Source organism: Phalacrocorax aristotelis, chromosome 1, assembly GCF_949628215.1.
Source record: "Phalacrocorax aristotelis chromosome 1, bGulAri2.1, whole genome shotgun sequence".
NCBI lineage: Eukaryota > Metazoa > Chordata > Aves > Suliformes > Phalacrocoracidae > Phalacrocorax > Phalacrocorax aristotelis.
The window spans coordinates 30,401,338-30,473,426 of NC_134276.1; the positions used below are offsets into that span (position 1 = coordinate 30,401,338).

A 72,089-nucleotide genomic window follows, 5' to 3' on the forward strand; every position below is an offset into this window, starting at 1 on the left:
AGTTGCCCAAATAACCTGTCATTCAATAAGTTATCCTGGGAGCACCTATCCTGCTAAAACCCCATGGACATATTTTGTTTTGCTAGGCTTATGGTATAACCAGACTTCAGGAAGGCCAGAAGCTACAATTTTTTCTTACTAAGGGCAAAATCATACCAAAGCAGTACAAAAACTGCTTTTGTCTGTGGGGAAAAATGGCAGCATTAAATCCTCCACAAAGCTTCTGTTCTGCAAATCCCAGCCTAAACCAACAATTCATTACCTGGAGCTAGAGAAAAACTTCCCTCCATCCACATTTGGGAGCCTGGGTCAGGGTCCAGTTACTCTGCAGCAGGTTGTCTGCCTCACACAGTGTTACGAACCAAGTGGTAATCTCACATTGCTTTTCCCGAAACCAGAGCAAATCAGTGTCTCTGTGTAGCTCTGGTCTCTAAAGAGGCGTTCCTGCTTGTGGTAGGCGTATGGGAATTCAAAGAAGTTCAGGTTGAGTTCACCGGATTCAGTTTTAAATGTATTTTTATTTAAACTGTAATCCTGTGAGGTAGTAACTGTCACAACTTACTGTGATGAGGTAGGGAGATATAATTCACAGTTTATAGATTGAAGGCTGAGGGACAGAGAGTTGAAGTACACTTGGATATACTCTTTCAGTTGAGCCTTAACATCTTAAACAGTTACGATCCTCTGGCTGTTAGTTGCTGTTTTAATTCACACTGAAAGGCTGAATGTGCTTTGCACAATAAGTCACAGCATCGCAGCCAAAGGGGCAGGGGGCAGTTAACAGCTGAGAAACAATAACTGGAAATTAAGGGTCTAAAACGCCTTAAAATCCACCACAAGGTTACATCTGGAAAGGGGGGAGAGGCCCAGATCAACTTACCCAACTTCACTGCTTGCAGATAAAACAGATCGTCTAGTCCAATTCTTCAGTGTTTCCTTGTAGGCTGATGGGAATGTTTTAGGCACCAGAGAGTGGACGGCAAAATTATTACAAACAAGTTTTGCCCTCTCAAACAGAGAACAATAATCTGGGGGGGCAGGGGATTGATAGGGCAAAATGTCAACGATTGTTTTAGTGGGCTGCAAGGGAAAACAATTTGGCAACAGTGCAGAATGTAATCTGTAGGGTAGAGATGGGAGGTTTCCCCTCCCAACAGAACAGGTTAAAAATTAAGTTTATTATGTATTTATAAAATGAGGAGAGAGAAGAGAGAGAGAAACAACACTTACTGGAAAGCTAAAGAGATCTTGAGAGCCAGACCTATCCTGTCTAGCCTGGAGGCTAAATTCAATTCCTCAAATACAGGAGTGCCTCCAATTCTTGAAGGCACTACAGTCGTACTGAAGACAGCCATCTACAAATTGCGCGTGGGCACACAGAGTGTCTAGGCTTATCTCACTGTGCATGAGAAAAAGCCATAGCTCCAGCGGACAACTCTGGAATACAAAAGTCACCTTTTCAGGATGCTTTCTATTAATATCAGGGAAGCTGTGTAGAGGTGCGTAGAGACTTAACTTTCAGGTGGTTAAAATGAGGTGGAATGACTCCTTAATGACTTCCTTCAAGGAAGCTTCAGTTATCCCTAGCTACCAAACTCTGTAACCATTCTGCTCAGTTTATCTGATGTAGGACTGACTACAAGATCAGAAAGTATATCAGCTATTTTTTTACTTTCACTCCTACTAAATCAAGTTTGGACTGTTTATGAGAAGACTGGAGAAAACTGAGGCAGGATCTTATCAGTGCTTATAAATATCTAAAGGGAGGGTGTCAAGAGGATGGGACCAGACTCTTTTCAGTGGTGCCCAATGACAGGACAAGGGGCAATGGGCACAAGTTGGAACACAGGAAGTTCCACCTAAACGTCAGGAAAATCATCTTTCCTGTGAGGGTGCCAGAGCAGTGGAACAGGCTGCCCAGGGAGGCTGTGGAGTCTCCTTCCCTGGAGACATTCAACACCTGCCTGGACGTGGTCCTGTGCCCCCTGCTCTGGGTGTGCCTGCTCAAGCAGGGGGGTAGGATGAGATGATCTTCAGAGGTCCCTTCCAACCCCTACTCTTCTGTGACTGTGTGATGAACCTCTAGCAATGCCAGCTGCACAGGGAATTCAAGAGGAAGCGGCTGGTGGTTGCATTCACAACCAGGACCAGCTTCACTCATTTGTAGGGTTGCAGAAAGGTTTGATTTTGGCCGTCTTCATGAACGTGAATGCCTGTTCCGAAACAGTTTACTTGGTTGGCCCAAAGTCAAGGGGATCTTTTTCTTTTTGAAAAAGATCTTTTGAAAAAGAATCAGGCCCTCAGAGTGAGAAGACAGAGGGTGAGCACAACAATGAACGTAACCCCAAATTCGAAGCCAGATTTTAAAGCATAGCTTTTCACTTTCCTATTAGCTTCCCTTTTTTTAAAATCGATGAGCTTCACTGAGGCGTTGTTCTACCTGTGATAACTTTGCTTGCTCTGCAACTATCTCAGGGCACAAAACACATTTTAGAATGGAGCTCTGGAAAAATTAGGGCAATTTGCAATGTGACAGACTCTGAAGACACAGCGGTTGTGCACACAGAGGGTACTAGAGAGCTAAGCTTAGACACCTGAGCTACGGCAGTGCGTTAAAGATGGAAAGCAACGTGCCACTCTTCAGTCTTTGCATTACTTTGCGAACTGACTTTATTGCTTTAAGCGCTGTAAATGCTATTTCATGTTTAAATAGAAGCTGCCTTAGTGCTTTGTCCCCAGCACTCGTAATTGTTTCTGCAGGTAAGGGCTGGCGAGCGATGGGTTTATGAAATGGTACAAATCTTACTGATTTTCTTGCTTGCTTCTCATTAATACTGATAAACCAACTTGACCGCCAAACAAAAAACCCCACCACCTTTGCTTTGCCCCTTGTTCTCTGGATTTTACAAATGAAATCGCAAAAACTCTCCTAACAGCCTTGAAGCCTCATGTCAGCACTTAGCGCAGCATCATGGCGATACCAGCATAATGTTTTGGCAGCGGAACAGCTTTTCCCTTGTGTTTGATTAACTGTCTGCTACAGAAACACATGGAAAAGAATTGTCTATCGGTTCTGTGCAAGTCTGTGATGGAGCACCTACACGCTGTATATGTGATGGCGAAGAACGTGAAATATGTGAAAAATGACATGAATATCACATCATTCTCTTCTCCTCGACTCCCCTCATCCCGCCATCACTCAGAGGTTCGCCACATTCATGAAAATCAAAACGGCCAGAGTACTTAGGCCAACAAGCATATGGACACAGAAATGGGTTCTCACAAGAGCACAGTAAGGGCCTCAAGCATTGGCCTAATTGCTTCACTGGTTCTGTCTTAATGAACTTTTAGATTTGTATCTATCTCAGGATTCATTATTTCCTTCACCTCAGGCTCAGGATTACAGACTAGCTTGTGGACGGCAGCATTAGTATTAGTAGTCTGACTGCACTGCCTTTTTCTTTGTGTTTCTCTGTGAAATTGATGAAGTAATAACCAACTAATTATTCCAAAGGTATTTATTTTTCTTGTACATGAAATGAAAATAAAATCTTACCAAAAAATGGAACAACACTTTACTGAAATACATAGTCTGATTCATACATCAAACATTTTTCTTTAGTATAAGCTAGAAAAATAGAAATTTCACCTTGGGCCCATACAATATTCTTGTAGTACTCCCTAGAAAACTATGTTAAAAAAATATTTTTCCCTTGAGAAGGGACAGTGCACATTGCTTAACCAGACAAGCGTAAAAGTAACAAAAAGAATTCAGTGCAAATTTCTCAAAGAAGCATTCAGATTGCATTTCCTTTCATACATGGTTCCTAAATGGTCAACAGTTCAGGTTTTTCAGGTTCTGAGACAGAGTTCATGAGAATCAGTTGAAAAGGAAGTTGAATGAGCTTTTGCCTCTTTGTCTTGGAATTTAGTTTTTAGCAATGTCCTGCTAAACTCTTCTTGGAGATATCGTTTGGCTTAAAGTTAGGCACAATTTGTCAGAGTGGAAGCAAAATACTTTTTCACTTGTTACCTAGAATGCTTCAAATATATTCAAGCGTTACAGAACATTTTGGCCATTTGCTGCAGGTGTCTGTGAATGGGGGTCATGGTTAAAATTTACAGAAGTGCCCGTTCATTATGTTCAAAATCCTGTCAATTATTACTTTTAAAAAGTTTTGTAGCAAAAAGCTAGATATTAATGGTAGTTTGATAAACAGGTATTTAAGTTAAAAACATTGGGCTGCATCTGACACAGATCACATAAGGATCGCGTAAGGATTAACCCTTAATCACTTAAGGATTAGCATCCATTTTCTGCATGTTTTATGTAGACTCGACATTTTGGTTGAAGTTCACTCCACAGAGAGCGTCTCTCACATGATTAAAAAAATCATAAATAATTAGGTCTTTCTTTTTTTAACCTGGAGGACTACATACGTTATGGTTTACTTCTCAACACAAGATGTACACGTTATTTTATACATGTTTCCAAGGTTTCAATCCCTTAGAAAAAAAGAAGTGAAATCAAAACACAACTTCCCCATCAGCCCCACTGAACACATGTCCTACCTCAAGCTTTAGCACTTCAGGAGTCAGACTGTCCGCACAACAAGAGGTAGGCGACATCTTCTGGACAAAAGGTCAGGGTTGGATGAAACCATTTAAATCAAACTCAGTGCAATAATTTTAAAAAAAATATAAACGTCCTAAAAAACAGAGTTAACTTTTTCTCAGTTTGGATGATTCTGTCTGAACATTGGGCTTCTAGTCCAAAAAGGCCATCTTGTTGAATTTGGCTGGATTTTGAAAAAGGAAGGAGAAAATTGCATACAACATATTTTGCTATGCAGCTTCTAAAACTTGTAATTATGGCCACTAAAATAATATATTCTGTTAAAAAATGAGTACAAAAAGAGAAAATTCATACAAAATCAAGTCATTATTTAAGACTGGCTCAAGGATGCTGTTGGTCTGACCTTGCAAAATACTTAGGCAGGTGCTTAATTTTAAGCATGTGAGTCATTGTGCCAAGAGAGATTTTATGGTGGACACTAATGCACAAATATTAGTTAGACTGGCTCTTCCACTTCAAGATAAGCATGGATGTAAGTGCTTTGCTGGATATGGATCAGGATGCTCAGCACCTAACAGGACTTTAGGCGCTGATCCAGCAAAGCACTTACCCACACGAACAACACTGCTGACTTTAAGATCACTGCTCATGTGCTTAACATTAGGCGTGCTCGTAAGTGCTTTCCTGGAAGGGCCCGATAGACCAATAGCGTATAAGCTATAAAATTTGAAGCAGTGTATATTTAACACACCGCGTATTTAACAATGTTAATCTGCTGAGATTTGCTTTTTCTTGGAACAGGACATGTCTAACTTCAAGCATTTATTTTCAGAAAGTGCGTAAAAAAAGCCTTTAAAAGCTGCTTTGAGATTATGACAAATTAAAATAGTATTAGTGAGTCTCCTTATGCTCCCTTCATTTCTTCTTTGCACGTCTTTGCACAGGCATCTACAAAGGAAAGAGAAAACCCTGGTCATAAACATTAATCTATTCAAATAAGCATCCATGCATTTAGTTTGCCTCTAAAAAGCAGCAAGTCGGATGCAACTGACCACCTGAAAACAAGCATCACTGAACTCTTCTGACTTCCAGATCTGAATGCAAATTCTGCCAAGCCGCCTTTTCCACTGAAAATATTTAAATCACCAATTGTCACTTCAACAAATAGAACTAAGTTTATTACTTAAGACTGAAAATGATGTGCAAGTCCAGCCCTTACATATCCCTAAGTCAGTGCTGATATTTCCGTATGAAGTTTCCCATGCCCGCTGTTATCAATCCGTTTGCAGTGTGATGTCTAAAAAAAGCACAAATATAAGAGCTGCTTAATCCCAAAACAACAACTATAAAAGCATCACAACTCATCAGATATTTACATGAACACGTAGAGATGGCATGTTAATGCCAAAAAGAAATAAAGTAGAGCCACATTTCTATAATGGCGCTGGCATATTGTTTCATACTAAGCTAACCAAGGAAGAAACAGCAAAGCAGCACTTCATAATGACCTACTGCTACCGCTGGCCAGTCACAGTAACTATATTTAAATCCTCAGTGGCAGGAAATATTGTTTTATGTATTTGGCACCACATGCCCTTCATAACTTCTTACAGCTACATGTTGAGGAAGTTTCAAAGTTACTAAATGTATTTCATAAAGGGAAAAGAGTTTTCGTTTTCACGTGAAAGCTCTAATGGCTTTTGGAAATGGCTTATATTTTTTGTCATGCACTAATTCCTGCTCAACCAAAAGCACAGTCGCTAATAAAATTACTATTGTTGTAAGTTATGGCATAGCTGACAGCTGAAGTCGAGATGTGACACGCTAAAGCACAACACATCTATGCACAGAGGAAGAACTCTAAAGTCCTCGAGTGCAGCGGCAGATGTGAAAGTCACGTATGGAGAAAGAAAAAGAAAATCGGGACCCCCAGATCAGAAGTCAGCGCAAAGGCTTCCCATCTCTATCAGAATTGTCCTCCTCTGTCCTGAATTCTGACCAGAGAAACTGGGACTTTTTCTGAGAAGAAAGGTTCTTGAACTGTTCAGTCAATGAAGAGATGCATTTCCAAAATTTATTTCACAAAACTTTTGAGCTATTCAAACCCAAACTCCTAAAAGTAGCAGGTTTAAACATCCAGAAGAGCTTCTACCACGTATCTGTCCTACCACATAGTGCCTGTTTCTAATGTAACCCTTGGTTTTCCATTCAAACTCCTGCTTCTCTGCCTTCTCGACATCTTCCCATCTTCCAGTGCTTGGAATTGGCTTGCCATTAATAGACAGACGACTCCTTTCCTCTCATTTACCAAAATCCTCCCTAAGATGTTGCTTACTGCACAGAACTTCTCCGTTAACATGACAGTATCCGCCTGTTCTTTTTCTTCTTTTTTTCATAACATTATCCTGCGCTTTGAGCGGTAATTTTCAAAAGTTGTCATCACTGGTGCATCCCTCTCCTACTGATACGAAGTTGGGGGGTTTGGCTGTCGAATAAATTGCTGGGCCAGGCTGAATGTTTTTCAAAATCTAACCCTTCCAGTTCATGACCACAATTGCTCATTCTGGCCTCACCAAATGCAGTTCCTTCCAATCATAGCAAGGACCCACTGGATAAACCAGTACGTGCTGCTACACTTCTTTGCTTCAGCCTAGACAAGTCAGGTAGGAAAGAAGCAAGATGGCAATTCTAAAAGTGCTGCACATCAAAATTGTCACATACGTTGACACCTACTACTGATTTTAAACTCGTCTGATAGTTAATGTCAGAAAAGGAAACTTTACTGATAGGGCTGGTGAAATTCTGCTAAAGACAGCCGAACAACAAGGCAGTGTGGTATAACAGGAATTTCTCTACAGCTCCACGTAGCAATTCCTGGGTTTTCTTGTGTCTCCTACCACCCCTACCCCGATATTGTTTCAGAAAGTTGACATTCATGACTGGAATTTTATTAAAGCACCAAATAGCCTGGGATGATTCTAACTGAAAAATCAATAAAGTCTCTGCACCTGAATCACGCACTTCTCAACTTAAGTTCAAACACTAGTACTACAGGCTGATTTTCAGAGGTAACAAAGACTTACAGTAGTGCTTCCTTAGAATGCCTGAAAAGCATTCTTTTTTTCCCCCAAGAACTTAATTTTGATTCTAGATGATCCACTTCAGACAAACTTTTTTAGAACCAGGAACATTAACTGTACGCTCTTGGGAGGCCATCCACATTAGTTAAATAAATCTCTCTGTAATCAGAGATGAAGATTCCATAGATTTCCAAATATTTTCCTCTTTAGAATTCCAACCATACTGACTTCCCCATTTACAAAACGATGCCCAAAACTCTGAAAAACCCACTGGTTTGAAAGGCACAGAAACCCCAAGGACAGCAGACAACACACAGCAAGGCTTCTCATTCATTTCTGGCTGGAAGAGAATGCCACAGAGCTCTTCAACCGAACAGACACCACTGTAATCCACGGGTTGTAAACAGCAGCAAGTAAATCTGAAGAGAAAACCCCTAGTTTCTCTGAAACTCCCTGTTATCAAAGGATATCGGCAGATTCTCTACTGAGCTGAAGTAGTAAAGAATGACATGTTTTAAGTGTCTTTCTAAAACACACATAGTAGTTGATCCACAGTAATGGCTCAGGGCAACAACTGGTGGATGAAACCATGAGTTAGTGTCATGCAGAATTGGCTAAGCCTATACAAATGATTCCAGTGACTCCATCTCTTCTTCAATTCTGTGGATCAGGGAAGTTGCAACACAGCAGACAGCCATCCCTCTGAATACACAGGAATACTCTGTAATGAGGAAAGAACGCACCCAAGAGAGAGCAGTGCGTTGTAAGTAACAGTCCTACCTTGTACAAAACTTCATAAAACTAAACCCTATCCAAGACAGTCATACTTAAGCTTTTGAATTATGCATCCAGCTCCAAATAGGCTTCTTTAAAAGCCCCAGTTTTGCCTTTAAATAAATATTTCCCCAATTATTTTTGTAAGGACCTACTGACCTTGGAACCAAACATAAAAATACCCCTATATTGCTACGTGTTAAGAGATTTATCATGTAAGTCCAAAGTGATGTTGTAATTCTTTAAGGATTAAAATTTATATACAGGAAACTACCAAAACCCCTTAAGAAATGTTCTGAAGCCTAATCTAACTCTTGAAACGTACAGCAAATACAACAAGCACAAATACGTCACATAAAGTACTTTACTGCATTACATGCACATCGCCATTTACTGCAATTTGTTTCTAGGATATTCAAACCAACCAAAATCCCGGTATAGATGCTACCTTTGCCTTGATAATTGCCACCAATGGCAATGCTTACATCAGCACTTACATTTGGGTCAACATAAAAACCTAACGATGCCATCCTACTCTGGTGTTATACTGGGTAAAAATCTCCAGAAAGTCTTGAAAAACAATGCTCCTTATGAACGAAAACTGTCCTTAAAAAGTCATCAGAGGAGGGCATGTTTCCAGCCCAGAATGGAGTGCAATGGAGAAAACTCCGTGGTTGCCTTGACTCAGCTTGCTCTAGAACAAGCAGCAGTACAGTCTGGCACCACGCTAAACCTTGCTTCTCAGCGCACAGGGCCGTGCTACTGCAGCTAGGCTGTCTTCCTGCCCCAGGCTGGAATATCTGCAGGGTACTGCCTTGCCCCACTGAGGCATAACAGCTCTGTCCCACACTAGCTCACAGATCTCTTCATCACACTCCACCATGTACACAGACATGCTCTGAATATATTATACTAACAAAAAAACCCAGGAGACATCTTTAGCTTAACATAAAAATAACCACTGTATAAAACTCTTTCAGGAACAAGTCTTTATTTTGATGCTTTAGGTTTGGAGGTGAAGAAAGTAGAAATGGATTTCATTCCACTCTTATCAACTTTGGCCAGAGCCTTCTGTGCTGCAGACATCTTGCTGTTTGCCTGTTAGTGAAATGATAAAGAGAAGTTAAGCAGCATCTCCATAGGAGGGGAGTAGAAGCTACGAACTCCTAAACACTGAAGTCAAGCAAGAAGTTGCAATGCTTTTTTAGTATACAGCCATAAAGATAATGTTATGGAGGCTTTAAATTGTAGGAGAAAAACCTTACTAAACAAATTTGAGATTATTCAAACAGAAAAATACTTGTCACGAATTTAAGTAACCTGAGACAAAGACAGAGAATCAATTACAAAGACATGGAGGTGAAACATCTTTCTGCAGAACAAGGCATCCCAACTCAAACGTTTACTTTGGGATAATCCCTGAGTGTGCATTTAGAGGAATAATGCATGCGACAGAACAGATGCATACTGTACCCTCCGACTCAATCTCATGATTATGCTGTCAGCAGGCTGAATTACAGCCTTGCATTACAGATGATGAATAATTCACACTGATTTATTGTCAAAGACTCTATGCACAGTGAAATAAAGGGAAAAAAGATGGAAGAACTAAGAATGAAGAAGGTAACTAACATTTGCAAAGCACTTGGAGGCTGCTGGGACAACTTCCCAGACTTTTACACCTAAAACACATTTTATGAGCCACGTTTTATAGAGCTGACCTCTTTTCTTCCTTACATTTTAAAATGTTATGTTTTAAATCTCTAGCTGTTTTCCCTATTAAGAAAACTTTGCATTGACCTTTCTTTATGATACTTCTCAGTCTGCAGAACTTCACAATTACAGTACTTAGGATCAGCTAGAAGGTTATGGATAGGATGGAGATATGCAACAACAGTATGATCGTCTGCGTTACTATACAAACAAAAACACTGCCAAAGTATTTAAACGAGTAGTATACTGTACAGCGTCCAAGAGCTATCTTTTCTTTCCCAGTTTCTCTCATCAATGTGCTTCATTATTTCAGAAGTGAATCATATTTAATGTTAACATGAATTATCTCTCCTCAGTTTATTTCTGTCTTTATGCTCAGTTCAAAAGCTATAGGTATATAATCGGGGAAGGGGAGAAACATGAATATTTTGAACTATTTATCACCTTCACTTAGGGGGCAATCCTTTTCTTTCTTCAAAACTAGCATGTGCCCTGAATAAAAAAAATTTCTGGGGGTTTGGGAGGGAGGAAGGAGTGCATCTGTCACCAGCTGCTTCTCTTTGCAAAGGGATAAAAGAGTAGTCAGCATTAGTCTGAAGGTCACAAGACCAGCACAGAGGGTCTTTTTGCTTCCCAATGGACTGGAGAAGGATTCACTTTCTTTCAATGTTCAGAGAAATAAGCCAGTGCAAGCCTCACAACTTTGGCACACGCAGACAGAATCTATTTCTTTTCACATCTCTGTTGCTCTCCTAGGAATAGTACAGCGGCAGGCACCACTGGACTTAGATTTGAACTGGCCTCCAAACTTGCGTTGGAGCTGGCAATCAGCAAGCTCTGTGTTGATTTGATTTCATTAAGCTGACATAAGAAAGTGCACAAGCAATATTTCTAGGTAAATATAAGGCCTGTCTTAGCATCCCTTGGAATTTAAGTGAATGCTGCCATCTTTGTTTCTTTTTCAAATAACTGAAATTTAACAGTTGCTGTCACTAAGCCACAGGATTTCTTACCTGAAGATCTCAAAGAGCTTTGCAAACATTAGCTGAGCACCTTAACACGTGTCAAAATCTGTGAGGTTCACTCGAATGTACACTGATAAAATACAGTCAAACAGTAACAATATAGAAGAGTTCCGAATGGGACATAAAGACTATCAAAGTCAAATTAAACCTGAAGGAAAAGTTCAGGGAGATACAACTACAGACATCTCCCATTTTGTATTTGTCTTTCTGATGTGTTTTGGAGGAGAAAAATAGGCACTCTGTACTAGCGCTGGATATTAATCTATGCTTTAGCAAAAGGTGCACGACTGCAAGGCTTGCTTACCTTTTTGGTTTTCAGATTGCTGCTGTTAAACTTAGTATAGTCTTCTTCTGCTTCCACAGGGACATCTGACAATTTCCTTTTCTGAAATGTTAGAGTGAGGAAGTTGCTCTGTCAACCACTTTTACGATGTACACACATGGAAGTTTAAAGGTTTGGCTTTTATGTAACCATAGCACTAAAACAGGACTGGCAACCAACTGAAGAATCTGCAGTAACAGTGGAAGATTTCTCTTTGTAGTTGTCTTCTTTACACATGTATACCATCTCTACAGTATTCAGAAGAGACCTTCCGTTGTCATGGGAAGCATTTTCTTCATTCTAGCCTTCTGAAGAACAACTTCTAGAAATCACTTGAATCCTGTTTTTAACTTCCATGGTTGTGACTTTGGTGTCAAAGTCTATTAAGAGAACCTTTATGGAGCAGCTGTTGGAAGTTAGTGTCTAACAACTAAGGAACCTAGACTCTGGTCCCCACAGTCTCATGGAACTGTGCAGCAACTCCAGTGTTATTGCTATCTGCCAACACCAGTGGATCATCATCTAGTCTATTATCTGTTTGTGCACAACTTTTAAAAGTAATTAGTTTCTACAGTTTGGCAACAGTGAAACACTGACATAGTACTGCTGGCTGCTTCATCACTTGAATCCAAGAGTATATTAACAAGCTTGACTCTGCATGTGCTGGGTGCCTTCTAACTTCAGAAATAATGGAAGTGAATGATTCTCGGCACTTCACATGATCAGGCCTTAAGAATGAATATTTCTTTCCATAAACTGTGAGCATGTGTTTTGTTTAAAGGTGAAAACTTCCTGGTATGTTTCCAAAAGGGAAAAAAAGTATATAGTATTTTACAACACTGTATTTTTATTATTATTATATATCTGATATTACTACCCTGTCCTTAATATCCTGTGAAATCTAAACTGTGGCCTTCCTAGTTTTTGTGCCAAAGAGAGTGATTTTGCAAGCAACTTGGATGGTACCATACGTTTTAAGATCCTGTTTTATTCATTTTGTTTATGGTGCTTGTGATCTCTCTCTCTCCTTCCCTCTCTCTCTTTGGCACAGAAGCCAGGTCTGCAGCTTAGATTTCTCAGCTCTTAGAACCAGATCCAACAGCAGCCTTTTCTTTTGATTTCAAAGGGATCTGGATCAGCCTCCCTAGGAGGCTGTTTACTGTGCTGTGATTACATTTTCAAATGACAATCTAATGAATAATTACTATTCTCCTCTTTCTGGAATCTGATAAACAAGTTTTTTTAAACTTACAACAAAATGTTTGCTTTTCAGCAAAACATTTGCTGTTTAGTTCTAGCAGAGCCTACATATTTTTTTGTAGATGTCTGTCATCATCTGCCAATGGCCATGCTCCCTGTGCTGACAAACTAGACAGTATGGCGATTACAACACAAGATCAATGGCTTACAATTAATAGCAAGAACATGTAATTTTGATTTAATCATTAAATCACAGAGTCCAGACTGTACCCAGTTTACCCTTGTACTGCAAGAGAGAGAATCTGTCGCAGCTTTTCTGTTAACCACTTCAGTTTCTAAATCTCTCCTCCCTTCAGAATTAAACATCATTTCTAAACATGCAATTACTTTACCATAATAGAAAATACATGTTAAACCCTCCTTTATTTGCCATAATTCTATACTATGCCTGTCAATACACCTTTGCCGTCAACACAAGTGAATACACGTCAATGCAAGTGAATAAAAATGATCTAAAGGAGACTACAGGTTCCAGTGCACAAGCCTGCCTTGCTCCTCTGAGATTGTGAAATAAAGGAGTGTTTGAATCTCTGAAGTTGCAAAGACTTAAATGCAGAAGCATCACACACACCCTGGTCAGTGCTCTGGAAATTAATCAGATCCTCAGCAAGATTTCACTGCCCAACAACTGAACAGTTCTAAGCCTCATTTCCTCTGTAACCAAACTGCTGAAATAAAACTATTTTTAAAAATAGATCCTCAGAATTATCCCAATGGTATAAAAGCTATTCGTACATAATATATAATGTACATCACATGTAGTTTAATATAGTTGTTGTAACATGCTTATATGGCTAATGAATATCAGTTGGCTCCTGATGTGTGTTTAATATTTCTTACAATGCATAAAGATAATTCTTAACTGAATCAAAGGGCCAAGTAACTGTGCAGCCAGAACAACTGTCCAACCACATGGAAATAACTTATATCCATGGATATACATTGGAGAACAAATGCTATTAATAACAGTAGGGCCCAATTATTCCTGCATGTGCTAGCTGACATACTGCTTAACAGAACAGTCAGTGAACCAGCCAGAAATGAGGTTATTTTAGACTTTGTTTCAGTAAGTAGCAAGGACATTGCAGGAAAGGTCGGTGTAGTAAGTAACCTAGTTTCAGTAGATATAGGGTGCCTCAGTTTAAATTAAATTGAAAGGATAATCAAAAGTGGGATTCTTGGTTCTAGAGGGGCAAACTTTGCAAACCATATGCATTACTTCTCTAAGCCAAAGTGAAGGGACTTGATGTGTGAGGAAGACACTTGCAATGTAAAAGAAAAAGATGGAAGAAGTGATTTTGGACCTTTTACTTCAAACAAGGTAAAAAATCTTGAAGGAAAGGGCTTCTCAGACTAAACTATACAAATGCTTGCCATTACTCACACAGATGCACATGTATTTCCCCCCACCCCCAAAAAAAAGATGCTAGGCGTAAGCAGAATTCTGCAATGAAGAAAGGTTGCCAAAAAAAAAAAACCAAACCCCCCCCAAAATAGATTTGTTTTAGGGGTCAGGTAATACTGGGATAAAGTGAGAACTGCCAAAAAGTCAAGCTGAGTTAGACCTTGGAAAGGAAATTAAAACAAATAGTAGAAGGTTGTTTAGCCACAGAGGCAAAAAGGGAATCAAAAAAGAAAAAGTGAAGCTGCTATACAGTAAGGATTGGATAAGTATTAAAGCTAATCTATGTGTAGCCCCAAAATGGAATAAATCCTTTGCCTCAGTAAATTGTTTTCAGTAAAGATGAAGAGGTTAAATACAGGGGCAGAAAAAAGAACAGAAATCACTCTATTCAAGATAGAAGTAAAACTCAACATGCTGACACTGTTGGGAGACTGCCTCAGAAATCACAAGTCCAGACGCAAAACCTGGTAACTGTTCTATCAGGTAAGGAACATAGTGCTGCAGAATAGCCAAACACCCATCTATATGTAAGGAAGAGACAAAAGTGACAGTAGGTCTCAGCAGAATGGGGGGGGGGGGCAGTGGAAAGTGAAAGAAGGAAGACTAATTAAAGATATAGAGTAAATAAAAACTAAACATAGGTCATGCCCTCTGACTTATCTTTTTATCTCAAAGATAATGCATTTTCTGGTAGCAGAAAATGTGAAGGATTGCCAGAGGACTTGACATGGTGCCACTTAAGCAACTAAAATTATAGAAAATAAAGATTGCATAAGAATTTTAAGGTAGGTAAGAAACTGGGTAAAAGGGAAACAAAGGCAAATAATGCAGAAAGGTATGTCATTGGATCAGATGGAGATCACTAGTGGAGTGCCATGAACAATATCTATTCAAAAGGTTCATTAATTGTTAAAGATAACAGCATGCTAACATTTGCTGAATGTACACCGGAGTAGCATTATGAATACCTAAGGAGCTTTTAACACTATGAAGGAAAAAACAGAGAACCTTCAAGACTGGAAACATTAAAAACGGGTGACGCGTACAGCAGTACAAGGTCATGTTCACAGCAGCTAACTGCATTAATTTCTTGTAAATCTAAATACTGATCAACTAAAAATTGCAGTGGAGAAAAAAACCCACTGTGTGTCTTACCTGTTCCTAGCATGACCGTGAGCTATCTGGTACATCACACAGTAATAGAGGCAAATGGGTCTCTTAAGATGCAATGAGATAAAGTACTTCCAGTTAAGGCAAGAAGGGAGGAATACCGTCATATTATACCGGTGAAGGTTGTATCATGATTAATTATATATGATTCTGGTCATCTGGTTTGAAACAATTGAATTCACCTTGGAATAGGTGTAAAGAAATGTTCCTGCGATGATGAGGGAATGGAGGACCCATCTTGCACAACCAAGTTTGGCTTCACAAAATGAAAACAGAAAGGATATTATGTTTTCCTTTTACAAATTGAAAGGACTAATGTTAGGGAGGGAAAAGAACCATTTCAATTAAAAACAACAATGATAATGTTAGCACAAAAGCGCAGGGGAATAAATTGGCCATGAATAAATTCAAGGTGGAATTTACAGGAAGGTTTCTGAGCATCAGAGGAATGAGGTTATAGAACAGTCTTCCAAGAGAAGTAATGGAAAGAAAAAATCCTAATGAGACTCACAGTGAAGAATGGTCAGCGTATGAGAGATTATCCAACATGGTTGTCTGGGAATCGATGACCCAGGAGGTCCCTTTCAGGGTCCTCATAAATTACATATGAAAGAAAACCTATGAGGTCATATTGTCCCATCAACCTCAATAAAACTAAATAAGCAAAACACGTATGAAAAGACTGCTGACCAAAAACATAAAATATGTCTGTCTCTTTCCCTCCCTTTTTTTAAACAGGAAAACCAACCAAAATATTCCCTATTAAAAAATATGAGGTACCTGGTAAATTTCTTGTGTTATTTCAAACTGGCTTTTCACAAAGCCAACTTACTTATTGTATTGACCCAGTGCTTGGCCTAGTCTAGTTTTAATAATAACTGAGAGAAATCAGCTTACAACGCAACGTATCTGTCACTATCTTAATGTTCTCCTACCTTCAATGGTGGCTCTGGTACTTGGCTTTTAAGTTCTGGGAGCCTGTAGAACAAAAGATTTGAAGTTATAAATTAAGACAGCTGGATCGCACAAAATAAAGCTTATAATCGCTTCCACACAAAGGCTGCTTTGGTTATCAGCTGCTCACACATGGCATGTGTTTGCAAAAAAACCAGCTCATGGACTTTTTATTTCTGACTTAGATAACTAAAGCAGAGCTAGGCACCATAGGCTCTTTCAAAAGTTCTTAGATCTGGCAACCAAAACAGGAGAACTCCACCTTACTTTTGAAACCCTTCGCTATTAGTAAGATGGTATTATAAAGTACACAACATCTCTTCAATTAAACTGTTAAGCTACGGGACTTGAAGCGGCAAATTGCACATTTTCCCACAGGCCACCATAACAGAAGCCTTTGAACAGAACTGAACTAAGGGGCAGGTGCAGGGTCCCAGCGATGCTCCAAGCAAAGTCCGCTGCTGGCAGTGAACACCAGGATGAGGATGCTGGCTCACCTTCCAGATTTAAATACAAACTAACACAGGTTAGATATGTGAAGTCAAACCCCAGCAACACTGCGTAAGTAGGGAAAGGGAAAGAGGACTGGGGATGACAGTGCTACTCCTGGCTCTGCTGCTCATGCTTGACAATTCCAGACAAACTCCTTTAACTCTTTGGACCTCCTTCCCTGCCTTGCTTTAAGATGGGATACATTGCTCAGGGTTTCATGGTACCACTATGACAACAGACATATCAGACTTAATATATTACATCTCTCCTCCAGCCCAGGGTCCTTAGCATCATAGGAACAACAGAAAGGCACACTCTACATTTGAAAAAAATCACATTTCAAGTGTGGCAAATCTAATCTCATTGTGTCTTTCACTGCAACCTTGATAAACAAATCTCAGTATTCAACAGAAATGACCAAAAGGACATTAATGCATGACACATAAAACTAGCAGCTAGCTAGAACAATACTTACCCTAAGTATTTTAACAACTTCTTACTCAGATCTTCAGGAATATATTCTGATATTAACCCATGGGCATACTGTACATAGTCTTCAGGAACAGAGCAGGGAGTGGGAAGGAGAAGAAAAAGAACATTCACATTATACAGTCACGTTGCCTTAGCCATGTTGCATGTGCTACCATAAATCATAAGGTTGAATTAATAGTAAGAGACTTCTAATGGATACACTGTGATGGTTCTCTGTGTTGAGTAGTTTATGTTATATGACACTTGTAGGTTTATTTAAAAAGTAAAGACTTACTACACTCACTTTGTCAGCACGTGTTATTAATATCTGCTGTATGTACTTTACAAAAGCTTCACTTTCTGAGAATACTAGATATCATGTATTTTTCTGGAGAAATTAAATTTTAAAAACCTGCAAAAGTAAAAAGCTGACTCAACAGAACATGCAATCATTAATTTTAAAGCATCTGGATCTTACAATTATTTGGCAAGGGCTTCAGTACTAAAGTACATTTTCTGGCTTCAACTGAAAACAATTAGATGAGACAATGAGTCTATTTCAAAGTCGTGTACTTAATTTCAGTACTTTACGCAAAATGCCAAGGCCTATCTAAACATCACTGGCAAGACAGGATAATTATCTGTGGAAATATGAACTACTAGAAGCTGTTTTCAGTACAGGGCACTCCTGCTATAAATGTTTTCTGAGAGACTGGGAAAAAAAAAAGTGACCCTTTTATAACTTGAAGCCCTAAACCAGATCTTTTCCTGTCACGTTCTACACAAGCACTTTCTGATCATGGGCTGGATCTTTTAAACTTGCTGTTGTTGGGCTGCTAGGGAGTAACTGCACCCATGCACAGAAAGTATTTGCCAGACAGACATTAAGCTAAAATCTCACCTCTGAATTCTATCTACGACAGGCCAGCTCTACCTGTTCATATGCCTACACACGTAGAGAGTTCAGAAGCATGTGGTAAACTAGCCTCAGGGTAGTAAAGAGCTATTTATTCCTTTTTTTTTGTTTTTTAAATATAAAAAGCCCGATGCAAACTGGCATTGAAGCAGAAAGCATTAACAAACTGACACCAGCATATCCATTTCAATTATACTGACATCAAATTCTTAGTATCTTCTATCTGCACTGCCTCCTGCATCTTCTATCTTCCTCCACTGCCTAGATTCAAAGGATTTGTCACTCCCTAAGCCCACTTTAGGGTCAGGAGAGAACAAGAAATAACTCTAATCCAAGACAATTTCACCTCAGCACTCAGTATGTCCAATTTATTGCTTAAGAAAAATATTCCCATCATTTCACTCTTTGCATTATGACACTGAACGGTGAGTCCAAGTCAACTGCTATTATTTTGTACTAAATACAAAACCCGTTCTCTCTGCATTTCTGCCTTGAAGCAATCTTCACTGGCTTCCTTTACCAGTTTTAAAATACCACTGTTTGCCTTCTAGGGAGTCTGTGTTCTCACCCTAGCCTCCCTTTGTTATTAACCTCCTGTCAAACATCAGGAATACTTGCGCACCTCCCTTCTTTGTCTTCTGAATGAAATATGCAGGTCTCACATGTTTAACCTCCCCTCCTTCCCTATATGCACTCGTTATATCCTCCCAGACTTTTGCTCTACAACATCTGTAGATGCTAACTACACATACCCATCTATTTATAAGGTACTGAAATTTCATAATACACCTATGAAAGCAACTCTCTACAGATAAAAATTGCACTGTCATGGCAGTGAAAGGATCAGACGAGAAAATTAGTCTTATTAAAAATAAGTGTTGAGTAAGGTCAGTTTGACTTCCTGTCATTCACCTTGCTAGATACAGTGGGACTGCCTCCAACACTTACCTACTTTTAACCCCCAGTATTCCCTATTTCAATGCTGCTCTTTTAAACCTAAAAAAAGGCTTTTAAAAAGACTATTATATCCATGTTACTACAAGTAAGAAGGAAGGTGGAAAAAACACTGCAGATGAGTATAATTACAAATTTCAGTGATAAAGTATTAAAGCATAGTCAAGATGGTTGCTGTCAGGACAATTTTCCCTTTCTTTTAAAAAATGGGGGTGGGAGAAGGATGAAAAGCTACTGTAATGTTGAAGTCACAAGTTTTGCAGCTTTGCCTCTTTTTAAAAACCATGTACTACAATCTCTGTTCTATAAAACTGTCTAGTTGCCTCTTAAATCTCATTTATGTTGTTTCCTTTGATATCATTACTTGGTAACTCATTTTCCACTTGGTCAGCAAGTTGCTTTGTTTCTCCTTATTTTTCAACAGCATGCATACTTCTGAATGTCTTTGCAATAAGAAACAATTTACTTTTGTTCTTCTTGTGCTAAACTTTTCTTAATTTTCATTAACATTCAAAGAATTTATTCTGAGTCCATTTTCAAGTTTCTCTACACAACTTCATACCACAGTAACATTCAGGACATTATCCTCTGCAGGGAAAAGGTGACTAGAAGCAAACTCTAGACTTTTTGGTACCAGGACTGTCAATTTCAGGGAAATTTAATACGTATTATTAAAGTTTTTGCCCTTAGTAAGCACACACTTGTGTATTCTCTACATTTGTCACATAAAGCAATGTTTGGACCAGGAGCTTTCACTCTGTGACTATGACTTCCTAAGACCCCTTCCCTTTTTGGAGAATTCTATGAGGAGTATTTGCATGCTAATAAAAACAATAATAATGAAGAAGTCTGTTCTAATACAGAAACACTTATTGGGTGGATACTCATATATATATTCTAAGCATGTGTCCTGTTGTCCAAGACAGTCTCAATTCAGCAAAGCACTTCAGCATATATTTCACTGAGAAAAGGTCTTCTTGAACTAAGGAGAAGCTAAAAGAACGTCTACCTACTGTTAATTACAATGGCATCTGATGGAGGTACCAAAAAACTCAGGAAAGTCAAGGCAGACTGTCACAACATATATGGAATTTTCTCTACAGGAATAAATTTAGTGCGAAGGCCAATTTCAGTACATTTTAGATTCTAATAGTGTTTTATCTCCACATATGCAATTTCACAAAAATGGAATTCATTACAATGCTTAGTTTTCTTACCTTCCTCAGTATCTGTGATGTGTTTACCGCTGATAAATGTAGCTGCATATACCCCTTCACTTACACATATATTGTTGCTTTTAAGTGCTTTCACTGTTTGACTGACCTATTGGAAACCACAGAATGAAATGTCTGTATCAGTGTTGTTATGCGCATGTTAATGCAGTGACAAAGCTCTTGTAATTTTGTTTCAAGCATATAAAACACTCAAGTTATGGACTGTGGTGAAATTTAATATACATTTGTAATGACTAGCATATGAACTCAAAAAACCCAGAGAAACTAGCATGCCTTTGAACATGTTGCCTTGGCAACACAGCACCAGTTCTGCAGCACCCAAAGATGAGCTGAGCTACTCAGATGGAACAGCCGTGATTATACAGGTGAGAAATACACCTGCTCGGAGAACAGAGAACACCTGAGCTCAGCTGGATTGCAAAGGCAGTCCTGATGGAACTCAAAGATTAAGGACTTCACAGGGCACTGCTATACTGGAGATAACAGAGAGATACCTAGCAGAAGGTATTTTCAACACAAACAGGTACCTGTTCAGATGTAAACATTCAGGTATTCATTGCAAAATAGATATCTCCATGCCTCATCATTGCAGAAAGTAGACCAGATTTGTGCTTGCACTGACTTATTTAAATGACAAGGCTTCCTGTATCATGTGATATATACAATCTTTTTCTACAGAGTGGTATCACAGTAGGGGCACATGTGAATGTGTAAAATGAGATTTGCCCTCTTTATACCGTAACTGACCACATCAAGCTATAACCCTAGTTTATTTTCTGTGAACTGTACAGACCTCTCAAACAGCACAATTGGATCAGGATAGCAGCAACCATACCAGGACCATTCTGAGAAACTCTGCCAAAACTTCATGAGGAAACCCATTTGTAGCACAAAACCAAGGTCAGCTTTAAAGTATGCCAGAATTTCAAACCTGCAGTAGTCAAAGCTCTCCTCTAGCCCATCTGTAAAGTGGATGAAGCAAAAGACAAGTCCCTCACCTTATGCAAAGCCTACAGAACACAGTGATGAGCTGAACTTCAGCTTCTTCTCTGCTTCCCCACGCTCCATGAATCCCTTTCATGCCAGCCCCCCATCAGAAAGAGAAATATAACAAACCTGTCATTTCTCTAATACCTCATCACAATCCCAAATGCAACAACTTTACTGCGATGTCTGTCGTTCTTGGACAGGACACATACCTTGAAGTGAGGCACACCACATGGCCCAAATGTGGACATGGACAAGCTAATAAGCGTTTTCATTTTAAGCATAAAACAAATTTGGAAGCAAAACAGAAACACAATACCTTTTTCTTTAACCACTTCAGTGTCTTCTCTTCGCTGTATTTGTGGAATTTCTGACTGCCAATCTCTGAGAAAAAACAAGCAAGGGGAAGAAAGTCATGACTGGTTTGGATTGCATTTTTAATACCTTTAAAATCTTTCAAGTTGTAGATACAGCACGAAAGTCAATTTGCAGCTTGCACATGTTTGATATCAGGGCAATAAGTTTCAAAAATATTGGAAATGTGGAAAAATAAACAGACTGAGCTGATACGCACAAGTCTTAACAATTTGACAATTCTTTAATTAGGCCCTAATCCAGCAAAGCACATGTTTTATTTATTTATGTGTAATCCTGGGCTGCCTGAGTTCAGTAAGACTCTTCTCGAGCCCTTGTAGTTTGCCAAACCTTCACTGCTCTGTGTCACCAGACTGGTGACTAACTACGTAGTTCACAACACAAATCTTGGTTCCTCGACTGGTGGTTTGGGGTTTTGTTTTGTTTTTAATTTAATACATAATATCTTAAAATCTTTACTTATTGAATTCCAGTGCCTAGTAAAAGACCAGGACAGAGAGTTGATTAGTGAAGACAAACCATCCACCCCCTTCAATAAACCCTTTTCCTACCAGTTCTCCCCTCTCACTTCACAGGGTGACTAAAGCAAAAGTTTTACTTCTAACCCCCTTTTACGTGTTTAATATAGTGTCATAAGAAAATACAGAATCCAAAATAACGAAACACACTCCTTATGGGAGGAAGTACATGATTCATTTATGATTTACTGAGTAACATAAATTAACTCAATGATATAAGAATTTCAGAAAGTGTTTCCCCTATGATAACTAGGGTATCATGAACACTATTATTTGCATGTGATCAGTTATCTGGAGATATGTGAGTTCGCAGTACTGAGGCAGAGAGAGAAAATTACAAACGCTCACGGAAATTTCAGTATAAAAATTCAGTATTAATTCACAGAAAGCTACCTTTTGGATATTGAATGAAATGCCTAATAAGATATCACATGAGATTTTAGAGCCCACGGCATTTCAGTCTTTTTCTTTAACAGGTATTTCAGTAAGTTTTAATCTCCTGTATACCGTTTCCATAAATACTTACATCTGTTTCATGTCATTAACTGATCCAGTATCATATTTCAACACTCAGTTCACAGAGTTTCCTTCTCCCCTTGCAAACAACAACATATTATTTATGATTCCTTCAGCATTTCCTTCTTTGGGGTTTATCTTGGCTCTTTTAAATTGCATACAAATAGCTAAGTATTATGTGCTCTTTGTGCCTGCACGGTAGGGGGTATGGAAAGGTTGAGGAAAGCTGTTTACAAGATAAAGATTAAATCTAAACAGTTGTATAAAAGTAAAATGCAAATATTTTTCAGAGCAAAAAGGAAAAACACATTAATACACACTTTGTTTCATGAAGTTGATGAGCTGCAGGTAAAGTAATTAGCTGTGACATTGCTGGCTGCAGCCTTTAGGACTTAGAAGCTTCTAAATGGCTCTGAAAGAAAAGCAGCAGAAAATGGGGGAGATGCTCTGGGTAGTTGAACCTGCTTCTCAAAGAGCTAATGTGGTTTGGGTCCAAGAACAGTGAGTACGATTCGTGGATTCCTCTCTTATCTAAGAAAGTTCGAGGAAGGGACATCCTCCGGCCACCAGCCCCGAACCCATGCTGAAAAGTAATTCTAGTCTGGATTCCCAGGCAGACTCCCCCACAACAGCATGATTCAGAGTGACTCAGTTAGGGAAAGGAAACGTAGAACTGTGAAGCCATTTTCATTAAAACATGTGAAAAATAATTACACTGAACCCTTCAGAGATCACTTTGTTTGAAAATATTTTGTGTGCTTGACAGTTTTGACTATTAAACTCTAGAAACTGACAATATTTGAGACCTCTGAAGAATTAAAGTGAGTTATGAAAGTCACAAACTGCTGACAAAAGGATTCAATATTGGAACGTGGATTTAACATGTGATGCACATTTGATATTGGTGAGAGTTAGCGACTATGTTTGATAATATGAGTATATATTGGAAAGCCTTTTGTTCCCTAATGTGTCTGGTGCCTATAAAACTGGTCTGAGACATCTGGAAAGATTGGGTTTGAGAAATACAGATGGAATATAAGTGGTTCTACAATTAAATAATATGTTCAGCAATCGGGTAATCGCTATGTAGACTTGGAAGTTTCCCTGATGCATTGTTGAGCAAACTGCCTAAAGCACATTTTAACATCCATTTTCTCAGTGTTTTCCATAACTCTGAAACTCATATGGCCCCTTTTTTCCTACCTTCTGGGAATACAAGCTTGGCAATATTACTTAGTTATTCTAATCAGGTAAGTTTTCTTGGCTCTTCATGTTAATCACATCAGACAAGATCACAGTGCAGTTTTTGCCTTGCAAAATGAAACAAAGAGTAACACTCTAGAACTGGAATTCATAACCCTTTCTTAAACCTTCTCTGTTGTACTTTCCATCCCATGTTTGAATTTATTAGCAAATGACCTGCCTCACACAGATTTAGTGAACTGTAACACACCCTTTCCCCAACAACTAAAGCAGGTAACTGGGAATTTAATCCAGCAAAATGGATTTTCAGTGCCCTTCAACACTGAGACCATGGAAGGTGGACTTTCTGCTAATTCAGTAAGTGTAAACTGTGAGTGCTCTAGAGTAAGAGTTTGCTAGACAGATGTTAAATGCCTTAAGATTAAATTAAGAGTGAAATAATTATGTTGTTAGGTTCTGCCAGACAGGTCGGAGCTGCAGAAGACTCAACACAACAGATGCTTCTTGTGCTAAAGCCCCGCTCCTCAAAGGAGAAAGGCTACAAAGAGGACAACAGGTCTTAGAGCTAGAAAAGAGCACCTCAGTCATAACATTGGTATTTTTTACAGGCAATAAAAGACATGAGAATATGAAACACATAGAAGTGGATTGAACAGAAAGGTGATCTGCACATGACAGGCAAGAAAGCGCCAATGGGTTTGTTGCATAACAATATGCCTGGTGTTCTAAAAAAGGAAAGAAATCCTAAGAACAAGCCCCACTGTTACTTTCAACCCAACTCAAACCTGAACAAGAAAAGAAGCAGCAGGTACATGCAGGTATGTGTCTAGGGACATCCAAGGACATCACGTACAGTGGTGTGTGCATGTGTGTACAGCTTTAATGACAAAAGCAATTTTTACCTTATATTTCAAAACAAGAACCAGAAAGTGAACATAACTTCTCTAACAGTTAATATAATTTGCTGGGAAAATGACACAAACTTATAGGTGAACGTAATACATTATTAAAACCACCAATGCAAAAAACCAAGCAGTAAAGCATCTTCACTACTGTCTAACAGAATACAGTTTATCAGAGGATGCTCTGATGAATAACAACTGCCAATGCAATTTCAGAATGGATACAGAGGTTAGACCAAGATACAAGACCTTGTCTACAGCAAATACAGCAAATACTTTTTTTTTTTTTAAAATTTTTATTTTGCTGTTAAGAGGGGAACATAAACACTGCCCAAAGGCAGCACTGCTGTTTGGAGGAAGTGCCCTTTCAGAAAAATAACCCAGACCTTGTCCTACATTCCTATACAGACTTCTTGGTTTGACAGCCAAGAGGATCTGGATTTTTCACCTTCTCAGATGAGTGCACAGAAGTTTAGTCCCCCTTCTCTCACCCCTAGCTCCTTAGCCAGTGTTAGACAAGTAGGGCACAGCAATTGCCTAAAAGCTTAATAATAGTATTTCCTGGAAGTAGTTATCACTTCACAGGAAGGCAAAAGTGGGTTTGCAGTTCAGATGCACCTGTCTTAAGCCTTCTCAAAAGTCAGAACTCACCCAAAGAAAAAGGTTGTCTGCTCCCAATGATACTGAATGTAACTAAGTGTCTTCCAAAAGTTTTTTTTTGGAAATCCAGGAGTATCACAACAGCACATAATTCCAACTACCCCAGTCCCAGCAAGAACGTAACAACAGTCTTGCTGCCCAGTTTTCCTACTCTCTTGTTAAAGTCATCATTTTCAATGGAAACAAGTCCTGCCCTAAAGTTCAAATTGATTTTCTGGGGGAAGCAACTGCCCTACATTACTGCATATACTCCGTATCATACAGGAAATACTTAAACTTGTTCATCTAAATCTTTCAGGAAAAACTCACAGCCCCTCCCGTTGATGTTCTATATGCAATAAAGAGGTCTGGTATTTTACTCCTTAGCAGTGTTTTCATTCTTCCATCACCTTTCCTTAGCCACTTCCCAACTACCTGTAGACTGACAAGGGCAGACTGCTTTGAGAAAGCAAATTCCTAAAATTTCTGGCTTTTAATCCGTGTACCTCAGCTCCTTGAAGAAGCTCTACATGAACAAGGGTCAGACAGCTTAGTTGTTTTGGACTTGGTGGTGAAGTCCATGTTCTCAGACTCCTGTAACTCCTCCTGTAGATCTCCATCTGCCTGCAGGTAAATCTCCATTCACTATCAGGAAGTCAGCAAGCATAAGGAGAATGCTCTTTAAAGGACTGGATATAAAACCTGAGGTCTTGCATCTTTTGCAGGTCTGCCAAACTGCAAAAATTATGTAACACTCCTTCCTCTTCCCTAGAAAGCACATATTGCACTCAAATAAAATAAAAGCCCCATACCAACGGGAATTCTGGGCAAAGATTGAGGAAACTATGTACAGAATTGATACTTTGCTGATTTTTTCCATTTAGGTTTTCTCTCTTACACACTTATGCATCCCAATCAAGTTATATATTTTTAAAAAATCAAGGCTTTGAACTTAAACCCACAACACTATATTATGCAAAGCTACAAAACTTGTGCTCTCCTTTCTCAGAAGCATATTCTGTCTTCTCCAGCTTTTTCCTACGTATTGTTTGACTGCTTTGTGACTATGATTCTCTGATTCTGTGTGTGTAGTGTGTATGACAAAGGGAAAAAAAAAGCCAAATGGATAAAGGTTAACTTCTTCCACACCAGACCATCCTACACTAAATAGAGAGATGTAAAACTTTCATCAGAAGGTGAAGAAAGCTCACAACACATACAATAATGTCAAGAAGCTAGCTCTGATGACATTATCATTTTATGACACCCAGCAACAAGGCTGTACAAGTACTTTAGAGTTACAGCAGATAATCTGCGATCCACACATTTCTATTCACAATACTGCAATGATGACTTCTAAGCCTAAGCTTCTGTTTCTGAAGTACAGCTTTGTCAAGTACCTTGGGTATTTGGTAAAGCAAAACCCAATATTGAAATCTATCTTGTAATGAAGTGACACTAACAAATCCAGTCTTTTTTTTTTTTTTTTTTGCCTCCCAGCCCCTTTTTTTCACCTTTTTCTTCTGTTACATGATGTATGTACAGTTCAACATCTGCACACTTCAGGAGCAATGGGCAGCTAGGGTACTCTGAGTCTAGCACAACTTGATCGAGTGGCTGGAACTTTCCTTGATGCTGAAAACACATCAAAAGGATTACAGAAGCATTATTATAATGTTAATTATTATAATGTTAAGACACTACACATACATAGAAATATATACGCTTGCAATGGCCATAGCTTTAAAATGAAGGATTTAAAGGTCGTATTTTGAATGGTAACACATGACACATTCAGGAACTGATTACAAAGCAAGCTACAAATATTTATTTCAAACCAGTAAATACCTGCAAAAGGCTGAACTCTTCAATTACTGCATTTAAAAGACCAAATTCAAAACAACATGGGGAGAAACTAATGTGAAGTACAGCGGGATATTTTGGAAGATGACATAAGACACAGTAGTCAGTGTGTGCCAACAGTGTTTTAGACCAAAACCTGTTGGATTAAACCCAGTGTCATAACTTCCATTCAAATTTTGCTTTTCCTTCCATAAAGATAAATCTCAAAGGAGCAGGGCAGCTTCTGGAACACAGTATTAACCTTTCACCTCTGCAAAGTCAATTCCAGTTTGGCCAAAGTATGTATATAAAGTGATTCTGGCACAACTTAAATAGCCCCACACATGACAGAACCATCAAACAAATTTTGCCATTGCCAAACAATGCATAATCATTCAGCACAGTTTGGCACAACTGGCAGCCTTCCCTTTGGAAAGATCCTTTAGTGCATCAGTACAAAGACTCAGTCAGCTCTCCATCCTTAGAGAGTGCATGGTCTCAGGAGCCAAGGCTGAAGTCATTATACCGGTCAACATGAGAAAAACCACTTGGGGATACTGCTTTCATTATTAATTAATCCTCTTGCTAGACAGTCAGAGGCTTAATAAAAGTAACCATCCACTGTTAAATCACAATAAAAACAAGAAAAAGAAACAAACCAGAAAGGATTTAAAGTACTTTTCTTCTAAGAAAAGGCACGATAACAATGGCAAAAAGGAGGTTATAACATGCAGAAATAAGCTGCAATAAACTGTTTCCTACAGATAACTTACCTGCACAAACCTGTTTGTGTCCCAAAGCAAGACAGCCACATTTACATTGCACAGGGTCACAGAGCCTAAGCCAAGAAAGCCTGCTAGATAGGAGATGGCTCTGCTCAGAACACATGTTAAGCAGCCCCGCACCACATTATCAAAACCAAAGGATGGTGCAAAGGATGATCCTAAGATACCCAGTGGGTAGCTTGATACTCATTAGTTCAAGCCAGAAGTGCTTGAACGCTGCATTCAAGCTTGCCTTGCATGAGGTACCTGCAACACAACCCTCGAGACTTCCCTTTACTGAAAAATATGCTAACTTAGACACGTCACTGCAGGAACGCATTTGCCCTGATTTAGGACCCAGAACAGCACTATACATTTATCTGGCATCATGCCTGGCCTAGGAAACCAGAAAACCTAGAAAACAATGTACTGAGAAAGTGAAGGGCAGAACAGAACTCTCCCCATGCACAGAAACAGCAGCAGTAGCTGTCCTTTACTCAGGCTACCTCAACACTCTACCACATCAACACAGATTTACTGTTTCCCTATTTAAGTTTGGTATGAAGCTTTCAAAGGGATTCTGAATTCAAACAGAGCACAGTGCCTAGAGAACAAGCTAAACTCTTTCATGTGAAATGACTTCTTCTGATGGGCCACCCTGAAGCAGGAACACACCACAGAAATATAGAATACGTTTGCACATCCTGTACCATAAATAATTTAAAAATAATTACAGAGCAATAGGTTACTATTACAAATGTGTAGTAGGACTTTATTTCTTCACTATATAAAAATTGGCCTCCTGCATTCTCCACTTGCGATCTAAAGCAGAAGATAGCAGGCAGCCTTACAGGAAATGCTCTTAAAGCAAAAACTCTTAGGATGCATAAAGTGAAATTATTGCCTCCATGAAACAAAAACCAAGGATTAACACCTATATTTTATTTTATGCCCTTTTTTCCACAGGCAGATTACAAGCAATAAATCAATAACTTCGCCTATGCCTTTTGATACACTTCAGCAATTTAAGTGAGGTTTTGCCACACCCATGATAAATCAACTAAGCCATTTTTTACCCAACTTTTGCATACTTGGTTATCCCATTGCTGTTCTCTGATACAGCATCTATACAAACACTGCTTCTAAAAAGGCAATGTTTCCTTTCAAGTTCAAACTGCTACAGCAATGTTCTTTCTTCCTCCCTCACAGCATCCAAATTCTTCTTTTTCCCTTCTTTCCCAAAATGACTCATCTAATAATGCCTCAGAAAGGACTCTGACTTACTCTAATGACATCTCATCATTTTAAATTCATTAGTTATGGAATAGGCTGTCACAAAAGGACAAAAGAGATCCTCTGCTTCTCTTAAAAAGGTGATTAGAGTTTGTTGAGATTGCAAATTTACTCCTGGAATACTTTACCAACCAAAAAACCTGATGCAAACAAAATTACTTCTAGGGTGGGTATCTATGCTTTAAATGCAAATTGTATTTCCATTCTTATGGAAGCCCCTCTTTCTAAAATTAACATAACTTCTGCATAAACTGAAGTCAGAAATAACATTTTCTCTTGAGAATTCCAGTGAAAAAATAAAGCAGGCTTACCTCCTTGTCTGCCTTTATGAGGTAGTAAAGTACCATAAATAAGGGGTCCATTGGTGTAACAAACAGCAGGCGCCCATCTAAGTGACAGATATGTAAAAGTAAGCTTAGTACCAAGAGGCACAATATATTGACTTTTTTTTTTTTCTTGTTAGGATGTTTTTCAGGAGTGTGGGCAAGGAGAGAATTTTTTTTTCAGTAAGTATCCCAATATTTTAATAAAATGGGCAGGAAAATAGTATTTGTGATTTTATCTTAAAAATACAGAGGTAATTTATTTCTCAACCCTGTCAAACCAAGCACAAGTTCCACTTCAGGTCTGCTGGCTTCAAGCACACTTAAATTTTGCCTTTTTCGGACTATATTAAAAACAGCAAAATTGAAGCTGCCCTCTATTGGCAGATTTGGGTGTAACAAAAACTTGTTTTGGGATACCAGATATATCCAGTATACTTCACCTCAAACACCGGGCAAGGCAACACTGTGCTGGCAGAAGAGGTAGGCAGGGCAAGAAAGAATTTCAACAGCTAGTTAAGTTAGAGCTGCCTCTCATCTATAAAGGGAGAATCTGCATGGAGTCTCCTAATAGAACAAAATAAATTTAAATAGATCAGAAAATATGGCTCAGTATGTTGTAGTCAAAGATACACAGAAAGGAAGAACTTGGTCTCCCATTGAAATAGACACCTCTGCCCATCTGGAGCTCATTGCAGGACAATGGCTTAGTCAGGCTTTTTGTATAATTGTAGATAATTGGAAACAATGTAACATCAAGGAAATTCAGTAACAAGACCCAATAATTGATGACAATTTGACATTAATTTGCAAAACAAAAGCAAATAATTTTTTTTGTTTTAAATCACATGATTAAGATAATTACAGAAAAAAGAAATCCTACTGCGATGGCCCTAAAACTAACAAAAGATTGGGTGGGAAGAACATGATTTGGACAAAGCTAACACCCAATCTAACATCTGTATTACTAACATGATGTATTGTGTGAGGCAAAGCAAGCATCAGGGCTACTTACAAACATGAAGGCTTTGATAATAAAACTAGGAGTAAAAACACTAGCTGCTTTCTCAAAGCTTCCATTTACATGCTTTCCACTGTACTCCAGGAAGAGGTATTTTTATTTGCTTTAGAGTTCAGACTCACTACAGGTGTATAAAGACCTCTCCCCCCTTCACTACAGATAACAAGATAATTTGCTTTAAATGCAAGCACACAGCTTTTTTGTGCTGTTCTTTCCCTGACACTTTCAGAGCTGCAGCAGCCCTAACATTCAGGAACAATTTTTCCCCCTGTATCTTTTAGAGAAAACTGAGGCGATGATTCCTTAAGGCAACTGTTTCCCAAGGGCCAAAATAGAGGTTAGAAAAGGAGGGGGAGACTACAATGTGGACATAATTGGGAGCAGGGAGCAGATCCAGTCTTCTGGCTCACCCCCAGATGGAGCAAGGAAAAGCTCATAGACATACCGCTTGCATTGCTATACGCACCTGCAGAGGATGTTTAAAAGTTAACATACGCTTTGGGATATTAACATTAAAGAAGGCATATGTCTGGTGGGGTTGCTTTTATTTGTTACTACAAATGGTCTTTTTTTTCTAGTTAAAAAAAAGGACAAAATAAATATACCTTCATCTCCTGAATTAATACTTATTGCTTGGTCTATGGACATGCTGGCAGAGAAACACTACTCTAATGGCATCCTTACTGATAAAGGACTGTTAAAGCTGTCACAACCAGTTACGTAAGTTTCCTCCTCATTTTCAGAAAGGCGAGCTAGGATCAGAGAATGACTGGGATGGTATAGATGAGCTCAATTGAGACAAAACACTGAAATGGCATCTTCAGACAGCAGGCCTACCCTGAGAACCCAGCCCTCACACAGGGGACTACAGAGGTAATTAAAAGCAAGGAAGACCATACATTCCAACACTTGGAGCTCTAAACACACCACTCTGGTTAGCTAGCTAAGGCCTTCCAGCCCTTTTTCCCTCCTGTAGGATAACACATAATTTACTTACACTGAGGACTTGCTGGTCTGATTGAAAAGGCAAGCTAAGTATTTTATGGTTTTATGGCACTTAAGTTTAAATACAATGGAATGACACCCCCCCACCCCCCCCCAAGACAAATGAACATCTGTCTAATTGAGGCTGCCAAAGGCAGCCTTTTAAAGAGAGACCACAAAGCCCCCAACCCTGCTTAAATCCAGATGGCAAATGAGCATGTCAGAAGGTAGGGATGGGATGCAGCATGCCTCAAACAACTAGGAAAAACACCTGTAAATTTACTAGAAGAGAGAGGGAAGGTCTGTGTATGAACGTTAGTTATCGTTGGGGGAAGGATACATTATATTACTCACCTTGTTGAACAGTCTGACCTATAAACCAGGAACGATATTCCTCATGAAAAGCTTTTACTTCAAACAGCTGTTGTGCACCACTATTGAATAAGTAAAGGGTTGCTTCCCCTGTTGAAAAGAAATCTGGTTTGTGTTTGTAAGCTTTCACAAAAATCAAAAGAATACCCAATACATCTGAAGAATGTGCCTTATATACGTACAGACGCACAAACATACACACATTCTACATAAACTCACTACAAAGAAAACTCCAAGAAAACTATTATATACAGATGTTCGTTTACCAACTCTATAAACCAAACTGAATTTGAATCAATAAATAAGATGTGTGAATAGTTCATCTTACAACACAAAGCCTTTGATCCAAACCCAAATCAAAATCACTCAAAAAATCAGCTTTTGTCTGTACTGAAGGATGAAGGCAGAAAACAAGAAAACTCCCTCTCCTTCTATCATGTTTGTCTCTAAAATATCAGACTCTGGGTTAGGGGAACAAGAGTCTCAAACCTTGAAGTGACAATTTGAAATAAATTTTTTGTGTGTGCATCAAAATGGATTGCCAATGACTCGGTACAGGTAGACAAATAAGGTGAACAAGGAAGCTAAAAGAAGTTGCTTCAAAGTGCTCATCAGAATTTTGATAGTTTGGAAAGGAAAAGGAAAACTTTATTTTATGCCACCCCACAGCAGGGCTCTGCCATTTCACATTAGTTCTGGCTTATAATGAAAGGGTGACAAATATCTTGCAAACAGGATTGGCGTTTTCCATATTTAAAACAGGAAGTTGCCGGAACTACAGAAGGGGCCACCAAAATTTGGTCAGCTGAGTCTGTTGGCTGGACTGGTCCTGACTTGGTTATCAATCCATCTTCAAGAGACAGAGGAACTACAACATGGCAGTCCTGCTCAAAACACATAAATTGCAAAGCTGCACAAACTTGCAGATTATGGGCTGGTGTCGTGGTTTAGCCCCAGTCAGCAACTAAGCACCACACAGCCGCTTGTTCAAAAAACCTCAGTGTAAGCCCCTGCAAGCTGACATCAGCACTGCTGCTCTCGGTCTGCAGAGATCCCTAGGTGTAGAGGGGGTCAGCTGAAATGGGCAGACACATCTCTTCCCAAAAATGACTGATAACGCATTTTTCCCCCTTTATTCAAAAGGCTGACCAGATGTTTAACCTCACCTAAGGATATAGTTTCAGTTCTCTGATAATTTTTCTTTTGTGGAGAGGAGGAGAAGAGTAGATATAAGGGGAGCAGAGGTTTCAATCATTACCATGTGCTTCTCAAGAAGGGTCTAGACCATAGTTTGATCAGCACCAGATGTCAAACTACTCACAGAAGTGCTCACTGAACAACTTAAGACTCCTACCAGTGAGCACATGTCGTGGTTTAACCCGGCAGGCAGCTAAACACCACACAGCCATTTACTCACTCCCCCCTGGTGCGATGTGGGAGAGAATCCGGAGTGTAAAAGTGAGAAACCTTGTGGGTTGAGATAAAGACAGTTTAATAAGGAAAGCAAAAGCCATGCACGCAAGCAAAGCAAAGCAAAGCAAAATAAGGCATTTATTCACTCCTTCCCATGGGCAGGCAGGTGTTCAGCCATCTCCAGGAAAGCAGGGCTACATCACGCATAACAGTTACTTGGGAAGACAAAGGCCATCGCTCTGAACGTCCCCCTCCCTTCCTTCTTCTTCCCCCAGCTTTATATGCTGAACATGATATCATATGGTGTGGGACATCCCTTTGGTCAGTTGGGGTCAGCTGTCCCAGCTGTATCCCTTCCGAGCTTCTTGTGCAGCCCCAGCCCACTCGCTGGTGGGGTGGGGTGAGGAGCAGAAAAGGCCTTGACTCTGTGTAAGCCCTGCTCAGCAATAGCAAAACCATCCCTGTGTTACCAGCACTGTTTCCAGCACAAATCAAAAACACAGCCCCATACTAACTACTAGCAAGAAAATTATCTCGGCCAAAATCAGCACAGCATGCTAGCCAAATGCAGTGGTGAGCCACAAAATCTCAGGAAAGTGACCATTCCTATTGCCTAACTCCAGCTCCTTAATTTATTTGCTTATGTTAAAAGGACAGTCAACACAGGTTCCCAACAGTATGATTAGACAGAAACTCTAGAGGAGGAACAGAGAACCTAGGCAGCTTTGCTCACAACTTCACCACTTCAGTCAGTTGCTTAAGTCTTGTGGTACGGTTACTTCGCTTCTTTTAGTTCAGCACTTTGAAAAATGCTTCTTGTGGTGCTTCTGAATTGCAGGTTGAACCTTAGTTTATAGGCTTTGTAAGGGATAGAAATTTTGTCCTTTTTACTTGTCTATAAAAAGGACCATGCATACTTTTATTTAATAAAGTGGTTAGCACAAATTCTATAGTGCACTGAGTCCTTCAGTGCATATTTATACAATACCTGGCATCAACAATTCATCTGTTAGACCCAAACATAAGGAAAATACATTAACAGGGTGTTCTCAGTCCTTCAATTTTCAGACCCTATACTTGTAATAAGCTACATAACTGAAAGTTTATGCAGGTCTATAAATAAGCTCCTGTAAATTCTAAAGGAACACACCCAGGTGATCATCGGACTTTAGGCTTTCCCCAGAAAAACTTTCCCAAGATCTCTGATTCTACAAGGTAAACAGATCTCTTGTTCCACATAGGAAAGCAAATTAATATCTACACTTTTAAAAACATAACAAATTAGAAAGCCAATATAATACAGCAAGGAGAAAATTTCTGTGGCTATATATTCCCACTGTAAATCTGAGCAGTCAAAAAAAAGGTATCACGATGAGTAAGTGATTTCATATTCTATATTTATTGTTCTTAATTATTTTCCTCTTTCAAGAACAAGTAGCAGTTACTATATTATGACATTAAAATGTACCTGAAGACTTTAATTACAAACATATAAATATGAGCAGTGAATTTCAAAGCAAAAACATACAACTTAAATCTATTGAAAACAAACAAGCTTATGAAAAGAAAAAAACCAGTATGAATATGTTTTTCAAACAAAATATGTTAACCCTAACAAAGGCTTACTGCAAGTTTCTGTCGCAGTATCTCATACTCTAATTATTACATTATTCATATAATACCACATCCTTGACGAAAAAAAAATCTGACTAGAAATTAACTGTGGGATGGTGGTGTCATTAGATTGCCTCCATTTGCTGGTCTTTCCAATGTATTTTGAATTCAAAGTGCCTCCTCATCTATTAACAAGAAAAGAGACACCACCACTTGGACCAGGGAAAGAAGAAAATTAGATTTAAAAATCAGAAGACTCAAAAAGCTTGGTAAGTATGACTGAATCACTTCTTCTAACTCTATTTATTTTATACCATAAGATGAATGCTATGAAGCCTATATTTGGATTAAAAAAAAGCCCCGGCTCAACACCCAACACTGTAAGTTCCCCAAAACTAATGCACTTAAAACAGAACTTAAATTACACATCTTTTTTGTGCTGCCAATATTCTTGATGAATAAACAGTTCAGCCAATTAAAATTATAAAAGAAATCCTAAATGTTTGCACAGCATTAACTACCTGGCATCACCAGCAGTATCTTTGGCACGTAAGATTTATACTATCATCATTATTTCAGCTTGCAAAATATGAATCTTTTGGTGGTGTAGGGAATCAAACAGAACATTAACAGGCTCGTATCACAGTTCCAAAACTTGCCTGTGCTTGGATTGCGCAGTTTTGTGAACAAAGGTTCGCTGTCGGGTGTCTCGGGGTGGTCAGTAGCAGCCTCTGTAGGGGGAGAGGGAAAAGCTATAAACCTGTAAATTGAAAAGTATTTCATGTTCTGCCATGTTTCTCCAGGACATTCAGAATTCATTGGATTGACACTTTTTGAAAACTCATGTATTTGCTTCCTAAAAGTTATATGCCTCAGCCGAAATTCATCCTACCTGATCAACGCACCTAGATTATGATTTCAGGCTTCTGGCACTCTCTATCTGCCAGAGGAAATATATGCCCCTGCGGGTGATTTTGATTTTGAAAACCACTTCCTCCTAGAGAGCCTTAGGCAAGGGTGCTCCTAAGCCTGACATCTCAGTTAAGTGAGGTGAACTGGTATGTTGCCCTGATTAGTCACAAAGACAATGAGAATGCTTTGGTAAGTTAGGCCAAGCACAGTGTGGATATTAAAAAGTTAGAAGTGCAAAAGGCAAAATATTTGTGAGAAGAAACAGTGGTCCTCTAAAGCTTTCAGGAAGTCAGATTATGCAGGAATATGGGGCAGGAATTGTCTGAGTAGTTGCTACTTGTATGAAAAATATGCACACTTGTTTATCTGTTACGTATAATCCTGAAAAGTAAAGAGTGCATTTAATTCGCCCCACAGGAAAAAGAAGCTGAGAGAATACAGCACCTCTGGTTTAAGCCTCTGACAGTGTTCTCTTTCCTGTGTCTTTAAGCAAAAAAGACAAAAGCAGAACCACAAAAGTACGATTTCTCTGTGAAATTAAATAAAAAAAAATTAGAAAGGAAACAGCTCCCACAAGGATGCTGATTCAATTCTGAAAAAACATCTATAAGAAACCCAGTTAATTATACTCTCTCCAAGTTCTTTTTGTATGAAAGTCTAACTTGTATTTATGAAAACAACTTCCCCCATCTGAGTGAAGAGCAACATGACAGCATCATCCTTCTTAGCCTGCACGCTGCCAGTTCTGTCCCAATTCCTTTCATACAGGCATTCATCAGAGCAAGGAAAATTACTAAAGCATTTCACATGCATAACCAGTATCCAGACCCCAGAGAATGGACTGGCAGATCAGGCTGATATTTGTGCTATGGTGCTGCTGAGGAAAGCAGAGAGGAGCAGCAGAGGTGGGCTGCACAGCTATTCACAACAGAGGCTGTTGGAAGGAACACAAGTGCCACATCATCCTTCCCCTTTCAGTAGCATCCAGGAGGTTTGTAGAGAAGGAGATAGCACAGCTCTTCTCTGTGGAAAACAGGGAAGTAGGAACCTCAAGTACAACCAAAAATAACTGTCCTCTACTCTGGCTGAAAGCATATCCCCAACACATCCAGAAAGGACAGGTGGACTTCTCACAGGTTGTTCACTGGCTCCTCAGTAGCAAAAAAAGCCCCAAATAACCCTCCTCTTTCACATCCGCTCCTGCTTATTCAGTTGCCTCACAAACAGAAAATGCCCAGATAAAAACAAGGGCTTAAAAAAGCAAGTGCATTTTGTGATAAAGTGGTAGAGGATAATAGTTCTCGGAGGGGTTTTGGAGAATTTAGAGTCATTTTCTTCCCCTGAATTTTCAGCCAGGTCTTCAGGTGTCTTGAAAAAGTGCTTTAAAAAGCTTCAATATAGGTTAAGGGTTTTTAATGGAAAAAGCCTGTATTTGCTAACCAGGCTTGCTTCAAATGCTGATACATAAACACACACAGTTGTCAAGCTCCATTTGCCCTGGCAAAGGCAAATGTCAAATTTCTAGAGCTGTGTATATTTCAATTCTTGACCACAGTTTAACATTAGTGTATTTTTTGTTACTTTTTAAAACACTACAGTGATTAATGACAGTGAAAGAAACACACTGCATGTGTTTACTTTGATGTGTTTCCCATGAACATGTTAAAATATACATACTAAATATGAGTTTGAAATTTAAAACAAAAAGCAAAACAAACAAAAAAAAAACCCCAAAGGAACTTTTAGCGCTCACTTGCTCTCCTTTCTTCATGCATAGATTTATGAACACTGGGAATGAGTCCAGCTGAGCCCTAAGTCGCATCTTGTATAACGTGAACAATTAAGTAGACAATCCTCCTAATGTAGCTGTTTTTAATGAAGTTCACATCTTTATTTAGTTGATATGTTCTTTTCCTAACCTTCTAGTAACACACTGAATTTATCCATCCCTGCTGAGCCTGGGAGACACCTGCACATAGGGAGCACTTTGTGTAATAAACCCAAGGGACGCAGTGTCCCACCTCTTCCTCATCAGCCCTCTGCCTTCTCAACCCAGATGATGGCCCTCCATCACTAAGGCCTGCCCTATGCTATCCCAGGATCAGCACTCTCTGCTCTGCCTCTTTGTATATGCACCCTGGCCTTGCAGCTGCCTTGGCTCAGCCAGTAGCTCTTCCCCATGTGAAGTTCTGCCCATTTAGTTCTTTGGTCCTTCCCAAGCTCTGTGGGGTTCATCATTGCACAGAGGACAGCAGGGATCGTACCCTAATGAACAGTCTGAGCTGAAGCCTTCAGTCCGAGTAACTCATACTGATGGGATTGGAATATATGTCACATTCTCCATACAGCTGCCACAGAAGATGGTTTACCAGAAGGGACACGCATGTGCATGCACACACAAGAACAAGGAAAGAGTGGGCAAAGACAAAAGTGATTTCTTGGAGTTTCTTTTACCTTTAGTTTCCTCGAAATGTAGGCAATACCCGCTCCAGGGGCATCTGAAGTATATTTTTGTTACAGATTGGCTCTACTAGATGTCAAGTTGGCAGATAAAAAGAGGCAATTAGAAGAACGACTGCCTGGAAAACTGGATGCAATATTAACGTGGACTTAATGGTGAAGAAGGCCCTATTTATCTGAATTTAAGCCCTTCATGACTAGGAAAATGCTGAGCAAGGGATTTCTGAATTTAGGTGTCCAAACCTAATTTGTGCATGTTCTGGCCTTCAGCCAGGAAAGGTAACTATTTCTTTAATGTCATTACATTTATCAGTCCTTGTATTTGCGCAAGGATCTCTTACAGCTAAATAAATAAAGACTTCTTAAAAAGCAGTACTGTAGCAATTTTCTAGCAAAACTAAGAGTTAAGCTAGGTCCTTCTTTTTTTTTTTTAGTTTTAAGATTCACATCCAGATAAGAAATAATCTTACAGAATGTAAGCATACAAAAGGGACATTACAGGAGGAGCTTTTTTGTTAAATCCTAAAGGAAAACATGATTGCCACTATGCTTCCAATGGTTTCCATAGCTCAGCCCCGAGAAAATTGGTCATCTACAAGAATAACAAATGAGAGAGGTAACACCTTTCTGACTAATAGTACACTCTCTATCAACTGTCTTGCAGCTGTAAGCTGCAGGTAACACAGTCAGTACAGGTGAGCTTACTAACAGATGCACCAGTACAGCATGCTCTTCTCCTAGGACAACATTCACTACAAGGATACAAAAAAACTGATACTAGGGTACAGAGGGGCTCAATTAATCCTGTCCAAGGAGGCATCTCAATTAGCAAGCCACTCTCTAAATTGCCAGGGAAGACAGATGACAGGCACTTCCAGGAGGCAGCTGAACCCACTTAAAGCCTAAACCCACCTGTATCATCCCCTGCAAGTATATGCCTGTCTCCATTGAGCTTACAGACACTTCCAGCAACACAGAATGGATCTAGGTACAGTACTGATACGGCTATACCAGAGGAGAGAATTCTGAGGTAAGCACAATGCAGGACAATTAAATGCCAACACTGGGCTGATAAGTATGTCTACTTTGCTGAAGTATAGTCTAACTGTTCATTTGAAGTCCATTCAAAAATGTGGGTGATATATCCATCAGTTGTCCTGGAGTCTACAGACAGAACCTCAGAATCCTGAAGCTGAGCTAAAGAGACCATAAAAGCTTAAACAAAGCTTTCCATTACAGAAAAGGAGAAAAGCCTACTAAAAAAAAAGTATTTTGTGGAGGTCAGACATACGACCAGGCAAATTCTATAAAATATATAAACAGAACAAAGTGAAAATGAACCAGCTGTCAAAGGATTTCTGGTAATAATTTCTTCCACAATGGATAGATATGAGGCACTAATGAATCTGGCCATTAAAAAAAAAAAGTGTTAGCTGGTACAGCAACATGAATAAATTGGAAAAGAACATAAAACTCCCACTAAGATCTAGGAAACTGTTATACATGATGCAAGGTCTATTCACGTTCTTTTTTAAAAAAAAATTGCTTATAGAATACTATATATAACATACTAATATCAAGTTATATGGAATTCCCATTCAAAAAGCTGCCAGCCAAGCAAGCAAAAAGGCTGTAAATATCTGTCAATTGCGTAAGAGGAAAAAACCCTCTGAGAGCACAAATTTCCCTACCACCATCACCCTGCAAAAAACCAGGATTATTTAAAGTCTGGAAATATAAAGTTAAGATTTCATTTAAAAACAGATATTAAACCATACGTCACCTACACAAGTCTTTTCCATTCCCTTCTTAACTTATAACCACGCATGAAAGGTGTGTCAGATAGAGACATTATGATGGAGCCCATTAAATGGACCTTGTAGGGAAGACCTTAAACTATGCAGCCTAAGGATACAGATATGTTAGATCTAATAATCATTTAATGTTCTTTTTAGAATCAGTCAACCCTGAAGTAAATGGTTTTAATTTGGTACCTGTGTCCTCTGTCCTGCAGCATGCCCTGAAAAAAGCCCAGTGAAAATTAATTAATAAATCTAGTACTTTGTATCACCCAAACTTTTACAATTTTTATAAGTTACAAGGTAATTAGCTATTAGCATAATGAATTAATTCAGGTACGCACAGTCTGAAGATACAGTTTCATGAATGGCTTCAAATGACCACGGATCACAGGCTATTGAAAAGCACAGTCCTGAGGTCCCTACCTCTGTTCCCTCCCTGTTGCAATCTCTGCTGCTTTCTTTCCATCAAAACTAGCTGTCTTGTGGCCACGCAACAAGTCACTCAGTTCCCTGATCCAGCTGAGAAGTAACCAGTCACAAAAAGGAAGTATTAATTTTCACCCAGATCAGTAAGCTATTCTCACTCACCATATGGTTACTTGATCACCAGAACAAAGGAACAGAATCCATGGCAGAAGCAGATGGCATAGAATATAACCTACTCTATATGTGACACTGGGGGGCTTTGACCAGTGTAAGCTAATTAGAAAACTAGATCATGTGTGACTTTATGGAGGTGGGAAAGCAAGAGATAAGCCACAAGACTACAATGTTGTCTCCTTGGCTCACAATACTCTAAGGGGAATACTAAATGGCACACAGCTCTATTTACCCCTTCCAACAGCCTCTTTTGCAGGTGCTTACACATAAGGTATGGATTTGCACTTGCAGACACTTGATTTTCGGAAATAACCTTCTTAGCTGTTACTCAGTTATGTTAACTTGATGTTACCTCACCACCTTACCCTCTCCTTGACATACATAGAGTACTAGCTTCAGTGAGGAGACTTTTGCTGGGCCTGTTGTAACAGATAGAATGGTTATGAGTTTGGTAATCACAACATTTATTATTTGGTGCCCTAAGGAAATTATGTTTAATGTGACATAATTTACACCCCTTAAAGTCTTTCTGGCTCCCACTTCACCTGAAAATCCTACGATAAAACACAATGATATCTAAAGTGGCACTGTTTTCTTGAGCAAAACTTCACATGGAAATGCTACTAGATTGTCTGAGTGGTCTTTTGCTCCAGTACACAGCTATGCAATACAGCTAAATATTAAGACCTCTGCCCGACAACATCTTTTGGCTTCCCCTTATGCTGGCACAGTTCGCTTCTTAGGCCAAAAAAACATGTTCATGGACTCACTAGCAACAATGGACAGTACTAATTCATTTGTTACTGAAGATTAGATGCTAGGCAGATCATCCAGGGGTTTGAGCTGAACGAAGGAAAGGTCAATCTTGAGAAGTTCAAGAACAGGTTATCACTGAAAAGAATAAAAACTTCAGACTTCCCTTCTCAATATTTATGGGGTCAACACTGGTGCAGCTCTATTACTGGCTGAATCAGCCCTATTCCCATGTGCAGAGAGGCCTAAGTTGGCATAAGTTGGTCTCTTCCAAGCCAGATGGCAGAAAGCAGAAGAAGGAGATGGTGTTACACATTAAAACATCTCTCTTCAGTTATTTTATTTGCTATGCTTCCTTCTGGCTCCTTAGCTTGCCAGTTATATCTGCTTTATACACAGCTGAGCTCAGTATGCCTTTTAAGAGATGACATATAAGAAATGGTGCAAATCACCTGCAGGCAAAAGGCTTTGTTCGGGAGATGCAAATGCCAGCTTAGAGGGAGGTTAAGTAAAATATGCCCACAGAGTGCGAACTTCTAAAGTAAGTGTATTCACATTCACCTTATTAAAAAGGTATATAAATATGTGCCCCTATTTTATATAATCTTTCTAATGTTTTAAGTCAGCTGTTAAAAAAATACATATTTGTTTATTACAAACATTATTTCAAATTTCTTTATCTAAATCATTCTGGAAGTAATAATGTTTGAGTATCCTGCTCAATGTTAACATTCATTTTAATTTCTGAATGAAGCTCCCTAACAGCCCAGAAGAGTGGTCTATTTTGGAGCAGATAAGTTTTTTAAATGCTAAATAAAAGAACGTATCAAAGCACTAAGTGCAAGGTGTGAGAATGGAAAAAAGATATAAAACCTGCCTACTTCAGATTTTAAAGAAAACTACTTTTATGCATTAAGTATTCCACAGCTTCTTTTGCTATGACATCTTCTCTCAATATGACCCAGAATTTTCAAGTCAAATGCTTCCTCTGTTGTTGCACGGAGACAAAAGTTCCTTAGTCTCATTTGCAAGAATGAAGGATTAATTTAATGTGTGCTGATGCCCTATGCTTTGGCATCACAGCCCATTTATTTCTGCCTCCACCTGACTTTTGGCATATATGAGATTTGTTCAAACAACTTGCCAAGTCTAATGTGAAACTGCTCCTTTTATTTTTAAATAAGTAATTTCTAAGAATAACAGGATTGTTAAATTTCCCTCCCCCTTGCAATCCTTCCAGTGCTATTCATATGGCAGTTCCCATAAAACAATAAAAAACCTAATCAATTTACTGTTTGAGAAAACAGCAGACTGAAAAAATATAGTCATCTAAACTTCTCCAGTTCAGGAAAATAAAGGTTGAAAATAATTTTCAGCTTGCAGCTAACCCCTACTTCTGTTCCTAATACAGACAGGCACAGAACAAACTAAATACCGCAGTTTTAACTTTAGGTGTAGAATGGAACACCAGACTTAGAAAACTGCCTTCAATTCCTGACCCCTTTGCTAAAACCAGTGAAGGACACAAGTATTTCCATTTCTGACATAACACCTATCCCTGACAAAGTGTACTGAACAGAGGCTGCCCTTCACACCCATCCTGTTAAGCAGCTAGTGTGATTTTGGTTGCTATTGGTAAGACCAGTTTGAAGCCATTATGTAAGAATGTTTATTTGTTATACACATCTATGCCATACACAATGACTTTATCGCAGTACTGAGGGTTTTCCAGAGCCACAGAACTGCCCTTAGAACCCTACAATGTAGGTGGGGTCTCAGTATTATTTTCTCTGTCTAGAAAATAATTTCTAGTTCTTATGATTTTCAGAGAAAACATTAAAAATGGCAGTTCCATGGGCTAAACTCACAAAGCAAGTAGAAATTTCGTATATGCAGACTGAAAAAAAAAATCTCATTGGTTCAGGTAGTAGGATTTAAAAAAAATATATATGAATATTCAGTAAACACAGACAGAATCTCCTGTACTAAAGCACATGATTAGAGATGGACAGGTTTTAATCCTTAGGAGCAGCTTCTTTTACCTTGTACCTGTTCAGTAGTTAGACCAATACAACAGGAAGTCTATACGGGAAGCTCTACATTCTCAAGGGTAAACGGGGGCTCAGATACACGGGTAATGTAACATCCCTGAGTATCCAACAACTACAAGAAATGTAGGAAAAGCACAATTTGGAAATATGGCCACCCACCAGTGAAGTCCATGTGGGTCCTTCAGGACTTACTAGCACTTTGGTGTCTCTGTACCATGATTCCTCCAGAACTCCGGGTTCAGGATGTCTTCTTAACCATCGATGTCAACTACCCTGCACAAAGCAAGTTTAGATCTGGACTTCCAGCCAAGCTAATAAAATCCCCTGGAATGTAGAGCACAGCACAGAAACACCCAAGTGGTCTGCACAGAGCCAGCTTGGGTCCATCAGGACTTATTAGTTCAGACACTGTCTGAAAGCAGCTGCACTGCAAAGCTGGTCCTGGAAATAGCAAAGATGTGTTAACATGGCACAGCACTTGAACTAATAAACTTAGTGCTGAGCTGAGTCTGCTCTAGGCCAAATCTGGTGCCGGTACATCCACAGCATAGTTAATCTGCAACTGGAGAAACTGCCCAGAGCTGACTATTTCGAGCCCAGCAAGCACAGCTCTACCCCCACCTACATGCCCAAGTTTTCTGTCCTCATCACCTCCCTCCATAGGACCAATCCCTCCATCTACCGTCTTCCTGTTTGTTCATTGTTTTCTCTCTTGACTATTCACATCCATCAACAGGCTACTGATAAGATCAGTGAACAAGGAACGAATGCCACAGGAATTAATGAGGGTAGGCAAAGACAGACCGAAATGCAGCACAGGGTGACCGGCTGGCTGAATGAACATCAACTCTGCCTCTCAGCTCCGGCAACTCTGCTCCCCCTTCCCACATTCACCCACCTCTATAATCCATGCAAAATACCTGCTGAGCTAGCTGCGTGGCTTGTAGCTCTGTCCTGTGATGTGTAGGCATGAGATGGACGCTACCAATCAATGTTTCACAGCACCAGAAATATAGAGTTAACCACTTGCAGCAGGTGACAGAACCTGGCCCTCTAGAACAGTTCAAGAGGGCTGGGGGAATACACATCATTGGTAAAACTACCACTCCAACTGCATCACTCCTCTAGCCATAATCATCACTTCAACAAAGAACATGGACAGTTCTACCTTACACAGGAGATTCCTTGTTTCTGATCTGTTTCCAGAACACTGAAATCAATACAAAAATTAAGAAATCAGAAACAAAATTGGCTCAGTCATCAAACATGCTCTGAACTGCACAGCAGCAATCTATTGCCTATAACATAGTGTATACATGTGTACTGAAAGAGGGAAGCTAATTTTATAATCTTCAATACTAAAGCAGACAAGCATACTCTGCTCACTTTCTATGGCAATTAAAAAATGACATCTGCCTGCTTTTTATCCACTGCGTTCCAGATATCAACCTGACGTTGTCAGCTGCTGAAGTCCACATAAGAAAGAATCTCACCTTTCTCTTACATGTCCTTCTCACACAGTTAAGTGTAGAAACTACATGTCACATAAGCAGCAAAACCATGGTCAGAGACTGGTGTAAAATCAGACAGTCAGACAACATAATAACTAAGGAATCAGAGCAACACACACATCATTGTTGAGAACTCCAGCCACATCTTTGCCTAGATCCTAGCTCTAGAAAGCTACTGTTGAACTTCTAACAGTCTGAATATCTGAAAAATACCGATACCTAAAGAAAGCAAGTCTCAGTTCTCATTGCTTTATTTCTATATTTCTGACAGACCTAATTATTTTTCAGACTAAGATATCTAGCGTCTTTGCAGAACTAGTCACCATCTCCATCCATACAGGAACTTTTAAGATGCCACAATCAAAGGAAGATGAATGGCAAGTGGAGATGCTATTAGGTTGTGTAGGATGGTATACATTATTAACCTTACAGGCTGTTCTAGGCGGCAGACTACCCAGGTGAGTAGTTCAAACTAACCTAAGTCCTTGAAACCAGGATCTGAGAAAGCGCCTTTATTACAAGAAAAATTTTTGAGCTTCTTGCGTAGCATTAAAACATACCTTGCTCCTCCCTTTCACTCAGCGCAGGATAATGGCCCAGCTAAAAGAAGGTAAATAGGCTATTTACACCTAGAAGGTGATGTTAGACTTATTAACAAATGGTATTAAACTCACATCCTGAACCAGATCCTGCACTTATTTACACCCGTCATTTTTATGCATGTACATAGCATAATGCCATGGAGGTATTATGAAGATATGGATTGCCATATGAATAAAATTTAACATAGTCAAAGAAAAAGCATTTTTTCCTATAAATCCAACAACATCCATCTTCATTCCTAAAAGTAATCAGGCCTTCCTACTACAAATTCTGCTGAATGGCCAGTGAAGAACTTCTGAGTTCCATTCAACAAAGCAATTAAGAAATGCAACACTTTGAAAAGTGATAGACATTACCTTTGAAACTCTCTTTTCTGAAAAAACAAAAAAATGTTAAAACCAAACTAAAATGATTAAATCTATTTCATTTCAGCACTTCTATTCACATGAGTGGCAAGTCTCATCAGCCATGGAGTTCTAAAATTATCAGCCACAGACTTTTAAAAATCACTATGTGCTTTGAGGTTCTACTAAGCCTTAATAAACTTTCTTGCAGGTCTGGAGTACTATATAAATTTTGTCAGAGCTGTGCTGGCATAATTGGTAATACAAACTGTCTGGCTTCATGAAAGTTACAAGCTCTGGCTCCAATCCTGCAAACACTTACTGAAGAATTTAACTTACTGCACAGAACTGACTACTTATGCATAAGTTAAGCATATTTGTAAATATTTGCACATTATGGACATCTGTTGGCATAGCCAGTCATTTGATACAAGATTCAGCTTTAAATCCTAGTCTGCAGAGAGTCAATATTAAAAAAAAGGAATTCCTCACTTATAAATTCCTTTATTAGGCATCAAGCATGTTAGATACCAAAGGGTGGAATTGAAAATTAAAACCAGAGGAAAAGAGGAATATGTGAAATCATAACAGTTGGTTCTGTTTCTTATGTATAAGAGAAGCCTGGTTTCTTGCATGCCTCAAGACTGAGCTCCTGCCTTGCTTTCAACCTTTGCTGAACTAAGCTCCTGCTACACCTTTCCTTCAGTGGTGCCATTTATAGCATTTCTCACATCATCGTAGACATTTTCACAAAGCTCATAAAACTCTGAAGAGCTCCCCGTTATCAGGTTTGTTTGAAATTAACACTGAAAAATTTGAGATGGGGTAAGAAATAGGCACAGTACAAAGCTGACCCATTTTGTGGAAGTTGCATTTCCTTAAGAAATCAAACTGAAAAAGAACACTTATTAAGTGTCTGCTTCCTCATAGCGCCTTGGAGTTTGAGCACATCCTGTTTCACTCATCCTCTTTAACACAGAAACCTTTTGTGATCTGTGAATTGAAAATTTTAAAACCTGATACTAAGCAGAAATGAATATACAGGGGGAAAGGCATCTGCTCATTTATTCAGCGCTACATGAGAGAAACTAAGCCTGCACAGTGTTTAAGGCCTTGTGTACATTGCATATGCCGAGCTGCCATGTGATGTCTGATTCTTTAGCCTGCAGAGGAAGAGACGAGATCTCACACTGGCTAAGGACTCATAGTTTCCAAGGAGTTTGTTTTAAAGCTGAGGCTTAGGGCACTAAACCTAAACGTTACTAAACGTAACGGACTAAGGGGATGGAGGCGAGGTGGGCTGCCAGCAGCAGGGGGACGACAGCGGGGCTCCATCAGGGACCTTGGCGACAGGACCTCTCTTCCACAGCTCCTCTCCCCAGGGCTCACAACGCTGTTTGCAAACCGGGGGCGAGCTGACCTTTGGAAAACCCTAATGACACACAAAAATGAAACACAGAGATGCAGTAAGGGAAACAGGGTCCCTAGAGAGGAGAAGGGGGTACTCCGTAGGACCTGGTGTAAAGGCTGTGTCTCAAAACGTCCTTACCACACCAGGGCTGAGGCTGGCTGCACACAGCAGCCCAGAGACCTGCCCCAGCCCTCGGAGAAAAGGCACCTTTCTCCTGCCCGAGCGACGGCCCAGCCCCGCCGCGATGCGGGCGAGCACCGCCCGGGACAGCCAGCAGGGCGGGATGGAGAACGAGAGATCGGCGCTGCGGCAGAGCCTGTCCCACCTCGGAGCCCCGCCGGGTTACCTGGTGCAATCAGCACCCACTGGCCAGGGTGCGCGTCCGCGGGACGCTGCTTCGCGCCGTGCATGCTCCGTACGCCCCGGCCGCCGCTCCCGCTGCCGCCGCTCCCGCCGCCGCTCCCGCAACATGGCGGCCGGGGCGGGGCCGCGCGGGGGACGGCGAGAGGAAAGGCGGGAAGCGGCGCCGCGCGCCCCGCAACCCCGCGCGTGGCGGCAGGACGGCGCCACCCGGCGGGCGGGAGAGGGGGGCGGGCGGCAGCACAGCACTGAAATGGCCGGGGTTGCGCTGCCGCTCCTCCTCTGACCCCCCCCTCCCACCCGGAGAGAATGGTACGAGCCATTGCTGGCGGGACGCAGAGCGGCACGGTGGGCAGTTGGCTGTGGGCTCTGGGTGTGTGGGGCGTCAGTCGGTCGGTCAGTCGGTCGGTCAGTCGTGTTCTCGGAGCCACTCTCCTGCTTTCCCATACACGTCTTCCCCCTCGCACCCTGAGGGCTGGCAGGCAAAGGTTCCCTTTTACCCCTTCCCATCGCAGGCCGGGTCGTGACGGTTTAGCAGGTCTGTGGCAGATGCCTGGGCGGCCATAGCACAGCGGTGCCTGCCACTGCCCCATCACCGCCAGCCCCTGGCAGGAGGCAGCACCTCTGCCGAAAGCGTTGCTTTGAGGGAGGCACTGCTTCAGTTAGGCGTGATGAGTTTGGACCTAAAGGCAGAAATGCAGGGCCGTAGAGGTGATTAACGGATTTGAAGATCTGTTGTGGGGAAAGGCTGAAAGCTGGGGCTGTTCAGCTAGGAGAAGGAAAGGCCTGGGGAGGGGATCTTAATCCATGTACATAAATACCTCACGCAGGGAGCAAAGAGGATGGAGCCAGGGTCTTCTCAGTGGTGCGAACTGACAGGACTCGGGGCAAAGGGCACAAACTGAAGCGCAGGAAATTCCTTTTAAACATAAGAAAAAATGCCTCTGGTGTGCAGGTGGCTGAACACTGGAGCAGGTTGCCCTGAATGACCGCAGAGTCTCCATCTGCGGAGACGTTAAAAACCCAACTCACCATTTCCCTGAGCACCTGCTGTAGCTGGCTCATCCCTGAGCAGGGAGCTGGACTAGACCCTCTCTGCTGTGGTCCTCCAAGGCTGCGCATGGGCAGAGCCAGAGTTGTCGTCACCGGTGTATAATATGATCCTGTTAAATAGGTCCTATGCCTACAGATTGCACCGAGGAGCCATAGTCACAAAATAAGATCCACACTTATGCGTATTTTCATACATGCGTACGTATGTACATAAACTTAGCTTTACCAACACAAGAATGGGTTGATGGCCACCATCCCAGAGATTCAAGAGACAAATATTATATGTTATTAAAAGTAATAATAATACATATCAATTGTAAATCTCAGAGATATGAAACAAGTATTAAAAACATACTAATATCTATGCCCCAAAACAGAGCACAACTAACCAAGGCCAACATATGCAAAACAGCTGAGTTGATGTAAGGCTGAAAAAAAAATAATTTCCTGAAGTTTGAGCATATGCATTCATAACTCTGAGATTACATTAAATTTGTTTTATTTTAATTCTCCTGATTTTTTTCCCTGCTTGAAGTAGGGCAAGATCTAAGTGCCAAAGACCACACCACACCATGTGTTTTGAAGAAGTCCCCACTGAAATTACTTGCTTTCAAAGTGATTGCAATTTGCCATAGCATATGCCTGGATTGCAACATTCACAGATGGGTCTTGTAAAACCGTCCTCAGTGCTTGTGTTAGCAAAGAGAGAAAGAGGGTCCCAACTGTTCCACTGCAATCCATACAAGAGCACTAGAAAAGCAGAACGGAACTTGTTGCTGTATTTGAAACCTCCCTAGAAGGAAAGCCTTCCATATAGAGAAAAGGTTCTCTGTAAATAACAACATTGATTTGTCCTCCAGTCCTGAAAATAACAACAGTCGCAGGCTGTTGTACTCTGCTGAGCTTAACAATGCTCTGGAAAAGCCAGGAATCCAACCCTGGAAGCCTCCAGATGCAACGTGTGTCAGGGTCAAGACTGGAGGCATAACCTGCAGTTGTTCCAGACATCCTATTTCCTCCCTGGCCGTGGTGTGTGATAGAAATGTTATAGCAAACATTGCTGTACATTTACAAAACTGACTTATTAAGCTCACATTTTTCAAAGCACCGATCCATCCTTATTTAGGCACCTGGTAAGCAAGCTAATTTTCAGATGTGCTGAGTACTCCTAACATCAGTTGAATTGAATGGACATTCCAGCTGTTCATTTCTTGTGATTTATGAGCGTCTCCCACAATGCATATTGGCCATGGGATCTATAATGTCCTTTTCCAGGAACTTTCAGATAGAAATGTTTTTCTCAGATACTTCAAAATGCCCCAAATGGTAATTCCCAAATGGGCCCGAATAAGGCTTTAGAATGACATCAGTTTTGGAATAAAAATAATGCAGTAATTTATACATATTAAATATTTAAAACGTTCTGTTATTACTCATGCACATTTAAGATGTACTATCTGTCTTTATAAACAGAGGATATACTATATCATTATAAACAAAAGATATACTAATTAGGGATTTCTGTCAGGAGCTGATGATACTAAAATCTTATTTGCTTAAGAATTAAATACTTTCCCTCCAGTCTTGCCAACATTTTTAAACCTTAGTGATATCTCCCAGAAAGAAAATGCTGAAGTTTAAAACACTAGACTGATCTGAACTGCTGTGGTGATATCATTGTAAATCCTCAAATCTTAATTTTACACATATGGGTATTCTCATTTGGGTCCGTATGACTCATCACATCCAGAAAGCTAAATGCATGCAATATGGGACTGCATCCTATCTGAGGACAATGGTTTTACACATTTCAGAGCGATTTGATGTGCATTCAGACCTCACCTGCACTCTCTCCATTCACTCATTTCTGCTAGGGCTGCTTCTTATAATCCAAATGTCCGTGCAAAGGCAAGCACCCCTTTTGCCAAGCAAAGATGACTTACTTTCTGCTGCCAAAGAAACGCTACCTTTGTCCACCTTCAGCTGCAGAATTTACCCCTTCCTCCTCCCCTACGTGAGCTTTAAGCGAAGCAACTTTTCAAATCTTGCTCTGAGCAAGAAACTAAACAATGTGTAGAAAGAAGCGTGATGCACTGTTAAGTCAAGGTTGTCATTTAAAAGACAGAAATGTTTCCACTTACGATTATGTTTCATTTTACAGTGTTTCAACAAATGAATTACATTTATGGGCCAAGTTTATCTATTTTATGCTTCGGTGGTTCAAACATTTACATGCATAACTTTAAATCCATTGATCTGCACATTTAAGGGTCAGCTGTATGCATGCAAGAGTGTTACATTTTGTCCTGGTGAAAGGCCTATTGATACATGTAACTTTAGCTGATGCACCGGGAAAATTATGATTCATTTTAAGTTATCTAGTCTGAAATACTGTTCTCTCTTCATCAGAGGTCAAATTGTTGTTTTGTTTGGTTTTATTCAAAACATGTGTGGCATTGAAACAAATTGAAAATGTTTTATTTGGTCTTTTTTTCCCTTATTTTTCTTGCTATTAGACAATACTCACTGCTTTATCCTCACAACTAATGGTGGATATGCACAGAAAAAGAAAGACAACAGATAAATATGAAAGCTGAAAAGCCTAATAAAACTGTATAAGGAAAAATGAATCATGCTTCATTTTACATTAAAATAAGATAATTTAAATGACAAATGGTATATTTTTAGTGCATTTTAACAGAGCGTAAACCAATGATGATGCTCTGACCCACCAAAGCAAATCACAGCGCTTCCTCTTTTTGTGACAAAAAATGCTCTCTGATGTGATTGAAACATGGCATCCATCTCATTTGGTTCACGTCCTGGGATCATCTGGCCCACATGCCTTGGCACGGTCTCATTCTGTGGCAGGAAAAATTGCCATTTTGGTCACATGAAGCACACACGTGCTGGCACACAGGCGGGAGTGGGTCCAGGTGTGCAGTCTTCTTGTCCTCCAGAACTGGTTTGCTTGCCTCACAAAACAGTTTTACAATCTCAGGGTTTTTTAATTCAAAAATACTTAAGAGCTCGTTAATCCCTATATTTAAATCCTTGTGACCTTAGAAGGTTCTTCTGTGACTCAGAGGAACATATGGAGCCTAACACAGAGGTGGCGTTGACCAGGAAGAACACATACAGGCGTTACAAATCTATAAAACAACTCTTTAAACCATGTCTGAATTTCTAACTGAAATTCCAAGCCAATTTTTCAAGCTGAAAAATAATTATTTTAAATAGTTCTTTATGACAGCATTCATCTAAGCAAGTACTTCTCTTACTGAAAATAGTCCATTTTAAGGAAAATAACAGTATTCATTTAAAAGCATTCAGGCAATGATGAAAAAGATTTTAACCAGCTCTGAGCAGAAAGCGCTTTGTCCTTTGCGCTAAACAAGGTTGTGTCACACCTATAGGTAGCGGTTATCAATTTTTGCCTTAACAGGAATAACCTACTGGCCTTCAAAGTTTTCCTGTATGCCAGGCCATATAGGATCAAGAGAGAGAAAAGGAAATAAGTCAGGATTAGATGGGGAAGTACAGGCACACCCACAGGAACCATGGGATTAATTTTACCTAATTTTATCCTGTAAATATCTAGCCTGAAGCTGATTATTTCGTGTCTTTTTATAGTTAATGGAAAGAAACAGAGTGGCATCCATCTGACCTCCTTTGTGAGTTTATCTCAGAGTTAGCCCATCTATCTCGAGGTGGATACCCAAACTGCAGATCCCTCAGATCAGCAGGTAAGAACCTGACTGCATGACCATTTTCTGTACTGGAACAGGCCCCATTTTACACGCAGTTGTTATCATTATCTCTTACTATTTTTCCCTGTCTTTTGTGCACCCATCACACCCTAAGGGTGGATGTGAGGACCTTATCGTGGGGTTAGCAGAAACAGATATTTGTCAACCCACGTATGCCGGATCTCAAAATCTTTTAGAGCACCTAAGAAAGATTATTTTCTCCGTGTTTAATCAACCAGAAAATTTGATTATTGGAGGTGTGTTGCTATAGCAAGCAGAATGTGGTCTGTTTATAGAAGCTGCTCGGGATGATGTATACTGTTTGGAGAAAAAAAGTTGAACAACTATACAGATTGTGAGCTGGCTTAAAGTGAACAGTAGCGACACCTGTTTAATGTGCACGATACATTCATCCGCAGCAGTAAGTTACTGCAGAATATCCTCCAGATTGTGACTCAGACACTGGAGGGGAAAAAAAAAAAAGAAAGAAGACACTAACATGTTTAAAAAACCACCAAACATATGGAGACTTTTCTGAATATTTTCAGATTAAAAATTGTTGCATCAAAAGTGTTATAGTGGCCACATTAATCCTGCCTTCCCAAACTGAGGATTGCAAGGGATTTCTCATCAGAAGAGTCTCAGAAAGCATATGTTCACTTGAAGAGCAGAGCATGAAAAAACCTGTAAACTAAATTTACAGGTTGGTAAGAAAAAGGGCAATGCTTGAGTTTGAGCATTACAGTGGACCTTGTAAGTGTGAGTGATGGTATTATTATTATTATTATTAGAAATCACCAGTACTTTGTCAGTCCTGATACTGTCCTTTCCTTCCACAGTATCAATGGTTAGAAATGTAACATCTGTAAGGTAAAAAACCCAGAAACTATACCTTCCTACCACATAGGATATACCTTCCATACACAAGTATATGTGTACATATATGTCTGTGTACACAGATACTACCATTTAAAATATATATAGATGTTTTCCATATAAAATATGTATATGCCTGTGTCTATCTGTGTGTGTTTGTGTGCACCAAAATGTTTCAGAACCTATGCACCAGCCTATTGGACCTGAGGCTTCGTCCCTTTGATGCTGAGGAACAGAAGCCTAGGCTTCTCAGACAAATCAGTACTATTTATCCTAGAATGCTATCTATCTAGTCCAGAAAATGCCTCTTCTTCTTCTCCTCATCCATCTTTAAACAGCCATAATTCCCTTTGATCTTCTGTGTTCCCATTTTTCCCCTTTGAGGAATTCTCCCTCGACAACTGCTGTGTGTTTAATGGTTCAACTTCTGCCAATTTTTTCCTCCTTGCTTTTTACGAACAACAATCCTGTTACTAAAGCAACACAATCATAATTCTAATACCTAGCAATGACTAAGACGTTATTCCATGTTCAGAAATCATTACAGAGGTCCATCACGGTTAATTTTGAAACTTAACTATTTAACTTCTGCTTCCAGTCATGCAAGTGTAAACCAACAGACTTATCCTCTTGCAGAAAAACCTCCAGGTGGGATCTCGAAGAACAGAAGTGTTTATAGTGCTGTCTTCCATACAGGCTCTGCTTCTTTTCTGGCAAATACCATATGCCAATCTGCCAAGCACAATTGTCGCCAAAGATGGTCATTCATGTGCTTCAAACCCAGACTTAGCCCCCCTGAATTTCTGTCACTGGGGCTGGCATAGCTGCCCTCCTCTAGATCAGGTAGGTCTCTGTCATCTATCATGGATAGCACGGGATAGGGACCTCCCTGCAAGAGAACAATAATTACGGAAGCTCTGAGCGGTGGTTATAGCCCGGTCTCCCAAGGAAGCGGGGCTTAGGGGAGCATACCGCATGGATGTCTGCATGTCTGAGTCCTCCCTCAGCAAGTGGTCACTGACTTCAGCCACCTTTGGTGCAGGTTCATATTTTATGAGAACACACAGCTGGGTTGAGGAGAGAAACACCCTTTGGGTGACATTCACCTCCTCCCAAAACAGATGCCCACCTCTGGACTGCTGGGCTAACAGTTCTCTAAAATCCATGGTATTTATTGACTGTGGGTTTGATTTGTTTGCAGAGTGGGAACACCTGACCATGGTCTCTCATAGGTCTTTCATCATATCTTCTAGCTCCATATGCATGTGTCAGATATCTTAAGGTATCTTAGATGGCATTAGTGACCTTTCCAGGGGAGAAGAGGATTTTGAGGTGAAGAAACACAAATTCTAAAGGCCCTAGCCATGAGTATTTTTATGTTGAGGCCCCACAAGGAATATCAACATCATAATTTCTAAGAATTCTTTCATGTCAAACTAGGTGTGAATACTACTGAAGGCTTTCCAGCTATGAATCATAGCATTCATAAAATGGCTAGCATCTGCATGGATTATCTGCTGTCTAATAAGAGCTTGAGCTTGTGCCACAGTTCAAAGGAGAGTTCAATCAGCTATGGGACACACAGTCATTAGAACCCAGGCTTCACTGGTGAATTTGGAACTATTGTTTTCTTGTTGTTATTCTAAAAGCCAAGTACATTTGGAGAGGTGATCTGCCTACTCTCTACTTGTATCCCATCTGTAGTTATGCATAAAAATACCTCCACAGGGCCAGAAATGTGGGCTGTGTAGTGGTTGTGGGAGAGCTGAAGATTACTTGCAGATGGAAGCAGGGTGATCTGTAAGCAGTGGGCACTCCTATGAGCAGATTTAGAAAGAACAACCAGGTCTATAGCAGCTTGAGACACCTGAGTTTTAAATGCAAGGAGTCTAACATAAAGCAGAACACAAACACTGCCCTCACAGACGAAGAAATATATTTAAAACAAGTTATTGGTTCCTCTTTTGGTTCCATGCAATTCTGAGATGAAGATTCAGTATTTCCACGGTTAGAGTGGCTCAGTCCCCCAGGACATAGACTGCTTTGCCTGCCTCTTCTGTAATTCCTAGTTGTGGCTTCTTTGCTGTAACCGTGAGTGACATCAGGAGGAGTAAAATAAACAGGGCTAGAGCATGACCTCAAATACTGTACAGAAATTATCTGTATTTTCTAACTGTCAGCAACTCCTGGCATAGTCAGGTACCAACTAGTAAGCACCCAGAGACCGCCCCAGCAAAATGGAAGGGACAACATGACTGTTCCAATAAGCAGTATGAACAGGGCCACCTTGTTTGGGGGAAGAGTGCAGCATCAGCATCGTGCTTCTTCCCTTGGGGCCATGGAAGGCACCCTGACCTGATTTATTTACTAGAATAAGCACAGTCATGCTTCAGTATGGCTCACAGTGTGGCCAGTGAGGTTTTTGCCAAATAGGTCTACTGCAAGCAGTCGCGAGAGGTCAATATTCAAATAAATCTTATAAGGCTCATCTATTACTAGGAGTTGTGGGTGAAGATTGTGTATGCACATGCACTGTGACCCTGACGTTTCTGGAAGTATAGGGCTTATTGCACATGCAGAAAACACACTGTACATCTGCATCTGTAATGTGTGCAAATAGACTCTATAACAACTGCAGGCGAGTGCAGGTACTGGTGCCTGTACGGTGACCATTTGCCCAGAACTGACAGCTCAGGTGAGGCTACTGCTATGGCTCCAAATGGACAGCCGGGCATGCAAGGATCCTTGAAAAATGACCATGTTTTTCTTTTTTTTTGACAATACAAAGTTTTGAGGTAGAAAAAGGGGACTTTTCTGTGGAAATATGCAGATATACCTGAAATTTTTTTTATACCTAGGAATGTAAGATTTTCAGTTGCTTCTGAGTTAATGGTTTCAGCTCCCACACTATATAAAACTTTTCATTTCACCACAGTTTTTCATTTATCTTTTAAATGCCTTCTGAATTCATGTGCAAAATGAATCTTGCTAGTAATCAGGTATTTGGTGAATTCTTAGCTTGCTGCACGTGTGAATCATGTTGAAACTAGCTATACTGTCAGGTTACTTTTAAATCAGACCAAAAATCAGAATTCTCAGTTGAATTATGTATTGGCATATGAAGTGTTGTCTCTTCAGTAATGCAAGTAAGTCTATTACTTTGTGAGGACTGCAAAGAGAATATATTACTAATATACATAAAAAATTATTTCAGGCAAGTATGTTCTCACGGGGGATTCTAGAAGGCAAAGGGTTCTTGTTATTTGGAACATCATTAGCAGTATTTTGTGACCTTCAAACCAGATAGCTGGAAAAATGAATTGTTAAGGTATATGTGCCATCCATAGCTTTATTGAAACAAAGGGCCTGTGTGAGACGCTATATCAAAGATTGTGTACAGATCAAGAACTGTTGTCTTTGACATAACCCTTATCAAGAACATCATACCAGAAATGAAGAATTGGCAATAAAACATCCCCTGTACTGGATTTGGGAAGTAACCAAACTGATTACATAGAAGGATTGTAAATTGATTTAAAATGTGAAAGGGTAGCATTAAACTTAAAGACTGCTGTACTTGTTCCATATCTTTAGAAGTGACTGGCTGAAGACTGACTTGCCTATAGTCTGAAACAGACTTTTTATCATCTGTCTGCTGGACAGAACAATACAGGCATGTTTCATTTATTTAGAAAATGGCCAGGGGCCAAAGAAAGATTAAAAATGTAAGCAAGAGTCAGTGCAATGGTTGTTCCTTTAAGAGTTAGGCATTTGGACTGCAATATCAGCAAATCCTCCCACAAAAGATATATTCCTACAACACAGGATTTGCATTTGATGTCCTGGAAAAGCAATTGGTACAGTAAGGACAGGCTTACCCATAACTCCACCAGTTGAATTTGGAAGGCATTTGACATTTACGAGAGCAAACAAAAGCAATTGACATACTTGAATAAGTTGTTTTGTGAGCAGCAGAACTAATGAATGCAAACAAATTCTTAAAGGGACAAATGGTTTCTTATAGATTTCTATCTTTGTTCTTCAGCCTCCCCTGTTATAACCCCAGCTCCCCTGCCCAGGTCCTCTTCACCATTTCAACCAGCTGAGATTCATCATGTGCTGCAACTTTTCTAGTGCTGTGGGTGTGCTGGTTGGTCCCCTGGCCACAGCCAGACAGACCATGCAATAGCTGAGCTCAGTGTGTCTCTGTCTCAGTGAGGGCAAATTGTCTGACGATCTCTATCCTCCAGAAGATCTTCATTGATCTATAGATGCCTAAGATGGGCTCAAGCCTGCCTAACTGAGGGACCTAACTTGAGCTTGAATTTAAGAAAGCTAGGGAGCCAGCCTTCTTCCAGTATTTCTGCCCTACCACAAGCAACAGAAGATTATTGCTGCCATTCTGAGACCAGGCATCTAAATTTGCAGATAAGGTCTGCCTTCAGAGACATGCAAAGGCATTTACCTGTCTCCACTGACAGTGGCGGGAAGCTTTGCTCTAGGAGGGCTTCTCCAATTTCCTGAAATGTTTATTCAAGTTAAGAACTTAAGATTCCAATTTGAGCCTTACTTTTTCTATTTTGGTTGAAAGTGGCCATGGAGGTCAGGAGAGGAGGACAGACAGACTGCCCCATTGCAGGAATTATGGGAAACCAGGCTGAAAGTAATAGCAATTAGGGAACATGTGTATTTAATATAGTGATTTATCTGCTTTAATATTGCTATAGATAATGTAGAAATATATTGCAAAGAATACAATAAATTTTCATTTAGTTCCATTAAAACTTTTTATGAGTAGGTGAATACCAGTCCAAAACTTGTGTCTACCTGGAACAATTTAATTCAAGAAACATAGAAGAGTTCAGTCGAGGGTTTTGTTTCGTGTAAGGGAACTGATTCTGCCACGTACATCATAAGTGAGTTGAACAGAAGACTAAACTTTTTGAACACTAACTTCTGTAGAAAAGCCATACCAGTTGAACTCAGGTTTATTAATATTTCTGAGTCTTCTGAATGTACCCAGACTTGTGGCTGATGTGATTCCTTAACCTTTCTCCAAAGTATGTTTTTAATTTTTCCTTGACACTCAGGTTCAGCAGAGATCCATTGTTTTATGATTTAGCTTCACTCAACTGTTTTGGAACACGTACAGCTCATTACACAAAGAGAGCAGGCGAACAGCTAGTTCAAAAGGACAGTAACAGAATTTTAAATAAGTCAGTTTGAATAAAATAAGAAACAGGCTGAGCCTGTATCCCGAAATCTGACTGATTTCAAGCTGAAATCTTTTTCACATTTGGATAAACAAAGAATACACTATGAAATTTTGTGCCTTTTTGCTCTGGGGATGAAGCTGGAGCGAGGAGATACTCTGATAGCGCCTCCACTGCTGTGCTAGCTCGACTGCAAATGTGACTGGGAAGTGGATGAAGTCTCATGGGAAGCCCGTTTCGAGCTCTGTTGCATAGACAGAAGTAGTGAGCTGTTTGGGAGTGAGTGTACCTAGTTTTCTTCAGTGAATGTCTGAAGAGTTTACTACAAGATCCTGAAATTCACAGTGTGGAATGTTTGTCTGTTTGTCCACCCATGTTCACTATTTTTATTTTAATTGAGCACCAGGTTGGCCAGGATATGCATTCGTGAAAAGTGCTGATGAATCTCTACTCACATGAGCTGGCTTCATCTAGAGACAGCATCTGCAACACTGCTGAATCTTCTTCTATGAGTAGTGACATTGGCACCACGAAGAGCAGTTTTCCCTGCTACCAATAACCAACCTCCCTTCTGAGAGCAAGTGGATGAGTTCCTTTGGCTTCTTCCATTCACATGCATTGAGGCCTTGCTTCTTCTATTCTCCAACGTGCAAATACACTCAGAGTCTGCCATGGTGTGGCTCTAGACCCATCTCCAGTCACATTGCTCTTCACAGAGACTAAGTCAAATTTTGCAAGTCAGTTTTGCTTAAGCAGCAGAATGCTTGGGGAACCATCCTAGACTCAGAGAGAGGTATTTCCACTGAGGTACTAAAGATACTAAAGTCCTAAAACCATTATCTGAATATTTCTGAAAAAGAAGAAAACCTAAGTAACGTGGAAAACATCCCTGGTTTTATTTGTGCAAAATATAATTTGTGAATTATATAGAACAATTCTAGAACAACATCAGTCCTTAGGAGGATGTCTTAGCTGTGCCTCACAGGATTTCCATACTCAATGCACTTAGAAGTAGAGGGGTAAACAAAAGCAAACACCTTTATTTTTGTTGAACTAAGACTGCTATGCTCTACTTCTAAGTGATTTAATGTGGAAATCCTGAGGGACAAAAAGCAAAAGAAGGAAAAAGTAATTGGAAATAAAAAAAAAAAAACCACAAGAAAAAAGGGGTACTTCGGTGAAAGAGGATAAAAAGATACAGAAAGAAAAAGAGAAGTGAAATATGTCTAGTGAGGGAGAAGGAAAAAGTAACTGCAGGGAACACTAGAAGTTTCTTACCCGTGGGACCATATGAGTGGCTCAGAAGGAAGCAGCTGTACCCAGCAGAGACCCAGGTTTGTCAGAGACCCTGAGGCTCCCTTCCCAGAAGCAGGACCCAACTTCCTAATGCCAAGGAAAACAGTGGTAGAGACGAAGAGAGCTTCTTTTCTTAAATAAAAAGCTTTGCCTTAGATAAAAGCTTTCAAAGGAATGTCCCCCTATCTTCTCTACTGTATGAAAAATAGCAAAATTTAGCAATGGCTGTTGGACTCCCTTGTCAAGGACTTGGTTATAATGCAGCTTGGACAGCCACGGTGGGTGAGGCCAAAGGGTGATGCAAACGGAATGACTTTTTTTGTTGTGTTTTGGGTTTTAGTTTTTATTAGGAAAAAGCTCCTTAGCTTCGGTCTCTACCTAGGCTTTTTTTCTTAACCTAGATATAAAACAGTTTGGCTCCATCCTAACCGGCCAGCCAAACTGTGTTACAAGGTCAGGCCATAAACAAATTTAACAACTGTTGTTAATTAAATAGTTATTGTAGTATAGATGGGGTCAAACAGAGGGTATGTGTGGGAGGGGAGGCGGAGAGAGGGCCTAAGTGGCAAAAGGTGGGGGGCAATCTTGGCTCCTGATTGAGAAGGCGTGAACAAGCAAGAATTCTGTGGAAAAGACCTCTGGGACATAACAATAATAGTTAACATTTCAAATTTTGGTACAAATATTAAGCAGTTTATAGCAAAGGACAGCTCATGTTCCCTCATTCACGCTTTCCTATGCTCTGAAACCATATTGATAAGTAAGACTTGGCTTTCCTCAAGCAGATATCTTGTATCTACCTCTATCAGTGGTATCACTTTAACAGCAGCACTTCATCGGCATATTAATGCCTCCCCATGCCAGGATGTTGTCCAAGTTCCAGCTGGTTAAAAGAATTGTTATGGAATGGGAATTCCAGTTGGAGATTTATAGAAGAGCAACATGGGGGAAAAAAAAAAGGATTGCATTTAATTTCAGTACACAGAAATGTGCTTTCCTTGTCATGAAAGTGGAACCCTGCCTGCATGTCTGCAGCCTGCCTTGCATACTGATTTTGTGTGTGCCTAGCTAAAGCTGGTGCCAGTGATATGATCTGATTTTGACTCTACATAGGAAGGCAGGAGGAGCAAAATTTATGTGTCAGGTCTGTAAGGCATTTTAAAGTTTGTCGTGGTTTAACCCCAACCAGCAACTAAACACCGCACAGCGGCTTGCTCACTCCCCCCTGCTGGGATGGGGGAGAGAATCCGAAAAGTGAGAAACCTCGTGGGTTGAGATAAAGACAGTTTGATAAGGAAAGCAAAAGCCATGCATGCAAGCAAAGCAAAGCAAAGCAAAATAAGGCATTTATTCACTCCTTCCCATGGGTGGGCAGGTGTTCAGCCATCTCCAGGAAAGCAGGGCTACATCACGCATAACAGTTACTTGGGAAGACAAAGGCCATCGCTCTGAATGTCGCCCCCCCTTCCTTCTTCTTCCCCCAGCTTTATATGCTGAGCATGATGTCATATGGTGTGGGATATCGCTTCGGTCAGTTGGGGTCAGCTGTCCCAGCTGTGTCCCTTCCCAGCTTCTTGTGCAGCCCCAGCCCACTCGCTGGTGGGGTGGGGTGAGGAGCAGGAAAGGCCTTGACTCTGTGTAAGCCCTGCTCAGCAATAGCAAAACCATCCCTGTGTTACCAACACTGTTTCCAGCACAAATCCCAACCACAGCCCCATACTAGCTAAGCAAGAAAATTAACTCTATCCCAGCCAAAACCAGCACAACTTAATCAGGTCCTTTGGGTATGATATAATTTGCGTAAGATTGCTGTTGATGATTAGAATAGCTATTTAAGATTTTTGTTAATAGTCTGTTACATGGACCCAGTGGAAAGATTCCAATAGCAGTCTGTTAGTTTTTCCCTGTCACATTCAGGTTACAGACCCTTCACAGATGTTGTAAATAGACATCAATACTAAAAGGAATATTACACAAATTAAAATCATAAGTGTGTTCAAACTGCCAACACAGACATTTTGTTAAAAACATCTGTCACATAAAAGCAAACATTTAAGACCATTATATTTATAACAATTGTTTTCATTTTTAGTATGTACTACATATTTTTTCTTCTGTTATTATTGACTTGAATATTTTTTCTTAGACTTTAATACTTATTTTTTCCAACATTACTTATATTCTTGACCATATAAATAATAATGTAGACTTTTAATGAAAAGAAATAAATTGCAGTGGTTGGAAATCTAATAGATACTTGCACAATGAATGAGTCAACTGAGAATCCAACAGTGTTCTCCAAAAATATATATAGTAATCAGATATTATAAAGACAACTTTAAAGCTGTATGTCTCTGCAATTACATGCAGATATTTCATTCTGTTCTGAAATTAATTTCTCAGGTGGACAGGATAAATGACATATAAATGTCCTGTTCTGGGCCTTGTTGTTGCATTACTGTGGATGCAGCTGTTCTAGTTGTACCAGTATTCACCATGACACTGTGCAATAGATACTGCCCCCCGAAGCTGGACATCCCTGGGGTGCTTTCTTTCTGGCCCACCTACCGCACTGGTATTATCCATCCCTTCCTTCTCCCCTTCCACTGCTGCTTGCAGTTTCTGGGTACAGCCTCTGTGATAGCTCTTAGCCCAAGGAGCTCTAGGCTTCTCTCAGCAGCGTTGACCTCTTAGGCTGTTTCTACTACAAAGTAAAAGAGGGTTAGGAACCATCAGTGTCCCCATTTACCCCACTTACAGCTCTGCTCTCTCTCTCGTAGGTTTGCTTTGGGGAGAGCCATTTGGAGCTAAGGCTGGAAAGGAGCTAACAGTGAAGAAGTGGGGACAACTGAGACTTTGCGCTCAAGCTCATATCCTTGTCTCCTTTCATTAGTAGCAGCCCACCTTCACACTTTGTAACAGCTCAAACATGTTAAAAGATTATATAAATTCAATGAATTGTCACGGTAAGGAAGGCTTTGCTGCTCATAGAACAGCAGCCTTGGTCTGGTTAAAATCAATACTTGCTCTTTTCTTTATTATCAGTGTTCTGAGAACCACTTATATATATGATCAGCTTTAAGTTCACACTTAGCTTTTCCTTAAGTCGGTGAGATATTTCATGATATAAGGCCTCAATATAATTAGATACAGTTGAAGAACAGTTGCATTCTCTTGAGACACTGTTTTTTGCATGGCACAGAGGGTGTGCTGGACCCTTTACAAATGTAAATAGAGACACAGCCCATGGCCTGAGGAATTGTTGAACCAACTCAGACTCACACAGGAAAGCCATGAAAAACATAAATACTGGCTTCTGGTTCAACTCAAGAATGGAGCAGACCTCACAAAGAGATTAGAAGGATGCTCTGTTGTGCAGGACTGAATAAGCCAGGCCCATAGCATCACAGAAAGTCAGTTGGAAGAGATGTCTGGAGGTCACCCGGTCATCAACTCCAACCTCCCTGTTGAAGCAGGACTGCCACCAGTGCTAGAGCAGCTGTTAGTCTGAAGGAAAGTTGTGATTATTTTTTGGATTGCTGTGCATCAGAGTATCATTGCCATTTAAAAATCTTACGTACAGGTTCTCCAGAATTATCCTGCACCTCAGGATCAGGCCCAGGTGACTCAGTAAAGGCACTATACATTAAGAAGTGCAATTACTGAGATCAGAGTAAAGCCAAAACCAGAAGTCACCAGGCTTCGTTGAGTTGCTGAAATAGAGTCAAGAGTCATTTTAGACAGTAGCATCTTGCTGCTGCTGCAGCAGGGTTCTGGCTTGCCATAAGTCCCCTCATAACTGTCTGTCATATCTGCCAGCCCTCTATAGATGCCTCCTTATGCTACTAGGGAATCTCAACTAGACACCTATCTTTTGGCACCTGAATGAGCTCCACTGACATTACTAAATAGATTTCAGCTGACTACAACAGGAGCTTACACAACATGCTCACAGATAAACACCTGTGTCTAGACACCTATAGGAGCCAAATCCTGCCTTGAGTGGCAAGTCAGGAGGTTTCTAGAAGAAAGGAGTTTTGAAAACTGTTTTAAAGAACAATATGTTCATCACCCATCTTTACTGCGGAGATATATATCCCCTATCCTTAATGTTTCGAAGCAAATGATTAGGAGGCCATGCTGTATGAGCCTGGACTCAGTCTGTGCAGTAAACCAGCCTTACTCGGCCTAAAGCATCAGAATTTAAGCTTCTCTCATATATTCTTCAGGGTTTCTGTGCTGTGTAACACACACTTAACTGCATAATCGCTGTATTTTTTCGTTTGAGTTTGTAATAATAATTGTACAATTGTATTCTGTTGTTATTTTTCATTTAACAGAAGATACCTGAGAGAAACAATAAGAGAAGATAGTGAACACGCATAAAAAAGGATGAGCTATTACAGTTTCCCCCACAAAAATGACATAATGTATTTTTAGGCTTTTCTGGTGGGAAAATGCGAACAAAATGGGTCACAAATAAAATGTTGCTTTCAGTGTTACTGCTTTCATGAACTGCAAACCAGAACCACCAGGCGTTCCAGCAGTGTGTAGATAAGAACCATCAGCGTCAAGGCACTAAACTGACAGATTCCTGTAAACCCTGTAGCCCCTAGGTACGTGACCTGCATGGGGTCCTGCACTGGAAAATATACAATTCTTGCAACATGTCAGTTCCTCTGTTTCCTGCTCATCTTAATTTTTGTGTGTATCTTACTTCGAGATGCCTTATTTGCTGTGCTCTGCAGAAGTTTAGGCAATCATTTCTCAGTCCCCGTGTGTGCCTAGTTCCTTTATTTCCATTATTTTTCTCTGTGAACATAGGTACTGCTGTTTGCAGTATAAGTTCTGGTAGTATTGTTCATCCCTGTTCTTTATGAGCTTAAAAGTTCATGAGTTCAGGCATTTCTCTACCTGCCTTTCTAATTTAATGCCAAATTAAGCTATTCTCTGGAATTTACTGGGTACGTCAGTAAAGATTTCAGAGGGCTGCTTTAGGGTGGATGTACCTCCAAATTATTTATTTACAGCTAAAGCAAAGGCATTTTTCTCTTCTGGGGTAAACTAAATGGAAGGTTTAGCAGGAAACAAAATGTGAGATCCAAACTGCTAGGCTATTTTTTTCAGACAGAATGAAGCTGAGTCCAAGCTGAGAGGTAGCTAAGGGACAGTGTAATATGTGTAGGGGTTTGGGAGGGATTTTCCCCCTAAGTGATTTTATGTTTAACTGCATTGCAGCTTTGCATTGCAACTAGACTCTGCTGAGACAGAGGTGAACTACCACAGGGAAGAGCCAGCATGCAAATATTAGCTGCAAATCCACCGACACATCATCTCTCGGTAACTCTGTGTGCTCTCTTGCCTTGCAGAAAAGTGGTCCTTTGGAATCTTTTGCCTCTCAGTCAAAGGCAGATTGACAGGTCAACTCTCCCTCAGTACCAGAGGGGGAAGGCTGTACTGGGGCAGCAGACTGGCAAACCATGCATGAAGACTGTGTGCAAGACCTGACAGGTTGGGAAAATATAAACTCTGGTCTTTGGGGCTTGTTCTAGGTCCTTCCAAAGCTCAGCAGGAATTTTCATTGCTTTTTCTGAGGAATTTTCATTGCTTTTTCTGAGTGCTGGCTGAGATTCTCTATGCATAGGTTTTCTCAGTATCCAGTTCAGGTCCTACTTCATGCACTCCCTGACAACCGTGGTTTTGTAAACACTTTGTGGCGTGCTGCCTTTGTACTTAACTGTTGCATCTATGGCTGGTCTCTTCCTTCGGGCATGCAGCTGCACAGGAACCTGTATTTATCCTCGCATTCATTGTGTTTTCAACTGTGTTCAGCTCTTACAACTGTCTTCTATTTATTATTTTTCTGTTGAAGCCTTTGTTCGCTTAAATCTTTGATCTCAGGTATCGAAATATAAATATTCTCTCAAACACTGTACTCAGATGGCCAGAGGAAGGAACAGTCTTTGCAAATATGCATTGTGTCAGTATCTCAAAAATCAGGGAAAGTCATATTCATAAGGCCAAGCTTTATCCTCTGTTTATAAGACAGTAAGAAGTAGGGAAGCTTCTTATCACTGCACAGAGCAGCTCTGCACGGGAGGGGGGAGGCCCCAGAGAGGGTCAGTCCTGTGCTCCTGCGGTATTGTGGTGATACGGTGGGGATGAACAGGTATGTGGGAGGTCAAGAAAGTCATGCAACCCTTTTCTTTTCCAGTCTCTTTCCCAGCAGAAGGCTGAGGTCCCTTGTAATCCCCATACTGTAGCCTTGGGGTGAGAGTGGAGGGTGAGCTAAGGCCAGACAGGTGTGGCTGGGAAGTGCTGTGTCTTCCAGGTACTCTTCATGTTTTCTACAAGGGAGGATCTTAGAGCCAGCAAGGTCTTTGGTCTCCCCCACAGGACAGCTCCCACGTGGAGTGGGAAGGTAGAGATGTGGCTAGTGTCAGTTTTATGCTGTAAACTCTCTTGACTGAGAGACAGGCTTACAACTTGTCTTAAAGATGCCTGGACACCCTGGAAGCTATGTAAATGGTATGACTGAGCTGTCATTTCATAGGGGAGATTCAGAGGATGGGCTATTCCAGCCTCATGAATTCTGCTGTGACACATCTGTGCTTTCCAGTAGAGTGTCTCCTGCAAAGATGGCCTCTCAGTGTCATTGGAATAAACAGAACACAAAATGTGACTAAAATCCCACTCCCACAAAATGTTACCTGATTAATTCTGATAATGATAATATATTCAATGTTTAACAAAAGGAATATTTGAAGTTTCATATATGTGGTTTTTCATGCCCGGAAGCATATGCTGAGGTCTGTTTTGTTAAGGATCTCTTTAAAACGGCTCGAATTTTAGACCCAGTTCCTCCTCTGGCATGAATCCCCACAGATGCTGATGCAAGTATGTCTGCTTCTATAAATTGTGGATCTGGCCCTGATGTTTTAAAAGAGAAGTTTTAACACTGGAGCAATTAGAAGATCTTTCCTCTCTGGGGAGATCCTAACTCCCTGGGTTTTATATGTTTTCAACACCTATGGATTCTTTATTATCTATGATCCGTTTAAAGGGAGGGGGTTCAGTGGCTATGTTCAGAAAGCAGTGTTTGCAATAACAAATTCTAGTGATTCTAGTGATTTTATTTTGGTTAAAAAATACTAAACTATGATTATAACTTGGTTGGCAATGACAGTGCCAAAGGGCATTAGAGAAAAAGGACTCTGGTGACCTTCAGGACTTATAGTTGTGGAGGGCATTCACAAGCCTGCATGCTTTTCTCCAAGTAGGATATAGCCCCCACACAGGGGACCTGCTCTCTCACACTGTGCCTTCCCCAGCCATGACCCAGCATGCAGGACATACCGGGCAGTGCTAGTGCACTAGCCATGAGAAAACCAGTTGTTGAAAAGAAGGCAAACTGTGTTTTCTTTTCCAGTATGCAAATTTTCTAAGTATGACTGCTACAAAAACGGCTGTCAGCTACCTCAGGAGTTTGTCATGCAAAGTGGGTAAGAAGTTCGATCTTTATTTTATGTCAGCGTCCTGAATGAACTGTCTTTCTACCATTACATATGGGATCCATAGGGGAGTACGTTAGGAATCTGCTTCGCCTGCCCATGGTGCCTCAACTCCCCTAGAGAATATTTTAATCTCTGTTCTGCCCTTATTCACATGCTGCCATTCAGGCTTTCCCTGAGTACATCATCAATGGAGAGTAAGTGCATTGCAGGATTTGGTCCTTTCGTTTCAATTTTTACGGTTCTTATTTAAACACATTTCAAGGAATTTTACAAAAGCTGCATAATTCAAGACAGCTTTTGGCAGGATGATAAGAAATGAAAAGAGAGCAGAAAAGAACCTTTCACTCTGATTTCAAAATGAAGGAGTAAAAAGTGTCCCAGACATCTGAGGTGGGAAGGTCCAGAGAAGACTTCTCAGCAGCCCCCTCTCTACAGAGACAGTGAGACAAATGAGCCAGTATGAAATGCTGTGAAAAGCCACAGTAGCTCCAGCCTGCACTTTGCAGGGTCTCAGAGGCTGAAAAAACCTTCTTTTTAAACCTAGAACTTGTTGGGACTTCTCTGCTTGGGCTGACAATCCCAGACAAGAAAAGGTACTCTCTGCAAAACCAACACTGGAAAACACTGATTTAGTGTAAAAAAAAAAACAACTCTGGGAAATTCTAATTAAATATTTCATTTGAAGTTATTTATTTAGCCACTTAAGAGTTATTTAAACTCACTTTGAAATTTTGATTACAAGTCACAGTAAGAAACTAGTAAAGAGTCATGTCATTGCTTAAACGTAACCATGCCATGTTGTCTGAGATGTGCTGCTGTATCCCACCTGGGTTCCAGCTGCTGCCCCAGACAGGCACTGCTCTGCCATAGCCCTGTGTCTCATCTGTCAGCCCTGTGTGGATGTCTTTGAATACTTTACAGCACCCCATCCTCCTTGGAGGCTGCAGTTGACCCAGGCCATTTCTTCCTTGCCACCTTTTTGACGCCCAGAACTGAAACTCATTCACCAATGTATGTTCTCTGGAAGTCAAAGGTGAAGTCAGAGAAATCTGGCATCCATCTGGCTGTTCTGTCTGGTTTCCCATTTACCTGCTGAGCTAACTGCCTGGTCTGGTTTGGGAGCCCTGTGTAACTAGCTCTAGCTTTGCCATGAGAATGACCTACAGAATTAGCTTTACATATATTTCACAAGCTCTGGATGGAAAATTCAGAGCAAAAGCAGACAGATACCTGGACAGAGTCCCAGATCTTTGAGAGGGGGTAGAGGGGGGAAGATTTCTGCAAGTTTTTTCTACTTGGGAAGAGATAGACTGGGCATTGTATCCAATGCACATGTCTTTTACAAATGTTCTTGCATTAAGTAAGTATAACCATCCATAATATAAACTCTAAATAACCCACCACATGGTATGAATCTGTAGGTAAGTAAAGTTAGAAATGGTTCAAATGAAGTCTGCCAGAACCTAAAGTTTCCTTCTTTATTTTTTTCCTGCAATGGAAAGTAGAAAATTACACCCCTGGATTTTTTACTTCTTCCAGCTAACTTTCAGTTTGCCCATGGGGCATTCAGGTGAGTGAAGATACAGAGGATTCATTGTAAAAGGTCCAATAGCCCATTACAACTTCAAACATGTATGAATGAAGATCTACACAGGAAAATTAACCACTTCCTCCAACTATTTAAGAAAATGATAACATCTTGCCTATATGAACAGGACCAAAACATGCATATGTGTTTTACAACCCTGTTACCGCGTCTAATAGAACCTGATTCTTTTTAGGCACGTTGCCTTAATAGAACCATAGAATCATAGAAAAATAATGAGACATTGTGTTTTGTCTAAATTTTCACGCTAAGGAATTCAGTGCTCTTTAGTCAGGGACATAGGTTAACTGTAGCAGTTTATTTTAAATGCTTACCTGCCCATAACATATTACATTAAATTAACAGAGCAGCAAAACAAAAACTAAATTTGGGTTAATTTTCATATTATAGTCATGGGATGTTAATTTATAATGTCATTGAAAAGCAAATCACCTACAGCAAACACCAGGAAGTTGTCAGTAATTGAGATTTTCTTTTCCATTTCAGGGAGTATATTGTGAGGTATTTTCAGGGTCAGATACAGTTCTGATCAGGGTGGGGGCCAGCAATGTAGCTACACAAATACTCGCATGTCATGCTGCTCCTCTGGACAGTTTTAATGATAGCAGGACAGCCATATCATCTTTACCCTTCCTTGTAAGCACATGCCTGACTTCTGCCATCAAAGAGTTCAACAGTTACGTTCGGTTTTGGGTTTTTTTTTGTATTCACATCCTTCAATTTATCTGTAGAAATTGCACATTTGATTGTCACACATTTGATTGAAAAACACTATGTGGAAACAGGCAATGCTAGATTTGTGGAAGGGTTTGCGTAACCTTCCATGGATCTAGGCCCAATCCTGTAAACTGCATGCTTTTACTTAAGACCCAAAGCCACACTGAACTTAAAAGCAGTCCATTACAATGTGTGCAAGATAAGACCATACACCATACAGGCCCCTCTTTCTAGATAAATTAGCTTTGTATTTATGGCCTTTGCAAAAGAGCTGTTATCTTCATTTTTACCTTTGGAATTAAAAACAAAACCAAAACCTGAACTTCAATGTTTCCAGCAAATCTCCAAGGAAATGCCCATCTAAATTATTCAAGCCACAAAGTTTATGGCTATGGCTGTTAAATTCAGTTACTGTCTAATTGTATTCATGCTTCAGCTTGAGCTGTAGGAAAGGGACTGAGCCATATTATAATTGAATTAAAAATACAGAGTGCCCCATGCAAAGACCCTGGTCCTCTCCCAGGACTAGATGACAGAAGAATTTGTAGGCAAGTGAACAGGCTGTCATCACTTCTTGCTATACCGAAAAGCTAACTGCAAATATAAGACTTTTCTCCCAGGCTGACCCTTTTTTGCCTCACATCCTCATCCTGGATTCTTCCAGCCATTTGTAAAAGATACAGGCTTCCTTCTGCTGTGATTAGGCAATGGTGAGACCCTGGAGTTTAGGGACTGTCTTTTCTGGAGCTTCCTCAGCATGGGCTGGCTGACCTCCATAGCCCTATACAGTAGTCACCAGCATCGCCCCAGCTGTAGGGTCTGTGATACACTCCCAGCAGTGACACCAACCACAACTCCGGGGGTTCACTTGAAAAGCACCCTATCCTAAAGGCAAGTCAGGGCATCATCTGAAAGTTGGAACAGATATAATCTTTTCCAATTCCTGTCAATCTGAACGCCGGCACAAGGTCTAACTGGATTAATAGTGCCCATTTAGCAGGCACCACCCAGCTTTCATCTACACTGCATGGGACAAGCCTCCTCCTGAGCAAAATGCATCTGTACCATCTTGGCTTAAGATCTCCTGCAGGCCTCATGCGGTACGTCTTGCCCTCAGGTGTCATCATTATTTTGTGTAACCTTTTCTTTTCAACTCAAAGTTTCTAAAATATTGCAGGCCAATTCTGCAGCCCAGCAGAATTATATCTTTACAGCAAGACGGTGAGGTCCATGTTTCATGCCCTGGACTGTGACATAAAGGCATATGGGGGAGTTTGAGGATGAAAAGCCTGCTGGAATAATGTTAGAGAATGGTATAAGATGGGGAGAAGCAAAACTGGCACAGGCTTGACTAAAACTATGCTTGGGCACTGTCCTGGACAGAGCTATTTGGGGAAGTCCAAAATAAAGCCATGGAGAAAATACACCAGTAAGTAGTGTGGGTAATAGAGGATGCAGTGCTGGAACTCAGTGCTGGTCTTCCTTTTCTTAGCACCACAGAAATACTCAGAGATGGCACTGCAGAACTTGTGTCTGCTGCCTGTAGTTGACATCTGCAGGCAAGGACAGTCTGATTATAAGTCACACTGGGCCAAATGTTCCACATCACTGTTAAATGTAAGCTGTGCTGCTTGTACACAGATATGAAGAGAGCTTATGCTGCCAACCGAGTGCCCTGTGCTGCTCTCCGAGCTCAGAGCGGTTCTCCAGGAGCAGGAGCAGGGGTGGAGGGGGACACAGTAATTTAGCATTTCCCTTGACTTGAAACTGCTATTGCAAGTAGGGGCAGTTAGTTATCCACCAGGATCCCATCAGTCCGTGTTTCCCAGGGCCAGAAGTTCAGGTTTGCACCCACCTTCTTGCTGCTAAGGCTCCCTCTTCCCCAGGATGCACCTGCTGCAGGTCCGGATCCCGCCCCTTTCTGGCATGAGGGCACAGCAGCAAGTGTGACACAACCCACAGGTATTTGGCTGAGCAGCTGATTAGCTGTTGGTGGTTTCGGTTTTCACCTCTGATGAGGGCAGCGCTAGGGTCAGAGGGATGGGCATGACAGGATTCAGGATCTTAATGTGTACGTATATGGAGCTATAATCTTCCTTGAACCCATTCTGTGGGTTCAAGCAAACACAGCATTTAGGCACTCAC

The 72,089-nt window shown here is 40.3% G+C and overlaps 1 protein-coding gene across 2 annotated transcripts; it reads right to left on the reverse strand.

Moving 5' to 3' along the window:
• Nucleotides 1-3,503: 3,503 nt before the first annotated feature.
• On the reverse strand, nt 3,504-48,054 carry RNASEH2B (ribonuclease H2 subunit B). Of its 2 annotated transcripts, XM_075086274.1 has the most exons (11): nt 47,907-48,054; nt 35,773-35,844; nt 32,069-32,176; nt 29,698-29,774; nt 27,002-27,122; nt 21,654-21,718; nt 20,330-20,435; nt 17,247-17,325; nt 16,261-16,303; nt 11,473-11,553; nt 8,777-9,528 (listed from the first exon to the last, which is right to left on the reverse strand). In XM_075086274.1, the coding sequence occupies exons 1-11, from the start codon at nt 47,968-47,970 to the stop codon at nt 9,421-9,423; spliced, it is 924 nt and encodes a 307-aa protein (XP_074942375.1). In that variant the 5' UTR covers nt 47,971-48,054; the 3' UTR covers nt 8,777-9,420. The 2 variants fall into 2 exon arrangements, with proteins under 2 accessions (XP_074942376.1, XP_074942375.1); XM_075086275.1 differs by lacking the exons at nt 8,777-9,528; nt 11,473-11,553 and adding an exon at nt 3,504-5,524.
• Nucleotides 48,055-72,089: the final 24,035 nt, after the last annotated feature.

Bases quoted from the DNA above. Each gene is read 5' to 3' on its own strand.
- RNASEH2B (XM_075086274.1), bottom strand. From the start codon at position 47,970: ATGCACGGCGCGAAGCAGCGTCCCGCGGACGCGCACCCTGGCCAGTGG. The intron at 21,719-27,001 runs GTGAAAAAAAGG...GTTTTTTCTCAG, and splicing joins TCATGTAACAGAAGAAAAAG to AGATTGGCAGTCAGAAATTC. The intron at 9,529-11,472 runs GTAAGCAAGCCT...TTTCACTAACAG, and splicing joins GCAATCTGAAAACCAAAAAG to GCAAACAGCAAGATGTCTGC.